Below are 72,089 nucleotides of genomic sequence, written 5' to 3' on the forward strand. Positions count from 1 at the left end.
GCTAAGGTATTTGTTATGATTATGAGATGTAAAGTAAACTTATTGGTTTGTAGTCTAAGGTATTTAAAGTATTGATTGAGTAGAGCGGAAGTCACCTTCCTGGTAGTCTCGGAAACCCAGACCTAGGCAACAGCAGTGACTAGGTCTGGGATTAATGACGGACTGTATTGGTAACTTCAAAAAGGGAAAAATACATTGTTCTGGGAGGGTCCTCCTCAGACAGACAACTCTCCCAACAACTCACAATTGTGGGTGGGTGGGGCTTAAAATGCGGGAAAGAATTTAGGGGATTAAATTATCTGGCCCGGGTTGTCCCGGTGGGAGTGGTTTGCACCGGGTGAAAAGGGATTGCATTAGTTTTGGAACTGCCTCTTGGCGTAAGCCAGGGCAAAGTCAGCTCAAAACAAAAGTCTAGTAGCCTAGGCTAGATTAAGCATGTGGAATAATGAGTAGGATTCAGTGTTTTCACATGCAAAAGTGATTTATTTTGATAAAAACACTATCTGCCTTCCCAATGAAAACTACCTTGAAAATTCAAACATATTTATGGAAAATAGATTTTGTATGTTTCTGGACGATGCACCATGATGCCTTGTTGACAACATGACCAAGAAGCGCAGATTACTGTTCGATTTGAGAAGGACGCTCATCCCTCACTGCTTTTGCCCGTTTACGTGACAGGCAACTCCCTCATTGTGCTAGGGCAGTGTTTCCCAACTCCGGTCCTCAAGTACCGCCAACCGTACACATTTTCGTTGTAGACCCGGACAAACACACCTCATTCAACTCATTACATTTTACATTTTAGTCATTTAGCAGACGCTCTTATCCAGAGCGACTTACAGTTAGTGAGTACATAATTTTTTTATTTTCAAGGGGCTTGATGATTAGTTGACAATTTGAATCAGGTATGCTTGTCTGGGGCTACAATAAATGTTTTTACTGTTGGGGTACTCAAGGACTGGAATCGGGAAACACTGTGCTACGGCAATAAGCGGATAAGGCAGTGACGTAGGAACACCGGATGTCCCAACTCCGCCCTTTCCTCTATGCCACGTGTCAAACTCATTCTACGGTGGGCCAAGTGTCTGTGGGTTTTCACTCCTCCCTTTTACTTGATTGAGGTCACTAATTAGTAAGGAACTCCTCACACCTGGTTGTCTAGGGCTTAATTGAAAGGAAAAACCCAAAACCTGCAGATACAAGGCCCTCCATGGAATGAGTTTGTCACCCCTGCTCTATGCCATACTGACTTTCTTTAGGTACAGATCACAGCAGGTTGGTGGCACCTTAATTGGGGAGGACGGCTCGTGGTAATGGCTGGAGCGGGATCAGTGGAATGGTATCAAATACGTCATACACATGGTTTCCATACGTTTGATGCCATTCCAGTAACTCTGTTCCAGCCATTTATGAGCCATCCTCCCCTCAGCAGCCTCCACTGGTACAGATGTTGTGGTGGAAAAATTATGACATAAGTTTATTAATTGTTTAACCCTGGCTATATGATTGTGTGTATTGGTTGCTATAATGCAATACATATTTGATACATTACATGTTTTATAACTTCCTCCCTTTGTGCTCACAAGAGGAGGAAGTTTCAGTGTGTGTTAGCAAACAATACCCAAGAGAGAACCTTGAGCTTCTTGGGTGAACGCCCAGAAATAGCCTCTGAGAACTTTATCAGGAGCAGGTGTCTTGCTACACATTCTCTTTCGCACCCAAACCTCCTCCCTTGTGCTGAGGATGAATCGTGTTTATGTGAGTTGTGTGTATCCTAGTACAAAAGGTGCTCGGGGACAGCCACCTGGTAGAGCTTCTTACCGACCTGTACTGAGTGTGCAGAGTTTGTTGTAACCGCTCCGCTGGCGTGAATCTTAATAGTTCATTTACTAATTGACTTGATAAGTCCTTGATGGTCATTTCCATTACAACGTGTATGCCGGTACATTGTGGGAGGCAACCTGTCTGTCTATAGCAGAGGTATTCAACTCTTACCGTACGAGGTCCGGAGCCTGCTGGTTTTCTGTTCTACCTGATAATTAATTGCACGCACCTGGTGTCCCAGGTCTAAAATCAGTCCCTGATTAGAGGGGGACAATTTAAAAAAGCAGTGGCACTGGCTTCGAGGTCCAGAGTTGAGTTTGAGGGGTCTAGAGAGACTTCCATTCGGGTATTAATTATTGATTGATTACTGATGGTACATAGCTAACAAACCAGTGGTTTTAATCTTGTAACTTAAATAGAAACTATATAGTTATAGAATTGTATATTTTCAATTAAGTATTGTCTGGTCCATTTGTAATACTCAGAACTCATGATCCAACTCAATAGGTGGCCACATGGTTTCCATGTGTTTTATCCCATTCCATTTATTCCGTTCCAGCCATTATTATGATTCGTCCTCCTCTCAGCAGCCTCCCCTGATTTGTATATATGTGTGTTTGTGTTGTGTCGGTATGTGTGTATGTAGTGTGTGTGAATGTGGGTTTGTGTGGGAGTGTCAATGTAGTGTGTATGTGAGTGAGTGTGTATATGGTGTGTATATATAGTCTAGTGAGTGTGCGTAGGGTCAGTGTTATACAGAAAATACATAATTTAATATTGATGTCACATGTATCATTCGTACAGTTCTTTATTAAAATGCAATGATTTTTTACATTTGACTGTGTAAAATCTAGCAGTCCTACTTATTTCTCTGAGAGTGAGGCAGATATATACAGTAGCATTTTGGAATGAAACTCAATTACCTCCGTGTTCATGCGTCTTCTGAGTGTGGCCGTAGCCTAACAGTAACAGAAACAGAACAGAGATGGACGTAATTTGGCCTGTACCTCCCCTCCTTTATTACAGGGCATTACCAATAGGTGGCACTGTACCCTTATTGAACAGTATGCCTGACTGCAATGAGTAGCAGTTGATGAGTCCCAAACATTATCTTGCCATTTGTGAAAGTCTCTTTTGGTTCACGGGGTGTCAGGGTGACTGTGTATGGAAGGCTACAGTGAGCACCTGCTGTACCTGCTGTCCGAGCGGGACTCAGTCCCTCCGGCGTTTGACACTACTCAGGTCTGTGTGTGTTTCAGTGTGTGTCCAGCGCCCTCTACTTTACCTCAGCAGATAATCTATTCTGCATAAAGGTTAAAAGCAAGGACACGTCAGGTGCAACTAGTTCCTTATTATAAGGCCAACCACCAAATCAATCCTACATCCCCACAACCCCCTACACACACACACACACACACACACAGTGAAAGCTCTGGGGGAGCCACAGCCATGGCTGTTGATTGCTTATTTTAGCGAGGCCACAGTCGGGCAGCTCGGCTGGCAGGCGCGCCACACCGCGTACTTAATCAAAGCCAGCCCCTGGAAACCATGGAAACCGTGCCAATCACCCAGGTGCCTTTGCTGTTTGCTCTACATGGGGGTATCCATGGGGTGCATCTCAATACTGTTAAATATCCTCATATCCTCATTTTCATCTGTACTAACCTGAAAACATACAACAGGTGAATGCATGAATGGTCGATGCCTAATAGCTTTCAGTATTCTGGTTCTTTCTCAGCAGCGCAAATGATGAGGAGAGGAAGCCACTGTTCACTATTAAGATGCAACCACCAAATCAATCCCACATCCCCACAACCCCCTACACACAACCCCCTACACACACACAAATTGTGTGAGAAAATATTACCCGGGAGTGAGAAAGAAAAGCGAGGTCAAAATAGGTAATCGCTTTTCTTTTACAGGTAGGAGTCAGTGAAGTCTGTGACAGCACAATACATGGACCAGGCGTGGAGCGGAGAGTATATGCCACAGGTGCAAAACGACATGGTAAATATCGAGAGATCAATACCGTCTGGGTGCTATTTCAGAAAATACTTTTGTCATTTGTGTTTTGAAGGAGAGAGCATTGAATGGATATACTGTTGGGGCCAGGGAGTTGACATCCTTTCATACAGGCAAGGGTGATACTATACACCTGTTCCACCGGTGCCTGGTCCAGCACCGGTCAGCTGCTCCACTCCAGAGTCAGAGCAGTCCGCTCCAACGGTGCCCAGTCCAGCTCCGGTCAGCGGATCCACTCCGGAGTCAGAGCAGTCCGCTCCACCGGTGCCCAGTCCAGCTCCAGTCAGCGGATCCACTCCGGAGCCAGAGCAGTCCGCTCCACCGGTGCCCAGTCCAGCTCCGGTCAGCGGATCCACTCCGGAGCCAGAGCAGTCCGCTCCTCCGGGGTCCAGTTCAACTCCGGTCAGCGGCGCCACTCCAGACCCAGAAGTCAGCCCCTCTCCAGGGTCGGGGCCTCCCACACCAGGGTCCAGACAGGGCTTGATGCATCGCGGGAGGATTGCCGATCCAGGCCCAGCCGTCAGCCCCTCTCCAGGTTCGGGGTCTCCCACACCAGGGTCCAGACAGGGCTTGGTGCATCGTGGGAGGAAGGAGAGGGGAAGCATCGCGCCGAGATCCAGATCAGACCAGGGGTGCAACGGGGAGGCAGAGAGGGAGAGGTCGTCACGCCCGGAGCCGGATGCCCACCCGGACCCTCCCCTAATGAGTCAGGTTGGTGCGGCCGGAGTATGCACCTTTGGGGGGTGGTACTGTCACGCCCTGGCCTTGAGAGGCCGGTTGTCTTTAGTTGGTTTGGTCAGGGCGTGAGAATCTATGCTAGAAATTCTATGTTTATGTTCTAGGTATTGTATTTCTATGTTTGGCCATGTGTGATTCCCAATCAGAGACAGCTGTCGCTCGTTGTCTCTGATTGGGGATCATACTTAAGTAGCCTGTTTGCCTACCGTAGTTGTGGGATCTTGTTCCGTGTCTAGGCTTGTATGTGTATAGCCTGAGGACTTCACGTTACGTTGTTTCTTGTTTTGTTATGTTTATTGAGTTGAATAAATATGTATGTTTTTCACGCTGCACCTTGGTCTGACCCGTCTCTCAACGATCGTGACAGCATCTCCTGTCACCAGGAGAGGCAGTTCCTCTCTTTATATTTTCCTTGATGTGTCTCCAATGACAACTTAATTTATATGGACAGTGAAAAAAAGTGGAAAATGCCACCTTGGACTAGCTGGTCTCACTTTTAAAAAACATTATCTCTCAGCAAGCCAACAAAACAATAAATTTTTGTCATCAGGATAAATATTTTCTTTCTTCATCTTGCCCTTTATGGTAGTCAACAGACAACTCCATCAATGGAATGTGACAAGGAATTGGACATTATAGTACATCAAGGTTGTTATTATGAAATAAACGTACTTATCAATGTTTTACGTGCAGCTATATAAAGGTTAGCTTACATTTCAGGTGAGCCTCGCCATTGTGATCTGAACCTGGATCCATCATGGTGGAGTAGTTAAAGGTCTCAGGACTGCCCCATAAACTACAGCAGTAAATTACCTAAACAGTTACAATGATGAACAGAAGCCTATAAAGTATACTTTCAAAAAAGTAGGTATGTGTACTAAACAATGAACAGCAGAATTCAAGACAATGAATGATTCTTCCATCCTTTTTTACTATGGCCAGCCTCTCATACTTTTCCCATGCACAAACAAACCGCAAGGGTTTGGGTTACATGCTACTGTGATTGCTTTCTCGCGTTTGAAAGATTGCATTGACGTAGTGATGTCACATGTTTTGTGGGTAGGAGAAATCAACAGATTGGAACTGAAGTGATGTCATGGTGACATCAATGGTAGCAACACCAACACTTTGAGACGGATTCAATTAAGCTTTTCTTGGAGTGCCAGACGCACATAGTCTGTATTATTCTGAAAACTGTAAGTCTCACCTTGTCTGTTTTCACAGTTCCATTAAAACGTGTGCTACTTTATTATACAACTACTGTATGAATCCTGCGGGCCAGGTTGTTTGAATTAAACCTCGTCTCATATTCAGAGCAGAGCTCTAATAACATAACTGTTTAATAATGTAAATGGTGTCATTCCAGGTTCATGTCTGAAGTACATTAAAACTATTTTGGGAATTTCCATTTGACATTTAACCTTCGGAAGGAGAGTTTTATTTTTCACTCTGGGATCCACTCGACATCCTCAATAAGCACTTGACCACCTGCAAAGTCAGAACCCCAGTGGGATAAATGTAAAACACCCAGTAAGGGAGATGGTTTGAGAGGAGGGGAAGGACAGAGGAGAAAGGAGGGGTGTTCGGAATATGAATGCAAATGCGTTGGTAATTGCTGGTTCTTGAAATTGGCTGACATGAGCACCCATCTGCTGCAAGTGCAGTGTGCAAAGTGCTTGCAAATTTTATTTGGAAAGTCGTCTACTGAACAGCTACCAAAAAGTGAAGTATATATTCATCATAAATATTAATAGTTCATATTTCCGCCTATTGTATCTGTGTGTTTACAGGTCTATATTTCCTAAATGCTTTAAGATATCCTAATGCTGATTATTTGTATATGTAGGACAGACAATTGACTACTTGTATTTGAAATTGTAGCAATATCAGAGCTTGCAATATTTGGTTACATGAGCTTATGTGGCCCAGCCCCCCCTCAAGCCATACATTATTCTGCACTGTTTGAGTTAAGGGGATGTGTCACTATTTATCAATGTAACCACTTTTTGCAGTAAAATATTTTTATACAACCATCCATTTCATATATGGGAGACCGTAGAGATACTTTTGGAAGAACATGGATGTGCTTACTTATACCTTAGGTAGGGGTATCTAAAGAACTAAAGCCTTTTTTGAGGATTTGCCACTAGCCAAATATATATTATGTAATAGCATAACGCACAACAGATTAGATCAACTGTAATGACACTCTCACTCACGGTTGCCCAGAAAGAGCTGTGAGCAAATCACGCCCCAAAATATTCTAATGACCTGCTATTTTAATTAAAACTACAAATAACCCTTTTCTGAACTGCAAAGAAATATTGAAGGGCTCAAAGGGTTCTTTCAGTTATTATGGTTCCACATAGAACCATCACCCTTACCAAATTACCCTTGAGGAACCCTCTTTTCTTAGTGTGTATTATCAAATAATGTGTCTCTGTGTGTGTGTGTGTGTGTGTGCGTACGTACGTACAGTACCAGTCAAAAGTTTGGACAGACCTACTCATTCAAGGGTTCTTCTTTATTTGAAAAAAAATTTTTACATTGTAGAATAATAGTGAAGACGTTAAAACTATGAAAAAACAGACATGGAATCATGTAGTAACCAAAAAAGTGTTAATCAAATCAAAATATATTTTATATTTCAGATTTTTCAAATAGCCCTTTGCCTTCATGACAGCTTTGCACACTTTTGGCATTCTCTCAACCAGTTTCACCTGGAATGCATACCAACAGTCTTGAAGGAGTTCCAACTTTTTTATTTTTACCTTTATTTAACTAGGCAAGTCAGTTAAGAACAAATTCTTATTTACAATGACGGCCTACACCGGCCAAACCCGGACGACGCTGGACCAATTGTGCGCCGCCCTATGGGACTCCCAATCACGGCCGGTTGTGATACAGCCTGGAATCGAACCAGGGGGTCTGTAGGGACGCCTCAAGCACTGAGATGCAGTGCCTAAGACCGCTGCGCCACTCAGGATTTATGAAGCACTGTCAGGTTAATGCTATGCAACATTTATTGATGCTGTAATGTTTAATTTAGCATACACTCCAGTGATAAGCCATTAGCTGCTGTGCTTTGATTCAGAATGTTATGTTGTCGTAATGACAAACAGATGCGCTTGAATATTCTACTACAACTACTGCACATCCATTGTGTTAATAGCTGAGATCCTGAGATCATGTCATTCAGAATGTACGTTTCTGTCTCAATATCCTAGCTGTTGATGTGAACATATTTTCTGCAGGTTAGCTGTTACGATTTTAGATGTTTCCGGCAGTAACAAGATTGAATTAGCTTTGATAATGGATGTCATAAACCAGGCAGCACTTCTTTAATAAATCTGCCAGGATGCCCAAATAAAGTAATTTGATGAATGTCTCATAAGGTGGTGGAGGTGAACCTTTTAAAATGAGCCAGAGCAACAGCACTCAGATTAAATCAAAACACTCTGAACTACAAGAGGCTCTTCACCCTAAAAACATAGATTAATAGAAATGGAATGAGCTAGATTATATATGAGTGGCATCACCAAGTTCAAGTATGGTTTGTTCATTTGAACCTTTATTTAGCCTCGTAAATCATTGTAGGCAAATTATATTTTCGGGCGATTCCACTCTAGTGGGAGCGGAAAATATTTTTGGTATCTCAGATTGTACAGGCAATTTTCACATAGGATGTTTAAGGATGCTTTTTATATTTGTATCACAAACCATTTTTGAGAAATTCATGATGAAATTTGCCATTTTAGTTTATGATACAAAAAACATGTTGGTGTCATTATAGTCATTATAGTATGCTCTAACATATGGAGTATGTCTAGATTTTGAAATACACATTTTCGCATTAATTTATTCAACATAGAAAAACATGAATATCTCAAAACTACCCTTTTAGATTTTGTTCATTTGAAGACATATTGTTTGGAACAATATAATCTACAAGTACATCACATTTCCAGAGTGGACTCTTTGCTAATTCAGAAGTTATGATACATGTTATGAGCATCACCAACACAGTGAATGGTAAATAGATTGAAAGGGAACTCCCTCTGCTGGTGATTTGCTGAATGTGGAATCCAAAAAGAGGGCTGTGATTGGTTGATGACCTATAATGTCAATTTCTATTTATAAAATGGGTCATATAATTAAAACTCTGGAAATTTAACCTGTTTGAAGAGTATATTGTTCCCCCCAAAAATATCAAAATAAGCTAAATCAAAAAGGGTCGTTTTGAGATATTCATTGTTTAAATGTTGAATAAATGAATGTGAAAAATTGCATTTCAGAATCTAGACGTACTCCATTTGAGACCACACTATTAGGAATATAATGACACCAAGATGTTGTCTGTATCATGTACGGTTCACGGATCATAGGGTCTTACAGCAGACATGTATAGGTTTAAAAAGGGCCTAAATTGGACACTTTCATCATGGTTTTCTCAAAACTGGTTTGTGATACAAATGTAAAAACCATGTCAAACATCCTTCCTCCCAATTAAGTTTCTATGTGAGACTTGCCAAAACAAAACAAAATATTTTTGCGCTCATTCTGGTGTGGAATCGCCCTTTAAAATAAAAACCTGCTTGGTCGAGAGGTGAACAATCAAGGATGCAGGAGACATACAAACACGCACCATTAACATCCCACCTGTCACTTCTTAGTAGTAACAGTACCATAAACTAGGAACCATTTTGTTGACTGGGTTTGACCTTACTGCAACAACCCCTAAAGTGCTGCCTCCTAGTCTGTCACTTCGTCCTCTTCTCGTCCTGATTAATGTCCTTAATTTGCTGTTGGAACATTTTATGGATTGTGCATGTTTGGGTTGGCTTGGGAGGATAAGGCATTTCTTTTGACACCCTGAACAGGGTACCGTTGGGCTGATAGATTTACATGCGAATCAGAAACCATTATCATCGCAGAAGCACACTGTAAAACTTGTCCCTGTAAATTTACAGCATTAAACTGGCACCACAGTGGCCAGTTTAATACAGTAATTTTGATTTACAACAGAGATGCTGTAATATGTTTTACAGTACTATTTTCCTTACTGTAAAGACATATTACAGCATCATTGATGTACATTTACAGGGATGCTGTAATGTTTAACAGTAAGGAAAATAGTACTGTAAAGAAAAATTACAGTATCAAGCTGGCAACTCTGGTGCCAGGATAATGCTGTAAATGTACAGTGAAATTCTACCTGAAATCTAAATGTAAGAAAAACAATATATTTGTACATAAAATACATTTAATCAAATTGGTAACATTAAAAATGAATAACAACAGAATTTACAATAGAAGTAACAAGAAGTTAACACATACAGTATGTAACCAAATAAGTAAATCATTACAACACTAATGTAAAAACTATATTGTGTGCCTGTGTGTGTGGGTTGTTGGGGAAAGAGAGCCAAAGAGGGGGCGAGAGAGCCAAAGAGAGAGAGAGAGACTGAGTTAAAATTGGGATTGGGTACAATCCTAGATCTTCGGATTCAGAGCTCCGAGCTCCAACATGCAGGACTAAGAGAAATAAAACAATGAGAATGGTAATAAGAAAACTAGAAATAGTAATATATACATAATAACAACTGTAGCAGTGATGAATAAATACATGTCCATTGGGGTGGACATTGACGATAGGGGGAGCATCAGTCAGACTAAATGACCATTGAGCAGTGTGGAGACAAAGTTAAATAAAATAATACAAATAATAATACAAAAATAAACAATAATGTATACATTATTAACAACTGCAGCAGTGATGAATGTCATCGGGGTGGGGGCAGAGTAAAAGTTTGTTGGGGGGGGGGGGGTAGTGGTGGCTATTCAGCAGCCTTAAGGTCTGGGGGTAGAAATGATTGGCCAGTCTTCCAGTTTTTGCCATAATGCTCCTGTGCCACCCGCATCTGAGTAATGAAAACGGGGAGAACAGGCCATGTTTCGGATGGCTGAGGTCCCTGATGTTCTTCTTGGCCTTCCTGCAACACCTGGTGTTGTAGGTGTCCTGGAGGGCAGGCAGTGTGCACCCAATGGTGCGTTCGGCTACGTGTATCACCCTCTGAAGCGCCCAGCGGTCCGCGACGGTGGAGTTGCCATACCAGGCTGTGATGCAGCCCGATCTATGATCAGGGGCAACTCTGTTTGGGGTAAGGGGGTCCAGAGGAGGTGAAACACACAACAGGACAGTTTGGGCCAGAGAACATTCAGGAGAGAGAAGTCAGCACAGCATCAGGTGTTCCTCATGGGGCTCTGTAACAAACCTCCTCAATTCTGATTGCAATTCTCACCCCTAGGACAAGCATAGAAAGAGAAAGAATAGAATGAGAGACAGAGAGCACCAGGGCCGTTACTCTGTGGGTAAAAAGACAGGGGACAAGGGACATATCAAGCTGGTGTCGTGTGTATGTGTACTTACCTCACTATAGGTCTTCATTCAAACTCAGTGAGCTCTTGGAAGAATGGGGCAAGGTAGGGATTGAGAACAAACAGCTAGCTTCCTCTGGGCCACCTTGTCATGCACTTTGTTCCATCTTCAGGATTCATCATCTTGGGTGGATTTGAACCTACAGCATATATCCAATATAGTTTATGAAAGAAATTGGGTTATTGAACAAATACAAATAAGACAGCTAGATACACCTACTTCAAACCCTAGCAAACTAATACAACATTGCTATAGCCTACACAATATCACAGATTATTTTACCAGACTCAACATTTTCCTGTCTAGCTGTGCCACCAAATGTTTACGAACTACTGGTAAAGTGAACAGGCAGGTTTAGCTAATACTGTAACATTATGGAACAATGTTTTTTAAATTAAACAAATGGTTAGAGGGAGAGGCAATATGGACAATCCTGGCCTACAAAACAATGATTTATGTCGCGCAGATGAGAGCCAAGTGAACCGAATCACACAGGGTTGTGACAGCTAAGGAGGACACTCAGTGAATTCTCTATGGCACTCAAAGGCTGCGATACAGCCAATAATCACAATATTCTCTCTGTTATGTTTTTCTAGGTCGCACAGCTAGATATCTACGAGCAATTTAGAGCAGACCGAAATGGCTTTTGTCAACTTCAGCTAGCTAGCTAGCAAACGCTAGCCAGCTATCTAGCTAGGTTAGCTAAGGAAACATGCAGTAATTCAACGTTGGCTAGCAATAAATATGCTTATAAACAAGGCAAGGTACCAACCCAGCAGCTGCTGAAAATATTATTCCACTTCACAGCTGCTTCAAGAAGATATTTACTAAAATAGTCTGAGCTTCTGGCTGAGGTTGGCACCTGAAACTGATCATTTGAATCTACAGTTTGCATAAACTATTACTGTCAAGAAATACAGTATGTTAGAGTAATTTTTTTACAGGATGCTTCGCGAATTACAGTTAATAACAGTATTTTTCAGCATTTTACCCATAATGCAGTGCAATCTACAGCATGAATGTTGTAAAACACATGTATCATACTGTGCATCCTACAGTGTTTTACTGTTGAAATTACAGAAAAGTCTTACAGTGGTCCTCTGTAGCTCAATTGGTAGAGCATGGCGCTTGTAACGCCAGGTTAGTGGGATCAATCCCCGGGACCACCCATATGTAAAAATTTATGCACGCATGACTGTAAGTCGCTTTGGATAAAAGCGCCTGCTAAATGGCATATTATTTAAATAGATCAGTGAAACACCTCTAGATAACACACTTTCTTTCAGTGCTGGTGCAAGTAATATAATCAGCCTATTGTTCTGATCTAGACATCATAGGACCGTTATATACTGTACATACAGTGGCTTGCAAAAGTATTCACCCCCATTGGCATTTTTCCTATTTTGTTGCCTTACAATCTGGAATTAAAATGGATTTTTGGGTGTGTGTGTATCATTTGATTTACACAACATGCCTACTACTTTGAAGATGCAAAATATATTTTTTTGTGAAACAAACAAGAAATAAGACACAAAAAAAAGAACTATTCACCCCCCCAAAGTTAATACTTTATAGAGCCACCTTTTGCAGCAATTACAGCTGCAAGTATCATGGGGAATGTCCCTATAAGCTTGGCACATCTAGCCACTGGGATTTTTGCCCATTCTTCAAGGCAAAACTGCTCCAGCTCCTTCAAGTTGGATGGGTTCCGCTGGTGTACAGCAATCTTTAAGTCATACCACAGATTCTCAATTGGATTGAGGTCTGACTAGGCCATTCCAAGACATTTAAATGTTTTCCCTTAAACCACTCGAGTGTTGCTTTAGCAGTATGCTTAGGGTCATTGTCCTGCTGGAAGGTGAACCTCTGTCCCAGTCTCAAATCTCTGGAAGACTGAAACATGTTTCCCTCAATAATTTCCCTGTATTTAGCGCCATCCATGATTCCTTCAATTCTGACCAGTTCCCAGTCCCTGCCGATGAAAAACATCCCCAAAGCATGATGCTGCCACCGCCATGCTTCACTGTGGGGATGGTGTTCACTGGGTGATGAGAGGTGTTGGGTTTGCGCCAGACATAGCGTTATCCTTGATGGCCAAAAAGCTCAATTTTAGTCTCATCTGACCAGAGTACCTTCTTCCATATGTTTGGGGAGTCTCCCACACGCCTTTTGGCGAACACCAAACGTGTTTGCTTATTTTTTTCTTTAAGAAATTGCTTTTTTTCCTGGCCACTCTTCCGTAAAGCCCTGCTCTGTGGAGTGTACGGCTTAAAGTGGTCCTATGGACAGATACTCCAATCTCCACTGTGGAGCTTTGCAGCTCCTTCAGGGTTGTCTTTGTTGCCTCTCTGATTAATGCCCTCCTTGCCTGGTCTGTGAGTTTTGGTGGGCGGCCCTCTCTTAGCAGGTTTGTTGTGGTGCCATATTCTTTCCATTTTTTAATAATGGATTTAATGCTGCTCCGTGGGATGTTCAATGTTTCGGACATTTTTTTTATAACCCAACCCTGATCTGTACTTCATTTTCATTTTATTTTAGTCATTTAGCAGATGCTCTTATCCAGAGCGACTTACAGGAGCAATTAGGGTTGAGTGCCTTGCTCAAGGGCACATCTGTCGATGTGCCTTGCTCAAGGGCACATCGACAGATTTTTCACTTAGTCGGCTCTGGGATTAGAACCTGCGACCTTTCGGTTACTGGCACAACGCTCTTAACCACTAAGCTAACTGCCGCCCCACAACTTTGTCCCTGACCTGTTTGGAGAGCTCCTTGGCCTTCATGGTGCTGCTTGCTTGGTGGTGCCCCTTGCTTAGTGGTGTTGCAGACTCTGGGGCCTTTCAGAACAGGTGTATATATACTGAGATCATGTGACACTTAAATAAAGTCCAACTGTGTGCAATCTAACTAATTATGTGACTTCTGAAGGTAATTGGTTGCACCAGATCTTATTTAGGGGCTTCATAGTAAAGGGGGTGAATACATATGCACGCACCACTTTTCCGTTATTTATTTTTTAGAATTTGTTGAAAGAAGTTATTTTTTTCATTTCACTTCACCAATTTGGACTATTTTGTGTATGTCCATTACATGAAATCCAAATAAAAATCCATTTAAATTACAGGTTGTAATGCAACAAAATAGGAAAAACGCCAAGGGGGATGAATACTTTTGCAAGGCACTGTATGTATGGGGCTGCATGAAAAAATCTATTTCCTCTCTTGTCATTTCACAGGGCATGTGGTGCTGCCAGCTGCATGGTGCAGTCACTGAGCTATTTCTGGTTCTTTAGTAAGACTTGGGGAGTGCTTTGGATCATAACTTCCCAAGCTTTTCAACACAGCAGCTCAAGCCTTGCATAAGCCCAGGAATTCAGAGGGTCACATTGTGTTGTAATTGATGTCATGAGACAATGACACAACAATGAATGGCTAGAGACAAACACACCCATTACAACCTGAAGTAGTGTTGCGCATTGTGTACAGCTGATGCTCTTCTTTATCTCTCTGTTTCTCTGTCTCTCTCTTTATGTCTCTCTCTCTCTCCCACTTTCTTTATCATTGCTGTTCTGAATCCTTCCTGTGTCATTGTTGTTTCTAACAAACGTCTCGAGCGACGCGGTAAGGTGCCTTCATGCAGATAATGCCCCCCCACCCCCTCCCCTGTTATGGCTCAGAGATATTGTTGCAAACTTATCATTATAATGGATCATTATACATCTGCCACAATGTAATGACAGGGAGATAAAAATGGCTGCATGATTTACTCCATTGGATTTTAGTTTGGACAAATTAGCATATAGCGCGCCCCACCAAGACTGCAGAGGAGGAGGCAGGAGGGAGAGAGGGAAAGGATGGCTGTGACACTTAAAAACCTGCCCCGTCTTAAAAGTGTCATCTGAGGACATCATATTAACAACAGCCCCTGCCAGAGGTTTATGACCAGGACAGTGGATGAGACCAGGGGCGGTTAAGTAGTAGAATGACAGTGTCCTCTCTACTTCATTAGGCCCTACTTTGTCCATCTGTCTGTTTAGACACAAAAAATACCCGTGTCCATTAGTCTCAGGGAGAATAAAATATGGATAGAAAGATGGATGAAAGGCTGGATGTGTTTAGTGAAGAATAGAGGGATCCCTTACAAAAGCGAATTTGTTGATGCAAACTTACATTTACATTTACATCATTTAGCAGACGCTTACAAATTGGTGCATTCAACTTATGATAGCCAGTGGGACAACCACTTTTTTTTATGGGGGGATAGAAGGTTTACTTTATACTATTCCAGGTATTCCTTAAAGAGGTAGGGTTTCAAGTGTCTCCGGAAGGTGGTCAGTGACTCCGCTGTCCTGGCGTCGTGGGGGAGCTTGTTCCACCATTGGGGTGCCAGAGCAGCAAATAGCTTTGACTGGGCTGAGCGGGAACTGTGCTTCCGTAGAGGTAGGGGAGCTAGCAGGCCAGAGGTGGATGAACGTAGTGCCCTCGTTTGGGTGTAGGGTCTGATCAGAGACTGAAGGTAAGGAGGTGCCGTTCCCCTCACAGCTCCGTAGGCAAGCACCATGGTCTTGTAGTAGATGCAAGCCTCAACTGGAAGCCAGTGGAGTGTGCGGAGGAGTGGGGTGACATGAGAGAACTTGGGAAGGTCGAACACCAGATGGGCTGCGGCGTTCTGGATAAATTGTAGGGGTTTAATGGCAAAGGCAGGGAGCCCAGCCAACAGCGAGTTGCAGTAATCCAGATGGGAGATGACAAGTGCCTGGATTAGGACCTGTGCCGCTTTCTGTGTAAGGTAGGGTCATACTCTGCGAATGTTGTAGAGCATGGACCTGCAGGATCGGGTCACCGCTTTGATGTTAGCGGAGAACGACAGGGTGTTGTCCAGGGTCATGCCAAGGTTATTTGCACTCTGGGAGGAGGACACATTGGAGTTGTCAACCGTGATGGCGAGATCATGGAGCGGGCAGTCCTTCCCCGGGAGGAAGAGCAGTTCCGTCTTGCCGAGGTTCAGCTTGAGTTGGTGATCCGACATCCACACTGATATGTCTGCCAGACATGCAGAGATGCGATTCACCACCTGGTTATCAGAAGGGGGAAAGGAGAAAATTAATTATGTGTCGTCTGCGTAGCAATGATAGGAGAGACTATGTGAGGATATGACAGAGCCAAGTGACTTGGTGTATAGAGAGAATAGGAGAGGGCCTAGAACTGAGCCCTGGGGGACACCAGTGGTGAGAGCACGTGGTGCGTAGACAGATTCTCGCCACGCCACCTGGTAGGAGCGACCTGTCAGGTAGGACGCAATCCAAGAGTGAGCAGCGCCGGACATGCCAAACTCGGAGAGGGTGGAGAGGAGGATCTGATGGTTCACAGTATCAAAGGCAGCGGATAGGTCTAGAAGGATAAGAGCAGAGGAGAGAGAGTTAGCTTTAGCAGTGCGGAGAGCCTCCGTGACACAGAGAAGAGCAGTCTCAGTTGAATGACCAGTCTTGAAACCTGACTGGTTTGGATCAAGAAGGTCATTCTGAGAGAGATAGCAGGATAGTTGGCTAGAGACAGCACGCTCAAGAGTTTTGGAGAGAAAAGAAAGAAGGGATACTGGTCTGTAGTTGTTGACATCGGAGGGATCGAGTGTAGGTTTTTTGAGGAGGGGTGCAACTCTCGCTCTCTTGAAGACGGAAGGGACATGGCCAGCGGTCAAGGATGAGTTGATGAGCGAGGTGAGGTAAGGGAGAAGGTCTCCGGAAATGGTCTGGAGAAGAGAGGAGAGGATAGGGTCAAGCGGGCAGGTTGTTGGGCGGCCGGCCATCACAAGTCGCAAGATTTCATCAGGAGAGAGAGGGGAGAAAGAAGTCAAAGCATAGGGTAGGGCAGTGTGCGCAGGACCAGCAGTGTCATTTGACTTAATAAATGAGGATCTGATGTCGTCAACCTTCTTTTCAAAATGGTTGACGAAGTCATCCACAGAGAGGGAGGAGGGAGGGGGAGGAGGAGGATTCAGCAGGGAGGAGAAGGTGGCAAAGAGCTTCCTAGGGTTAGAGGCAGAGGCTTGAAATTCAGAGTGGTAGAAAGTGGCTTTGGCAGCGGAAACAGAGGAAGAGAATGTAGAGAGGAGGGAGTGAAAAGATATCAGGTCCACAGGGAGTCTAGTTTTCCTCCATTTCCGCTCGGCTGCCCAGATCCCTCTTCTGTGAGCTCGCAATGAGTCGTCAAGCCACGGAGCAGGAGGGGAGGACCGAGCCAGCCGGGAGGATAGACATAGAGTGTCAAAAGATGCAGAAAGGGAGGAGAGGAGGGTTGAGGAGGCAGAATCAGGAGATCGGAGGAAGAAGGATTTAGCAGAGAGAAGCGATGATAGGATGGAAGAGGAAAGAGTAGCGGAAGAGAGAGAGCGAAGGTTGCGACGGCACATTACCATCTGAGTAGGGGCAGAGTGAGTAGTGTTGGAGGAGAGCGAGAGAGAAAAGGATACAAAGTAGTGGTCGGAGACTTGGAGGGGAGTTGCAGTGAGATTAGTAGAAGAACAGCATCTAGTAAATATGAGGTCAAGCGTATTGCCTGCCTTGTGAGTAGGGGGGGGCGGTGAGAGGTTGAGGTCAAAAGAGGAAAGGAGTGGAAAGAAGGAGGCAGAGAGAAATGAGTCAAAGGCAGACATAGGGAGGTTAAAGTCACCCAGAACTGTGAGGGGTGAGCCATCCTCAGGAAAGGAACTTATCAAGGCATCAAGCTCATTGATGAACTCTCCAAGGGAACCTGGAGGGCGATAAATGACAAGGATGTTAAGCTTGAATGGGCTAGTGACTGTGACAGCATGGAATTCAAATGAGGAGATAGACAGATGGGTCAGGGGAAAAAGAGAGAATGTCCACTTGGGAGAGATGAGGATTCCTGTGCCACCACCGCCACGCTGACCAGATGCTCTCGGGTATGCAAGAACACATGGTTAGACGAGGAAAGAGCAGTAGGAGTAGCAGTGTTTTCTGTGGTAATCCATGTTTCCGTCAGCGCCAAGAAGTCGAGGGACTGGAGGGTAGCATAGGCTGAGATGAACTCTGCCTTGTTGGCCGCAGAACGGCAGTTCCAGAGGCTGCCAGAGACCTGGAACTCCACGTGGGTCGTGCGCGCAGGGTCCACCAGATTAGAGTGGCAACAGCCACGTGGTGTGAAGCGTTTGTATGGCCTGTGCAGAGAGGAGAGAACAGGGATAGACAGACACATAGTTGACGGGCTACAGAAAAAGGCTACAATAATGCAAAGGAAATGAACTAAACATCTGGAAAAGCGAGAGATCGGGGCCTCCCTCACTTACGTTTCACTGAAACACTCAAATATAACTCCCAACTTCCACTTTAGAAATTATAATTGTTGTAAACTACAGCGGTTCAATGTTTCTAGGAATAGACTAACTTAGTTTATTCAGCTAGCTATCTTGGTACAGTATTATTCCGTGAAAACTGTCCAGGGCACCGAATCCTATGACGCCAAAGCCAACTAGCATGCCAGCCTCCAATAACACGGTTTAGCACCAATACTCGGTTACAACAAACCACCAGTGTGTTAACACGCCAAGCAGATCATTCGAGTCCGTGTCTAACGTTGTGTAAAGTTTTTGGTTCGTTGTGACAGTTTGAGTGAGTACGTTGTCAACTTATTCAGCCAGTTAGTTAGCTAGAATAGTTAGCATACTAGCTATCCATTGCTCTCTGCCAACGAGCTAACCCCTCCTCCCACGGCACGAACACACAGAGAGCCAAGCTAACGTTAACTAGTCACCCATGTCCCGAATTCCCTTGAACGACTCTGGTTACCAGTATGTAAAAACAAAACAAAATAAATATAGGTTATAACTTACCCTTAGTAGCTACTGTTAGCCAGTTAAATGCAAAGCTAGCCACTGAATCGATTCAGCCAGTTCGCGTCTGTCCCAACGGAGAGAACGCGTCTCCAAATATTAAAGCTAGGTCGTTCCAGCTATTGTTTAATTAGCTATCCAGGTAGCTACATTACGAGTGCAGTAGTACTAACTACCTAACGTTAATGCTTCAGATAATGAGGTTATCCCGCAAGTTTGTGGCAAATTTGCTGCAAACTAAATAGTGTGCCACAAAATGTTGCCAGAAGTTTGCAAACGTTTGCCACTAGTGGTGAATCTGTGGCAAACCTTTGGCAACAATAATATGTATTGCCACTAGTGGCAAACAGTTTACCAGAAGCCGTTTCTGGTGAACACATAAATTCCAAGACCAGTAACCGCTTATGACCAATCAATCAAGGAGATTAGAAACTTCTGTTGGAAAATGGAAATCAAGCTATCTAGCTAGCTACAGTACCTACCAAAGTTGTCCACTGAATGTCTAATATATTAGTTAAACTTCCTAATACACTTTAACATTTTATTAATTAAACAATGCCTAGTTAGCAATGTCATGTTTTATGGGATAGAGTGAAACACATTTGGTTGATACCAGTTTCATGCTGTCAGTGTTACATTAGCTATCATATTTTTGCACAATTTATGTGATAGGTAGCTAGCTAATTAATGATTTGCCTAAACACATATTTTTGGTAAATACAACGCTGTCTTTTAATACCAATGTGCATGTCAATATGCTAGTGTCACAGTTCAGTAGCATGTTAGCTAGCATAACAGCTAACGTAGCTAGCTAGCAACAATAGTAGTTGATTTGACATCAGAGCAAAACTTCACTTTTGCAGATGGATACCCTTCCCCTACCCGTGGTGTTGGAAGACGCTGTATTGGGAGTAGGATGCATCAACACCCTGGAAATATGTTTGTGGTGCACTCACTCATAATACTTTTTTTTTGTGATAAATCAGTGTATTGTCTTCAAGATTAATTAATGATGAATTAATTCAATCTTGAATTGCTTTAAACTAGTAGCTAGCTCATCATGATCATGTGTTGTTCCTTCGCTTTCTAGAAGCAATCAGTTACATGGCAAAAATACAGATTGAGGCCTTCAATCAAACTGAGGACAGAGAGATATGCGTGCACCAGACAGGTAAAGGCTTCTTGCATGCATGGCTTTGAGATGTAAGTTACATGGCTAATGTTATTTAGACCGACTAAGGGTATTTTGGCTGACTGAAAACGGTAATTAATAAACGTTACGAATTTGATGGTCATTCAGGTTAAATAGGTTGTCCTATCATAATTAGGTAGCTAGCTAACGTTAGTTTAAGCGTTAGCTAGCTAGCCATTTTCTGTGCTAATATCTCTGGCTGTGGTAACGTTAGCTAGCTAGCTAACCTTAGCCTTGCGACCATGCTCACAACGCTAGCTTACTGAAGTGTTGTCGCGGATTATAACTAAATGTATGTTTTCTGTCGACGTTTGGCTAGCTAGCTTACTATGTCAGTGTCTGTAACGGTAGCTAGCTAAAGTTAGCTAGCTAGCTACCTTAACTAGCTAAGTCTGACACTTCTTCTGGACTGTCTCAGACACTGTTTCACTCGTTAGCTAACATTAGCTAAGTCACCAAAGCTAGATTTTACTTATTCTCCATCTGGGTTGATTCAATCAAACTATTTGGTAGGCTTATCTCATCCTTGCATGGTGGTTGATTAAATTAGCTAGTGTTACTGTACTGGTTTTCAATGGTTTCTGACAGTGGCAGCTTTAGTCAGACTTGTGATGTTGAGGAGGATGGATGCAAATTATGTTAGCTAGCTAACATTCGAGTTTACCTTAAATATGATGTAGCCAAGTTAGTTAGTAGTTACTTAAATGCAGAGTTGAAGCCCAATGAATGGACAGCTTTGTAAAGATACACTGAATGAGTGGAACCTGGTCTCTTTAATTCCAATGTTTGAAGGTAAGTAAAACTGAGAAATTCCTTTTTGAGAGTAGGGACAGAGCTTTGGGGAGGGACAGATTTTCAATGACCCTGTGTTAAACAGCATCTATGTCTTCCACATTGTCATCGATAACCAATAGTACAACCTTAATGGAAACTTGAACTACTTAATTTCACCAGAGCCTCTTAGAACCATGCAGCCACTTTAGGACTATATATATTACATGCACAGCTCCCATAGATAGTCTGGCCATTTTACCATACTTTGCTTTATTGTTCATTTGCACAAATATTCTGTCACAGTGACCAACCTGACACACAACACACACATCACAGGCTGGGAGCAGCTCATCGGCACTTAGGGGTAAAGTGTCTTGCTCAAGGGCACAACAGCAGTAGGTAGTATATAGAGATATTGTAGCTGGTAACCCTCTGGCTGATGGATCACTCCCTGCAGATATCCCTGCAGGCAGCTCCGGGGTTCGAATATCGGCCTGCTTTTCTAACCTCGAAGCTACTGCCGCCCCTATTCATTTAGCTCTTTCCTCACTCCCTTGCCTTTGTTCAACCATTTCACCTGGCTTATCAACCCTTCCCTCAAAGTATTTCATTTAGAAATGTGGGTGAAACTATCCCTTAAAATCTCCCCCCTAGCGGTTAAGAGCATTGGGCCAGTAACTGACTGGTCGCAGGTTGGAATCCCCGAACCAGCAAGGTGGAAAAATCTGCCTTTCTGCCCTTGAGCAAGGCAGTTAAATCCCCAACAACAACTGCTCCCCAGAACCTGAAGACGTGGATGTTATTAAGGCAGCCCCCCACACCTCTCTGATTCAGAGGGGTTGAGTTAAAAGTGGAAGAGACATTTTGGTTTAATGCATTCAGTTGTGCAACTGATTAGGTACACCCTTTCCCTTTTACCCTCTCTTTTGCAGCGGAAGAGTTGGAACAGGAAACGCTCTTGCTTTTGGACGACTCAACTACAAGTTAAAGAAAAACATAAAATACATGCAGTGAGTAGTCTGTAAACACCACCTTTTTTATACACGAGGGGAGGTCCTCGGGACACACACATGAATACATAGGACTGTGGACACACCAAGCTTGGGCATTAGCCGGTTCTTGCCAGGTAGTTGAAAGATTGGTTGTGTATTTTGAAAACTGATTGTTAAAAGGAATATATAATTCATTGAATACTTTGTGCTCACAACAGAGTCAAAACTGAGAGGGCAGCCCAGATGACCAAGTGACTGAACAATATCTGGCCGGCAAACCAGGTTGCGGAGAACATGAAGGAGACCGCAATCCAGAGGGCTCAGTGGACCAGACAGAATGGGGCCAAGACAGTCGAGATAGTCCGAGAGTATCCATGTCTGCTGGATACTCCAGGCATGGTGTGTTAATCTTTCTACAAAAACTTTAGGCTTGAATTTGATCATGTTTGCTGTGATTAACTAGCCTGGCTGACATGACTCAGTGCAAGGAGAGCTGTGACCACACTAGTCTAGAAAGGAGGCTGTTTGTTAATGCAATATTCGCTAATAAATTGTGTGACAGGACTTGATTGGTTCTCTCAAAAGTATATATATTTTTTTTCTCGGGGTTGAGACCTCTCATTGTTTGGATTTGAAAATCCAACCATTGTAATAGAAGGGGGCGGCATTCAGGGCTGTGTGTGGCTGTTTGTGTGAGAAAGGCACAGAGGAGAGCCAACCAGTAAAAGCACAGCCCCCTTCATTATCAACGCATTGTGCCAACAACATCAAAGAGCCATTCCAGACTCAGAAGTCAGGAGGACTTCAAAAGATAGGTGCTAGCCAGACTAGTGATTAACTGCAATTGAAAAGTAATTGTTTGGCTAGCTACAACATAACACAATTTGAAGTCATATGGGGCAGAGTCTCAAGCATTAGAAACAGCATTGAGTGTGGATACGGTGGGAATGTGGATCTGAGCAAGTGTGATGTCATTAATGTTTGTGGATATGTAAGTAAATGTTAAGTTGTCTATTGTTTTTTGTAAATGTATGTTTTCGTTTGTCAAAAAAAATCGAAGTAAAATAAAATATAAAAAAGTAAACAAGACTTCTCCATTTTAAACCCGGACTGCTTGGGGAAACTGACTGATAACTGGATCGCGGTCTTATAGTACAAAAAAACATTGCTTCGCCAGCCCAGAGAGAAGAAGCAGGCCCAAGATCTTCTCTTCAAAGTGCAGGTATAGTTTGAAATGACCATGCTGGTGGTGCCTCAGATATTCATTTATTTTTTGCCTGAAACAATCAAGTTATTAACTAAACATTCTTCTCTCCAGATACACAAGGTGACATCGCTTTAAGACTTCTGCCAGCACCGTGGTCCTCCCAACACCAATCTACAAGATAGGCAGGAAGACATTCCGACCTGATACAGGAGGGGGTCGCAGTTCTAGAGCGACCCACTAGGTGTCATCCTCCAACAACCTTAGGCACCTCCTCACTCAGTCTGGACTAATCATTATCCAATTGGTGTCACCTGTGTCTACCTGTTCACCTGTGTATGTACAGTGAGGGGGGAAAAGTATTTGATCCCCTGCTGATTTTGTACGTTTGCCCACTGACAAAGAAATGATCAGTGTATAATTTTAATGGTAGGTTTCTTTGAACAGTGAGAGACAGAATAACAACAGAAAAATCCAGAAAACGCATGTCAAAAATGTTCTAAATTGATTTGCATTTTAATGAGGGAAATAAGTATTTGACCCCCTCTCAATCAGAAAGATTTCTGGCTCGCAGGTGTCTTTTATACAATTAACGAGCTGAGATTAGGAGCACACTCTTAAAGGGAGTGCTCCTAATCTAAGCTTGTTACCTGTATAAAAGACACCTGTCCACAGAAGCAATCAATCAATCAGATTCCAAACTCTCCACCATGGCCAAGACCAAAGAGCTCTCCAAGGATGTCAGGGACAAAATTGTAGAACTACACAAGGCTGGAATGGGCTACAAGACCATCGCCAAGCAGCTTGGTGAGACAGTGACAACAGTTTGTGCGATTATTCACAATTGGAAGAAACACAAAATAACTGTCAATCTCCCTCGGCCTGGGGCTCCATGCAAGATCTCAACTTATGGAGTTGCAATGATCATGAGAACGGTGAGGAATCAGCCCAGAACTACACGGGAGGATCTTGTCAATGATCTCAAGGCAGCTGGGACCATAGTCACCAAGAAAACAATTGGTAACACACTACGCTGTGAAGGACTGAAATCCTGCAGCGCCCACAAGGTCCCCCTGCTCAAAAAAGCACATATAAAGACCTGTCTGAAGTTTGACAATGAACATCTGAATGATTCAGAGGAGAACTGGGTGAAAGTGTTGTGGTCAGATGAGACCAAAATCGAGCTCTTTGGCAACAAACTCAACTCGCCGTGTTTGGAGGAGGAGGAGGAATGATGCCTATGACCCCAAGAACACCATCCTCACCGTCAAAGATGGAGGTGGAAACATTATGCTTTGGGGGTGTTTTTCTGCTAAGGGGACAGGACAACTTCACCGAATCAAAGGGACGATGGACAGCGCCATGTACTGTCAAATCTTGGGTGAGAACCTCCTTCCCTCAGCCAGGGCATTGAAAATGGGTTGTGGATGGGTATTCCAGCATGACAATGACCCAAAACACACGGCCAAGGCAACAAAGGAGTGGCTCAAGAAGAAGCACATTAAGGTCCTGGAGTGGCCAAACCAGTCTCCAGACCTTAATCCCATTGAAAATATGTGGGGGGAGCTGAAGGTTCGAGTTGCCAAACGTCAGCCTCGAAGCCTTAATGACTTGGAGAAGATCTGCAAAGAGGAGTGGGACAAAATACTTATTTCCCTCATTAAAATGCAAATCAATTTATAACATTTTTGACATGCGTTTGTCTGGATTGGTAGAGCATGGAGTTTGCAACGCCAGGGTTGTGGGTTCGATTCCCACGGGGGACTAGTATCAAAAATAATGTATGCACTCACTATGTCGCTTCATTTTGGCCCTGGATAAGAGCGTCTTTTAAATGACGTAATTGTAAATCTCTGCCTACTGCCAATTGTCTATCCTGCACCACACCTGGGTCACACCTCACACCAACCCTTTCAGAAAACAGAGTCAATATGGAGGCAGCACAGTATTGTAGCGCATTGGCAACGCAGGGAGCTATGCTGAACCAGCACAACCGCAGCCTGCAGCATATCACCGAGAATGTCCGCCAGCTGACGATAGCTGTGCAGAGCCGGGTGGACACCCGACCCGGCAGCCGGCGGAGCGGCAGCGGCGTCTCAAGTGTCGCCTGTGACATCACGGGAACCCTGACTACCACCTCCGGAGAGGTACGACGGACGTCCAGAGGGCTGCATACCTCACCCAGTGTTCCCTGGTATTCAGCCTACAAGCCTCCTCCTTCCCAACGGAGCAGGGCCGGGTGGCCTAAATTATCACTCTGTTGACGGATCAGACCCTTTCCTGGGCTACCGCGTAGAGGGAGAGCCAAACTCCGGCATGCTCCGACTCACCCGGGAGCTATGCAAGGTGTTCGACACCTCTCTCTCGGGTGGTGTCTCATGGCCTGTCGGCAGGGTGACAGTTCGGTGGCGGACTACTCGGTGGAGTTCCGGACCCGGGCTTGAGAGGCAGGATGGGAGGAGGCCGCCCTGGTCGCCCACAAACCCCGGATAGACGCGACCACAGGGCGGCTCATCCTGGAGGGAGGCTCCGCCTCAGTCCTGTTCCGTTCTCCACTGACCACTCATCAGCCCAAACCACTGTCTCAGACCACCTACCAGTCCTCACCTCTTCCCCAGGTCCCACACTCGGAACCGCCTACCGCCCTAGCGGCGGTTGCCACTGGTAAGATGGTGGCTACAGACTCAGTCACCGGCCCAGACCTGGCAGGCGTTCCCCGGGAGTATTGGGATCTGGGGGAGGTTTTTAGTAAGAGGCGTGCCAAGGGCCTACCTCCTCACAGGCCATACGACTGCGCTATTGATCTCCTGCCGGGCGCCATGCCCACATGAGGGCGAATGTTTTCTTTGTCCCGGCCGGAGAAGCTGGCCATGAGGGAGTATATCGACGAGGCACTCGTCCATCCTTCTTCCTCACCCGCGGGCTTCTTCTTCTTGGGGAAAAAGGACGGTGGGCAGCGGCCGTGCATTGATTACCGGGCGTTGAACGACATCACGGTTAAGAACCGCTACCCACTCCCCCTGATGACGACGGCATTCGAGTCGTTGCAGGGAGCCCGGGTCTTCACCAAGCTGGACTTATGAAATGCCTACAACCTGGTGAGTATTCGGGAGGGGGACGAGTGGAAGACAGCTTTTAACACACCCAGTGGGCATTACGAGTACCAAGTCATGCCGTTTGGTCTAGCCAACGCACCTGCGGTGTTCCATGCGTTGGTCAATGACGTGCTCTGTGACCTCCTCGACTACTGCGTCTTTGTGTATATGGATGACATCCTAATATTTTCAAAAGACATGAGTGAACACCAGCAGCATGTTCGGCAGGTCCTCCAACACCTTCTCCATCACCAGCTCTACGTCAAGCCGGAGAAGTGCGTGTTCCACACAGAGACAGTCTCCTTCCTGGGGTTCATCGTCACCCAGGGGGGCCTACGGATGGACCCAGCCAAGGTCAGCGCGGTATTGAATTGGCCCCAGCCCTCATCCCTCAAGCAACTACAGCGGTTTTTAGGGTTCGCTAATTTCTATTACTGATTTATTCGCAAATTTTTGCTCCCTAGCCACTCCCCTGACAGCCCTCACCCAGACGAGTGTGCGCACCTTCGTCTGGACCCCGGATGCGGGGAACTCATTTGATGCGCTTAAGCGGCGCTTTACATCGGCCCCGGTCCTAGGGCATCCTGATCCGTCCCTACCGTTCATTGTGGAGGTGGATGCTTCAGACGTTGCGGTGGGAGCCATCCTGTCCCACCGGTTCTTACAGACGATAAGACTCACCCCTGTGTGTTTTTCTCCCGTCGCCTGTGCCCGGCGGAGCGGAATTACGATGTGGGGAACCGTGAGCTGCTAGCGGTCAAGCTCGCCCTGGGGGAGTGGAGGCATTGGCTAGAAGGGGCCGCCCATCCATTCGTCGTATGGACTGACCATAAGAACTTAGCCTACATTCAGGGGGCCAAGAGGGTCAACTCGCACCAGGCCAGGTGGGCGTTGTTCTTCACCAGGTTCCGGTTCACTCATACCGTCCGGGGTCGAAAAACACCAAGCCTGACGCGCTCTCCCGGCAGTTTGACCCCGTGGACCTGGTGGAGAGGGATGACCTCATTGTCCCCAACGCCCTGATTGCTGCAGTTTCGTGGGGAATCGATAGGCTGGTCAGAGCAGCGATACGGCGGGAGCCCGATCTGGGTGGAGCTCCATCGGGGAGGGTGTACGTATCCAAGGCTGCGCGCTCATGACTGCTTCAGTGGGCACACGCGTCCGACCTCACCAGCCATCCGGGGGACACAAGGACGTTGGAGTTCCTGCGTAGGAGGTTCTGGTGGCCAGGGGGATACACGCGCCTTCGTTGCGGCTTGCCCGGTGTGCGCGCACATGAAGAGCTCACGTCAGCCAGCAGCAGGGCTGCTCCAACCCCTGCCTATCCCCAAGCGCCCCTGGTCCCACACCTCGCTGGATTTCATTTCCGCCCTACCCCCCTCTGGATACACAGTGATATGTATTTTTTAATGGATTATCAGATAAAACTGGGTTAATCACGGACATAGAGTTAAAATTATTTGTTACTGATCCATGGTTGTCTTATCATATCAAAGACTGAAACTGGCTTGGGCCTTTTGTTTCTGTCTTCAAACACTGTGAAAAGAGCCAGGGTTGAACAGAGTTTAAACTAAACATGAGTGTTTTTGTAAGATAAGGATTGATTGATTGTAGTACTCTGAACTTCATCTTCAATGCCCTTGCTGATGGAAGGAGGTTTTCACTCAAAATCTCACGATACATGGCCCCATTCATTCTTTCCTTTACACGGATCAGTCGTCCTGGTCCCTTTGCAGAAAAACAGCCCCAAAGCATGATGTTTCCACCCCCATGCTTCACAGTAGGCATGGTGTTCTTTGGATGCAACTCAGCATTCTTTGTCCTCCAAACACGACGAGTTGAGTTTTTACCAAAAAGTTCTATTTTGGTTTCATCTGACCATATGACATTCTCCCCATCCTCTTCGGGATCATCCAAATGCACTCTAGCAAACTTCAGACGGGCCTGAACATGTACTGGCTTAAGCAGGGGGACAAGTCTGGGGACTGCAGGATTTGAGTCCCTGGCGGCGTAGTGTGTTACTGATGGTAGGCTTTGTTACTTTGGTCCCAGCTCTCTGCAGGTCATTCACTAGGTCCCCCCGTGTGGTTCTGGGATTTTTGCTCACCGTTCTTGTGATCATTTTGACCCCACGGGGTGAGATCTTGCATGGAGCCCCAGATCGAGGGAGATTATCAGTGGTCTTGTATGTCTTCCATTTCCTAATAATTGCTTCCACAGTTGATTTCTTCAAACCAAGCTGCTTACCTATTGCAGATTCAGTCTTCCCAGCCTGGTGCAGGTCGACAATTTTGTTTCTGGTGTCCTTTGACAGCTCTTTGGTCTTGGCCATAGTGGAGTTTGGAGTGTGACTGTTTGAGGTTGTGGACAGGTGTCTTTTATACTGATAACAAGTTCAAACAGGTGCCATTAATACAGGTAACGAGTGGAGGACAGAGGAACCTCTTAAAGACGAAGTTACAGGTCTGTGAGAGCCAGAAATTTTGCTTGTTTGTAGGTGACCAAATACTTATTTTCCACCATAATTTGCAAATAAATTCATTAAATATCATACAATGTGACTTTCTGGATTTATTTTCTCTCAATTTGTCTGTCATAGTTGACGTGTACCTATGATGAAAATTACAGGCCTCTCTCATCTTTTTAAGTTTGAGAACTTGCACAATTGGTGGCTGACAAAATATTTTTTTTCCCCACTGTATAAAATGGAGGGAGACCGTAAGGGGGTGTGCCATTCTGCAGACTGGTATCGGCTTTGTTGAAACTCTAATAAAGTCATTTCTTGACGCAAAAAAACTCTGTAAGACCTTATTTGTAATAAAGTATAGTGGTTATTTTCCACAACATAATTGGTACCCCAGATGGGACTGGTTATAAGAGATCCTTGAGTGCTTTGCCATCGGAGGAGGTTTTGACGAATCACAGTGGCCACTGTTTAAACAAAGGTAAGCAGCGTTCTTACTTGAGCTGTTTGTTTCGATCAAGCTGAATCTGAGGGTGGGGTACGGAAGGGTTCTCTCCAGAAATTAAGGACCAAGTTTAGCAGAAGGAGCAGAGTTTTGGTTGGAATGAGAACTAAGCATGCATGCAATGTTATTGTAAAAATCCTACGGATACCGCTTTGGGGAGCTAAAATTAGCACCCCAGAGGGCTGCTCGGGGGTAGGTGGCTAGCCAAACGTCCACTACGGATAACGCTCTAACGTGTTGATCATTGTTAGAGGCTGCTCGGGGGTAGGGACATACATTACTGAAACGGCCTACGGTTACCGCTTTAACGTGTTTATCATTGTTAGAGGCTGCTCAGGGGTAGGTGACGCATCAGCCTGGGTGAGGTGATGCACAAATTAGACAGCTAATCGGTGAGTAGGTGACACCATAAATTGGAAGTCGCGCTTTTCATCCCAAGTAGGTGAACGGTTGTGAAATCCAACAGGGCTTCAATGTATAGAGAAATAATTAGATAGAGTAGGTCTGCTAATCTCGTACGGGTGAATGGTTAGCTTGAGCGGCTGTGAGTCATTCAGTGATTATTTTAAGCACGAGTGGCGGCTTATCTGTGTGGGTGATCGGACAACAAAAATAAATCCTGTAAATAATAGCCTTTTCTTTGTGGAGTAAGTGTAAGGAAAGGGACTATATTTCAGGTCGTTTGAAGCATCTAAGGCTGGTGGAGAAAGGGAAAGCCCAATCTTGCATTAGGGAGAGAAGAATTAATAGTAAGGGGATATTCATTTACTAACGTAAAGGAGAGAGAAATCATGTTGGAGGAACAGGTCGTGTACGGGGGTGATCATATGACGTCAACACATTGAATTTCGGTCAAGCTTATAGGCGATCATTACATTTGGGAAATATAAAAGTAAATGTTGATAGAGTTAACATTCCAAATTTGGGTACTTTTATAGAAGAAAATTCCTGTAGGTTATACGAATATTGATTGTGTGTTTGGGAAGTAGTGTTGTGTGAATGTGGTATGAGTAAGTAAAGGTGAAGAATTTAGACAGTATGCTGACTCTGATCAAGGACAGAGTGAGACAGAGGGACTAATGTCAGAATCACGCAAGGAATTCTGCGACCATATTATCCACACAATGGAGAAATACAGGAGGGATGAACGGAAATTGGCGAAGGAGTGGAGAGAGATTCGGAGAAAACTGGGACAGTTGCAGCTGGAAGAGCTGACAAGAAAGGACAAAAAGAAAATACAAGTTACACCTGTTCTCCAAGGAGGTCAACAGATACCGCCTCAGCAGCAAGGCCAAAGAGCTCCTGCCTTACCAGTAGTGAATGTGTACACACAACAATCCCCTGGAGAGTGGCAAAACAAGAATAATGAAAATGGATCCAAAAATCAATGGTACCAACCACAGCATCAAACACACCAGAGTGGTGGACCAAGAAGACCAGGCATCTGCTGGGGGTGCAATCAATCGGGCATATCAGAAGGAATTGTCCTACCAAGCCGTGGGTGCCTAGGCAACCACAACAGGGAAATTGGCAAAGAAATGGCACCAGCTAAGATGAATGGCAGCAGTCTTAGAACTCATGGGATGGACCAAATCAGGGTAGCTAGAGAAGCATTTATTTTGGACTAGGGGACAGGACTAACTTTTTGTAGGTTCTGGAATGATTGCACAACAATTTATATTTTTACTAAAATCAATGCAGCAGGTAGAAATGATTATATTACTGGAAAGTGGTTATGGGTTTTATGTTAGAGGTGTATATTATACTTAATGAAACATAATAATGTCTGATATGTCTTGATTGGGAGTCTTTTCTGGGATTGATGGAAATCCCACACAGTATGAATGATGAGGGAGATGTAGGAGACCCACGTCTCAAACAACATTTTAAAAGATACTTGGGATCAAATATCACTGATTCCTTACACTGAGAAATTTACTATATTTGTGACAGGGAAAAGTATTACATTCAGTGGGGTTAAAGAATCCTTTCGAGGGTTAAAGATAATGAATTCTGAAAGGTGAAATGTAAATTAACAGTATGTATGGGTGACAGCGCGAATGAGGGTTACAAATAGTCAAATGGTGTATCATGCTGCATTTAAACAAATCGCTGGAGGGGTTGAATTTGAGTGTTGTGGATTGTAGTAAAGTGGCGTCGAAGTACGAGGCATTTAAACAGATAGATTTTTCTTTGAGGGGTCCCTGCATTCCAAAGGCTATCAGGCAGCAGGATCAAGTATTAGAAATTGGTATTAAGAATGAGTGGTGAAACATAATAATTTGTCATATAGTTAAGGCTTATAGGGATGTTTTGAATTGGAAATTAACTCAACTAAATTGTTATGATTTGTCCTTTCTTGAGGTTACGACGGATGGTGGCTTAATGCATAGCAGAGATAATTCAGTCCAGAACGGTGTAAACCTCAATAAAAACCAAAAACCCTCTACCCGGTTGAAGAGGAGCAACAAAGGCGTTGAAGACGTTCCTGTCCAGCACCACCTCTACCAGGAGACCTGAATCCAGCATCAAATCAAAGCAATCAATTGCCTTTTCTTTTAGGCCTTTTCTCTCAAGAATGTGACAGGAGTCCATGTGCAGTGAGCAGGAAGAGAGATCTATTCAAATACAACATTTCTCATAGTTTGGTTATACTGATTAGCAGAATGGACAAAACAGAATGAAGGTGGAGGTGGGGCGGCTCAGGTGTGACATTGGAATTGGGACATTGCCATAGGCATTCCAAGATGAACTATGAAGCTATCTGAAGAACATGAGGACACCAGAAGATTGAGTGCCGGTAGGGGAAGGGAGTGTTAGTTGAGGTAGTATGTTGAATTGAGGAGGTATTATACACTGCTAAATGTATAGTAATTTAGACTAAGAATGCATTAAGATACTGATCTGTTTTAATTCTCGTTATGAGGAAGGTAATGCTAGAATTATGATAATATAACTATACAGTATGCCAGTGTCAATATGTGCCAAGGTGAGAGTTTTAACTTTGAATGATGGAACCAAGGTGACTAACTAAGATTTGTCATTCTAAATTTGTTATGGGTAATTTGATTATGATTATGAATTGTAAGCTGACTGAGTGATATGAGATGTTGACACTATTCTTAAACATGTCATAGGTAGTATGGTTAAAACAATGCTATGTTAGTTTTAATGTGTTAGGAGACTAACACTTATGTTGGAATTATTTTGAGTAGAAATAGTGATATTTTTAGTATGAGTATAACCTTGAATGCAAAGATTGGGATTAATAGCATAAACATAATATACTTTTATAAATGTATGGGATTAGTAATCCCATTAGGAGGGATATGATGTGTATTTTTTAATGGATTATCAGATCAAACTGGGTTAATCATGAACATAGAGTTAGAATTATTTGTTACTGAGCCAGGAATGTAATTGGGTCATTTCACTGTGTGTGTGGTGGTAAAGAGGGAATCTGACCTAGGGTCAGATTGCTTTCTCTTACTTAGATCCATGGTTGTCTTATCATATCAAAGACTGAAACTGTCTTGGGCCTTTTGTTTCTGTCTTCAAACACAGTGAAAAGAGCCAGGGTTGAACAGAGTTTAAACTAAACATGAGTGTTTTTGCAAGATAAGGATTGATTGATTGTAGTACTCTGAACTTAATGAAAGTCGAGTTTAGCCGCTCTCAGAGACAAAGGAAGTGGGCGGAGCAATAAAAGAGCGGGAAAACTGAAGAGGACTATATAAGATGGAGGGAGACCGTAAGGGGGTGTGCCATTCTGCAGACTGGTATTGGAACTCTAATAAAGTCATTTATTGATGCAACAAAAACTCTGTAAGACCTTATTTGTAATAAAGTATAGTGGTTATTTTCCACAACAACAGTCATGCTGGTCGTTGTGGACCGGTTTTCGAAGGCTGCCCACTTCATTCCCCTTCTCAAACTCCGGTCGGCCCGGGAGACGGCGAAGTTGGTGGTGCAGCACGTTTTCCGGGTCCACGGCCTTCCCCAAGATGTGGTGTCGGATCGGGGTCCTCAGTTCGTCTACAGATTCTGGAAGCCGTTCGCCACCTGCCTCGGCGCCTCTGTCAGCTTGTCTTCCGACTTCCATCCCCAGTCGAATGGGCGTCAACCAGGATCTAGAGGGGGTGCTGAGGTGCTACATCTCCAGCAACCCAGCTACTTGAAGTCAACGACTGGTGTGGGCGGAGTACGCCCACAACACCCTTCTCTGCTCGTCCACTGGCCTGTCCCCCTTCCAGTGCCAATACGGGTACCAACCCCCCCTATTCCCCGAGCAAGAGGAGGAGGCGGCAGTCCCGTCGGTCCAGGCCCAAATCAGTCGCTGTCGCCGCACCTGGAGGCAGGTTCGGAGGAAAAAAGTGTTTGATCCCCTGCTGATTTTGTACGTTTGCCCACTGACAATGAAATGATCAGTCTATAATTTTAATGGTAGGTTTATTTGAACAGTGAGAGACAGAATAACAAAAAAATCCTGAAAAACGCATGTCAAAAATTTTATAAATTGAATTGCATTTTAATGAGGGAAATAAGTATTTGACCCCTCTGCAAAACATGACTTAGTACTTGGTGGCAAAACCCTTGTTGGCAATCACAGAGGTCAGACGTATCTTGTAGTTGGCCACCAGGTTTGCACACATCTCAGGAGGGATTTTGTTCCACTCCTCTTTGCAGATCTTCTCCAAGTCATTTAAGGTTTCGAGGCTGACGTTTGGCAACTCGAACCTTCAGCTCCCTCCACAGATTTTCTATGGGATTAAGGTCTGGAGACTGGCTAGGCCACTCCAAGACCTTAATGTGTTTCTTCTTGAGCCACTCCTTTGTTGCCTTGGCCGTGTGTTTTGGGTCATTGTCATGCTGGAATACACATCCCACGACCCATTTTCAATGCCCTGGCTGAGGGAAGGAGGTTCTCACCCAAGATTTGACGGTACATGGCCCCGTCCATCGTCCCTTTGATGCGGTGAAGTTGTCCTGTCCCCTTAGCAGAAAAACACATATACATTTACATTTTAGTCATTTAGCAGACGCTCTTATCCAGAGCGACTTACAGGAGCAATTAGGGTTAAGTGCCTTGCTTAAGGACACATCGACAGATTTTTCACCTAGTCGGCTCGGGGATTAGAACCAGCGACCTTTCAGTTACTGGCACAACGCTCTTACTCACTAAGCTACCTGCCGCCCTCCCCCAATGCATAATGTTTCCACCTCCATGTTTGACGGTGGGGATGGTGTTCTTGGGGTCATAGGCAGCATTCCTCCTCCTCCAAACACGGCGAGTTGAGTTGATGCCAAAGAGCTCCATTTTGGTCTCATCTGACCACAACATTTTCACCCAGTTCTCTTCTGAATCATTCAGATGTTCATTGGTAAACTTCAGATGGGCCTGAATATGTGCTTTCTTGAGCAGGGGGACCTTGCGGGCGCTGCATGATTTCAGTCCTTCACGGCGTAGTGTGTTACCAATTGTTTTCTTGGTGACTATGGTCCCAGATGCCTTGAGATGATTGACAAGATCCTCCTGTGTAGTTCTGGGCTGATTCCTCACCGTTCTCATGATCATTACAACTCCACAAGATGAGATCTTGCATGGAGCCTCAGGCCGAGGGAGATTGACAGGCTTTTGTGTTTCATTCATTTGCGAATAATCGCACCAACTGTTATCACCTTCTCTCCAAGCTACTTCGCGATGGTCTTGAAGCCCATTCCAGCCTTGTGTAGGTCTACAATCTTGTCCCCGAGGGGGTCAAATACTTATTTCCCTCATTCAAATGCAAATCAATTTATAACATTTTTGACAAGCGTTTTTCTGGATTTTTTTGTTGTTATTCTGTCTCTCACTGTTCAAATAAACCTACCATTAAAATTATAGACTGATCATTTCTTTGTCAGTGGGCAAACATACAAAATCAGAAGGGGATCAAATACTTTTTTCCCTCACTGTACTTGAGAAGTGTTCTCCCTGTTTCATTGTTGATTTCAGTCGTAGTTAGTATTTCGTATGTTTGCTGTCAGCCTATTTTTGGAGACCAATTTGCTCCTCCTTTATTTTAGTCCATTATTTTGTATCCTGGTTTTGGGACCACCACTAAAGATCCTTGTTTCACCATCTCTGCCTACTGCCTACTGTCTATCCTGCACCGCACCTGGGTCACACAAACCTTACACCGACCCAGCTTTAATGAGACCAGAAAGTCCTTCATTACCTTGTAAGTTTAAATAGTGGTTAGGCATAGGGAGATTGATGGGGAAATTAGATGTCATTTTGTGAACCTTGAATGAAAGGAACAGCATTCCAAAATCTGTTATGCATAACTGCACACTCCAAGATGTTACTGTAGGTAGGTTTCCATCCAATTTGCGACAGATATTCATGCGAATATTCTAAAAACTGTATACAACATTATGCACATTTTCCCACCGGAGATGTTTCCAGCAAACTGACTTTTTGTGTATTGAAGGCTGTGTGTGATGATGTTGTGCACATAAAAATTACTTTTGCCGTTAAATTCCAATGTACCAAATTAATAAATTACGAAAGTTTTAAATGGGTTTCCATCGCATTTTCAACTCTACTGATGGTTTTGTTACGAACTGTTGCGTTATACACTGCTCAAAAAAATAAAGGGAACACTAAAATAACACATCCTAGATCTGAATGAATGAAATAATATTATGAAATACTTTTTTCTTTACATAGTTGAATGTGCTGACAACAAAATCACACAAAAATTATCAATGGAAATCAAATTTATCAACCCATGGAGGTCTGGATTTGGAGTCACCCTCAATATTAAAGTGGAAAACCACACTACAGGCTGATCCAACTTTGATGTAATGTCCTTAAAACAAGTCAAAATTAGGCTCAGTAGTGTGTGTGGCCTCCACGTGCCTGTATGACCTCCCTACAACACCTGGGCATGCTCCTGATGAGGTGGCGGATGGTCTCCTGAGGGATCTCCTCCCAGACCTGGACTAAAGCATCCACCAACTCCTGGACAGTCAGTGCAACGTGGCGTTGGTGGATGGAGCGAGACATGATGTCCCAGATGTGCTCAATTGGATTCAGGTCTGGGGAACGGGCGGGCCAGTCCATAGCATCAATGCCTTCCTCTTGCAGGAACTGCTGACACACTCCAGCCACATGAGGTCTAGCATTGTCTTGCATTAGGAGGAACCCAGGGCCAACCGCACCAGCATATGGTCTCACAAGGGGTCTGAGGATCTCATCTCGGTACCTAATGGCAGTCAGGCTACCTCTGGCGAGCACATGGAGGGCTGTGCGGCCCCCCAAAGAAATGCCACCCCACACCATGACTGACCCACCGCCAAACTGGTCATGCTGGAGGATGTTGCAGGCAGCAGAACGTTCTCCACGGCGTCTCCAGACTCTGTCACGTCTGTCACATGTGCTCAGTGTGAACCTGCTTTCATCTATGAAGAGCACAGGGCGCCAGTGGCGAATTTGCCAATCTTGGTGTTCTCTGGCAAATGCCAAACGTCCTGCACGGTGTTGGGCTGTAAGCACAACCCCCACCTGTGGACGTTGGGCCCTCATACCACCCTCATGGAGTCTGTTTCTGTCCGTTTGAGCAGACACATGCACATTTGTGGCCTGCTGGAGGTCATTTTGCAGGGCTCTGGCAGTGCTCCTCCTGCTCCTCCTTGCACAAAGGTGGAGGTAGCAGTCCTGCTGCTGGGTTGTTGCCCTCCTACGGCCTCCTCCACGTCTCCTGGTGTACTGGCCTGTCTCCTGGTAGCTCCTCCATGCTCTGGACACTACGCTGACAGACACAGCAAACCTTGCCACAGCTCGCATTGATGTGCCATCCTGGATGAGCTGTACTACCTGAGCCACTTGTGTGGGTTGTAGACTCTGTCTCATGCTACCACTAGAGTGAAAGCACCGCCAGCATTCAAAAGTGACCAAAACATCAGCCAGGAAGCATAGGAACTGAGAAGTGGTCTGTGGTCACCACCTGCAAAACCAGTCCTTTATTGGGGGTGTCTTGCTAGTTGCCTATAATTTCCACCTGTTGTCTATTCCATTTGCACAACAGCATGTGAAATGTATTGTCAATCAGTGTTGCTTCCTAAGTGGACAGTTTGATTTCACAGAAGTGTGATTGACTTGGAGTTACATTGTGTTGTTTAAGTATTCCCTTTATTTTTTTGAGCAGTGTATATCAAATATGCCCACTCTGGTCTTGGCACGTGCGCTCTAGCTAACAGTGCGCACATCCAGTGGGGGTAGGCTATCTACATTATGAGATTATTATGGATAAGAGTGATTTTATTTGTATTTGTCAAAATGGCAGCCAAGCAACAATCATCATGTAACCAGAATAAGACCCTCAATATTTATTGGAAAGGAGCATCAAGCTCATCACCTTGCACATTCACCATCCTGTGAAGTTCATCATTTATTTAATATGTAGCCTAATGAACTGCATACTTTCCCGAGTCGTAGTGGGAGGACCACACAACATATCATCGAGTGACTCCAAGTTTACTTCGATAGGATGATGAACAAATTGTCTGTAGGCCTTTATAAAATTGTACCGGCATTTCATGTTTCCATCAGCCTGGTCGTGACTTTTTTCAGGCGTCAGGTAATTCACCGGCATGAAATGGTTGGATGGAAATGTGCTTAGTGTTATGTAAATTAACCAATGAGTCCCAACCCCAAATGAATGGAAGATGTAGGTATCAAACTGGGATTGGTAGTTGATTGATGTAAATGGCTATAAAATATACAAAATAAATTGTGTGTGATGGCATTGTCAGTGTGCCTCCATGCTTTGCACAAGTCCTCATATTCTAAAATCAAGTGATTTCTCTAACAGGTTGGGACCAACATGGTTGAGGATCTGCACCAGGCGGAGGTTACCAGACCCTACCCATTTGTGTTGGCTCTTGGGGACTGCTCACAGGTATTTACAGTCATTAGTGGACCGGTACACTGCTCGGGGCACTGGATGTGTGCTTCGTCCTATTATGTTTGAGATCAACTTTCCCACTGTGCCCCAGCATAGGAATTCCTACAGACCATGGTGTATCAGCTGCCAGGAACAGAATCCCCCACAGTAAGACTGTTGTGAGAATGTCTTTTTTTCACTGAACAATAGTGGATAAGTGTCTGCTCTTGTATGTATTGTGACAGGAGGAAGCACAGCCCTCTGGCTGATGTGTTGCTGAGCATTAATAGATCAATGGATGGATGAGCCATGATTGTCTCATTCCAATGCTAATATGCTCTTACGGCACTATTTATAGCTCTGTTAAATTGACTTTTAGTTAGTTTTTTAACTGCCTGCTTTTAGCCTACAGTACGGTATGTGGCTCGTTTGCCTTTAGTTCAACTACTGAAGCGCGTTCTGGTACGCTTTCATTCTATCACAACAATTCATTTGACCCCTTTTGACATGTATGAACACACCAGTGTGATCATTCTACAGTGGTCCCTGCAGTGTACGCACAAACCGGTGTGATTTGAACACTTATTTAGAACGTCCAGTTACGATTGATGCAACAGTCAGCATTTGATCTGGCCACACTGTTTTTTCACAGAAACATTTAGCAAAAACACAGTCTTTACAACGTTATGTCCTCAATGTGAGCAGTTTATTTTTGGATGCAATGTTCAGACATTCACAGAAGTAGCAACAGCATAACACAATTCTCATCCAAACTGGAAAATGTAGGTTACATTAGTCGTAGCGCTAACTGAGGAAAGAGTGACCTAACACAAGCAGTCATATTTAGCTAACTCTCGGCTGACAGAAACCATAATATTAATTAGTTAATAGCAATTACTATTTACAATTCATTACATCATGTGTGAGCTCACCAGTAAACGGCCCACACATGTCAATGACTAGGGTCTGCCATGGTTTACCTGGTAGCTCTGTTCTGATTGTGGGGACCTGCTTTGGTGGTGTGCCATTGACTTGACATGCTGGACAGGACTTCACGAGCAGTTCACCACACATTTGTGCACAGTCTCTGTTTTGTTTTTACTATCCCCTGATGCCCTTTGTGTGCTAACATCAGTCTGTTTCTGAGCTGCACGTGGCATGATAATGCGGTTGCCTCGTAGAACTAACTGTCCAACAATGTAGAGTTCTTCTTGAACACGTCGGTATGCAGTGTCACATGTGCTCCAATCACCGTGTCTGATGCTTGTTCGTAGAGTAGCTAGAACTGGGTCCTTTGCTGACATTTCTCCCAGCTCTCGTGGGGTGAATGCACATGGCATTGTGTGTTTGGCTACATAGTAGATGTGGTCATCCCTTTAGTGTAGAGATGCCGGTGGGTTCAGAGTCAACCATGACAGTGAGTCGGCTGCATTCTGAGGCCCAGGCTTGTATACAACCTTGAATCTGTAAGGCTGCATTCTCAGTGCCCATCTCTCGATCCTCGCTGGTGGTTTGGATTTTGGAGAATAAATTGTCTCAAATGGCTTGTGGTCGGTTACCATTACAAAGTCTTTGCCATAGAGAAACACATGAAGCTTCTCGCACGCCCAGACTATGGCGAGTACCTCTCTTTCAGTCTGAGAATAGTGTCGCTCTACATCTGTGAGAGCACGGCTAGCGTAGTACACTGGACTGTGTGAACCATCTTTTTGCTTCTGACTCAAGATCGCCCCTAGGGGCTAGAACTAGCATCCACAATCACATGTGTGATTGAAGTAGGCCATGTTGTGTGAACTGGCCAGTGCTTTCTTCAGCTGGTTGAATTATGATTCTTGTTCATCTCCCCATGTCCATTTGCATGATGCTTTTGTGAGTCTTCTCAGCGGTTTGGATGTGGTTGCCAGATTAGGGATAAATCTGCCACAGTAGTTCACTAGTCCTAAGAAACTCCTTACTTCAGCAGCATTTGTCGGTCTGTGTGTGTTCTACACCACTTTCCCTTTTTACTGTGCTGCTCCGATGCCGTTCTTTGAGAGAACGTGGTCCGTGAACTCCATCTCCGTCAGTCAAAATTCACATTTGTCACTGTTGAGGATGAGACCCCTCTCCTGCAGTCGTCTCAGGACTTGGTGTAGTCGTTTGTTGTGTTCTTGTGTGTTCTTACCAAACACAATGATATCATCTTAGATGTTGTGGACCCCCTCGATGCCTTGTAGGACTTGGCGGATGATGTGCTGATATGTCTCTGGAGCAGAGGAGACACCGAACATTAGTCTCTTGTAGCGACACAAACCTGTGTGAGTCACAAATGTGGTCAGGGAACGAGACTCAGGTTTCAGTTCGATCTGATGATATCCCCACTTTAGGTCCAGTTTTGAGAAGACCAGGTCTCCTGACATGTCCTCCAGGATCTCATTGATGGTGTTGATGGGGTGTCGTTCCCGCACAACAGCTTCATTTGCACTACGCATGTCAACACATACTCTGATGTCACCGGTTTTCTTGTGTACTACAACCAATGGTGAGACCCATGGTTTAGGTCCATTCACTGTCACTCAATAACATCCATGTCCTCTAGCACATTTGTCTTCTCTTCAACTAGCTTCCTGACACTGAATGGTATTCTGCGTACTGGCTGTGCAACAGGTGTGACAGTCTCATCTACATGAATTCCTAACTGGAAGTCTTTCAGTTTTCCCAGCCCTGTGAAACAGTATTCATCCTGCAGTGCAGCTTTGAATGTCTTTGTGTCATCATCTTGGACTGAGTTTGTGTGCCTTTGGCCCTATGTGCAAAATTGTGATTTCTTTCCCAGTACAGATGTCTGTGCATATTTCACGACTATAATGTCTGCAGTGACTGACTCAGAACTAACAACTGCTGTAATGTTGGCAGTGAACAGGCCCTCAACTGCCAATGGTTGTGTTGAACTTGTATGGGTAAAGTCTCTTGGATGTTGGTTTCAATTGCACATTGCATTTGGTCTGCAAATGACTGAATGTTGCTGTGCCCACAATATTACAGCTAGCCCCAGAGTCAATTAACATGTTAACTGGCTGGCCATTGACTAATAACTGTATTTTAGTGTCATCAGTACTGCTGGTAAGTGTGAACACATGTTCATCATTGTCATTGTCTGTTTTATCAATTTGTATAGCAGGTGTGTTTGTGACTTGATTTACATTCAGTTTTGTCTTTGTCCTGCACATTTTGGAGAAATGTCCATCTTTGCCTCATTTGTTATATTGTTTACCTTGTGTGATGGAACATGCCCGTCCAGTATGGCCCTCCTGACCACATCTGAAGCATTTGACACCTTGGTCATCATTAGATGGCTTGCCCATGTTGCTTTGGTTTGAGGGCAGTATGGGTTAACTGTCCTGTTGTGTAACAATCACATTTTGGAAGAGTGAGTGCATTCTGACATCACACACATAAAAAACTCACGCTGGGGCAACCATTAGAGATATTTGGAACTCGCGTGAAAAGGTTAAATATAAATGTTATATTTTGGGGATTGTGAAAAGTGCTTTAGGTAATGACTCATTAGTCCATGTTCTTAGTATTGACCTTCAAATATCATATTTAACACTTGTTCTGTGTAACAATGTTTTAACTCGACCCAAATTTAGACCATTATTGTATGGCAAAACAGCACTGTGTGTGTGTGTGAGTGGTCACAAGATAGCCGAAGTGTGTCAGTGAACTTGAATATCTATTAATTAGCTCTGACAGATCTGTGTTAGGACCACTGAAGACAGACAGTGTCACACGCAGCATGCTTTGTTTTTCTCCGATTGCAATCTGAGTGTGCACATCAAGTTCAACTGAGGCTTAAGTCTGATGTTTGGACTGTTTGGTTCATGAAATAATATAAATAAATTATAATAATCAATCCTATTTTATGAAATCTTATCTTGTGAAATAATACATATTTAGACAATAGGGCTTTGTTTCAATGTGCTATTTAAATTTTTTATATATTCTTGTACATTCTCTGACGTGATGCATGTTCTGAAATGCAGGAAATAGATTATTTGAAATTCAACATTGTATCTTGATTGTGTGTGTGTATGTGTGTGTAGTAATGGGAGGGGGTGGGATGTTAGAGAAGGCAAAAATATGCAAGCAAATTTGAAATTAGGATAACACTGAACATAACCCAAGGATTACATTAATTATCCAGCTGCTGGGTCAATCCCCCCAACCCAATGTGCTGGGTTTATGTCACAACCCAACACACTGGGTTGTTTTAACCCAGCAATATAGTCTAATTTACCCAGCAGTTGGGTCAAGCGCTCAACCCAAGGTGCTGGGTTAGAAGCACAACCCAAACCCGCTGGGTTGAATTAACCCAATGCTGTGTTTGATCAATATTGACCCAGCGCTGGGTTGTCGAAATGACCCAAATTGGGTTATTTTTAACCCAGCAGTTTTTAGAGTAAAAATATGAATTGCCATATTAGGCATAACTCAATTTCTACATTTTTAATAAGCCAAAATAGAAATAGTTTTCAGTAATTTTTTTCAGTATCCTAATTTTGTTTTGTTTTCTGATTGTTGAATGCATGCACTGAAACAAGCTTTGGACGAAGGACTTCCACAGGGCCGCCATCTCCAAAGTTCACTCAAAAAGGCAATAGTTCTGAACTGGGTTTGATTTAGTTTTTGTTGTTTTAATTATTAAAATTGTGTTAATTATCTTTTAAACTGGTTAATCTATTGCTCAGTTATCACTTGGCTCATGTAAATAATTATGTAATTGTCCCTTTAAACATCCTAAGGTCAACATCCCCATAATGTTCACATTTGTCTCATGTAAATGTTGTAGCTACATATAAATATTAAATAAACAATTTATTTCGTAAATATCTGTTATTTTCTGTTATTTTCTTCACTACAATGCTGATGATTTCAAATTGTATTGGATTATTTTTTTTTAGCTGTTAAAGACATTGAATACATGTTGTTTAGTATATTTACCATATTTAGTATGTTTAGTTTTTTTCTCTGAAGTAAGTTCATTTAAAGTTGTGATTTGGTTTATGTAGATATGTTTCAATGTTGTTTAACACACAGTAACCAAGAACCTGATCTAATTTGTATATTCATACTGAGTTTGCAGCAAACAGAATGTTCGCCACAAGTTTCCCAGAATTGTTTGCCAGAAGTTCAAAAGTCACAAATTTACTGCAACAGTTTGTTACAAAAATGTGTGGCAAATTGGCCAAAGGTTTGCCACAGCTGTTTGCCAGAAGCCTGTTTTTTCAGTAAGGGATGAAGGAATTAGTATAGTGAGGGGTGGAGGGATGTGTACTTAATGAGGGAAGGAGAGATAAGTTTAACAAAATAAGCAGAGGTGGCATCACAGGTTCAAAAGTGGTGTTTTCTGGGGCCAAGAGTTTTTCCTGATCTCATGACCTGGGCTCGGTTTCCCTAAAGCATCCTAAGGCTAATTTCATCGTGAGCTCAATGGTTCTAACGATGAACTTAGCCTGAAGATGTTTTTGGGAAACCGGGCCCTGGTCAGGGAAAACGATTATAGATAGCTTCCATTTTCATCTGTGCTATCACTATAGGGTTGGGGGTTTTCTTGTTGGGTCATGTGAATTGGAAACACTCCTGGCCTAAGATGGATCAAACCCTTTCAAACAACACAAATCTTGGTATTATTAATTCTGAATCTGGTATGAAAACTGCCAGAGACAACAACTTCAATGGACAACATACTCTGTAGTTTAGGGAACAACTATAGCAGGGCTGAGCGTTATGCAAAGGATGGTTTCAATGTCTTTAAATATTAAATTCACTCTCCACACACACACACACACACACACACACACACACACACAGTTAAGCAGTGGACATTGAAAAAAAAAAAGACAGACAGGTGTCAATGTAGAAAATTATTTTAATTTTATGTCATAAAACCTATTATTTGTTAATCTGATTAGTACTCTTCTGCAATTGTTAACTCTGTAAGCTTTATGTAAGGCAGGGTTACATTTAACACTATACACAGTATACTTTGTAAAAAGGCAGGGTTACATTTAACACTAAACACTTTATAGCAAAGATTTTTTTATTATGTTTAAGTCATAAAACCACTAAACTTGTGTTGTTGTCCTGGTCTCCATCTTGCCAACCAGAAGTTGGTTCCCTGGTGCTCACTGTAGGAACTGATTTCCTGTCAAATCCATATATTCAATCATTAAATCAACTACTTTCAACATTTTCATTGGAAATAATATCCCCCTTTTCATAAAGTAGATTTGATTGAATCTCACTCATTCTATTGCACTCTATTCTAACCAAATAAAATAAAATAAAATTGTATTTGTCACATACACGTGTTTAGCAGATGTTTTTCCGGGTGTAGCGAAATGCTTGTGCTTCAAGCTCCGACAGTGCAGTAATATCTAACAAGTAATATCTAACAATTTCACAACATATACCCAATATACACAAATCTAGTAAGGAATGGAATTTAAGAATACATATACGGACAAGCAATGACAGAGCGGCATGGGCTAAAATACAGTAGAATATTATAGAATAGAATACAGCATATACATATGAGATGAGTAGTGCAAGATAAGTAAACATTATTAAAGTGACTAGTGTTCCATTTTTTAAAGTGGCCAGTGATTTCAATAGGCAGCAGCAGCCTCTAATGTGCTAGTGATGGCTATTTAACAGTCTGATGGCCTTGAGATAGAAGCTGTTTTTCATTCTCTCGGCCCCAGCTTTGATGCACCTGTTCTGACCTCGCCTTCTGGATGATAGCAGGGTGAACAGGCAGTGGCTCGGGTGGTTGATATCCTTAATTATCTTTTTGGCCTTCCTGTGACATCGGGTGCTGTAGGTGTCTTGGAGGGCGGGTAGTTTGCCCCTGGTAATGCGTTCGGCAGACCGCACCACCCTCTGGAGAGCCATGCGGTTGCAGGCGGTGCAGTTGCCGTACCAGGCGGTGATACAGCCCAATAGGAAACTCTCAATTGTGCATCTGTAAAAGTTTGTGAGGGTTTTAGGTGCCAGCCAAATTTCTTCTGCCTCCTGAGGTTGAAGAGGCTCTGTTGCGCCTTCTTCACCACACTGTCTGCGTGGGTGGACCATTTCAGTTTGTCAGTGATGTGTACGCCAAGGAACTTGAAGCTTTCCACCTTCTCCACTGCGGTCACGTCGGTGTGGATGGGGGGTGCACCCTCTGCTGTTTCCTGAAGTCCACGATCATCTCTTTTGTTTTGTTGAAGTTGAGTGAGAGGCCCCTTGTGGGGCCCCAGTGTTGAGGATCAACGAAATGGAGATGTTGTTTCCCACCTTCACCACTTGGGGGCGGCCCGTCAGGAAGTCCAGGACCCAGTTGCACAGGGCGGGGTTCACACCCAGGGCCTCAAGCTTAATGATGAGCATGGAGGGTACTATGGTGTTGAATGCTGAGCTATAATCAATGAACAGCATTCTAACATAGGTATTCCTCTTGTCCAGATGGGATAGGGCAGTGTGCTGTGTGATGGCGATTGCATCGTCTGTGGATCTATTGGGGTGGTAAGCAAATTGAAGTGGGTCTAGCATGACAGGTAAGGTAGAGGTGATATGATCCTTGACTAGTCTCTCAAAGCACTTCATGATGACAGAGGTGAGTGCTACGGGGCGATAGCAAAGGTAACTGAACTAAATGACTTTCTTGGGTACAGGAACAATGGTGGCCATCTTGAAGCATGTGGGAACAGCAGACTGGGAAAGGGAGAGATTGAATATGTCCGTAAACACACCAGCCAGCTGGTCTGCGCATGCTCTGAGGATGCGGCTAGGGATGCCGTCTGGGCCGGCAGCCTTGCGGGGGGTTAACATGCTTAAATATCTTACTCAAGTCGGCCACGGAGAAGGAGAGGCCACAGTCCTTGGTAGTGGTCCTTGTCGGTGGCACTGTGTTATGCTCAAAGCGGGCGAAGAATGTGTTTAGCTTGTCTGGAAGCGAGACGTCGGTGTCGGCCACGTGGCTGGTTTTCTTTTTGTAGTCCGTGATTGTCTGTAGACCCTGCCACATACGTCTCGTGTCTGAGCCGTTGAATTCGGACTCCACTTTGTCTCTATACTGATGTTTTGCCAGTTTAATTGCCTTGCGGAGTGAGAAGCTACATTGTTTGTATTCTGCCATATTCCCAGTCACCTTGCCATGGTTAAATGTGGTGGTTCGTACTTTCAGTTTTGCGCGAATGCTGCCATCTATCCACGGTTTCTGGTTAGGGTAGGTTTTAATAGTCACAGTGTGCACAACATCACCTATACACTTCCTGATAAACTCAGTCACCGTTTCAATGTATTAGTCTAAATTATTTTCGCAAGCTACCCGGAACATATCCCAGTCCGTGTGATCAAAACTATCTTGAAGTGTGGATTCCGATTGGTCAGACCAGCGTTGAATAGTCCTTAGCATGGGTACTTCCTGTTTGAGTTTCTGCCTATATGAAGGGAGGAGCAAAATGGAGTCGTGGTCAGATTTGGCGAAAGGAAGGCGGGGGAGGGCCTTATAACCATCCCGGAAGTTCGAATAGCTATGGCCAAGGATTTTAGCAGCACGAGTACAACAGTCGATATGTTGATAGAACTTCGGCAGCCTAGTCCTCAAATTTGCTTTGTTAAAATCCCCGGCTACAATAAATGCAGCCTCAGGATATGTGGTTTCCAGTTTGCATAAAGTCCAGTGAAGTTCTTTGAGGGCCGTTGTGGTATCGGCTGAGGGGGGATATACACGGCCGTGACTATAACCAAATAAAACTATCTTGGGAGATAGTACGGTCGGCATTTGATTGTGAGGTACTCTAGGTTGGGTGAACAAAAGGACTTGAGTTCCTGTATATTACTACAATTACACCAAGAGTCGTTAATCATGAAACATACACCTCCGCCCTTTATTCCTGTCTGCGCGATGAACTGAGAACCCATCTGGCTGGACCGATTTCTACAGAATATCTCCAGAGAGCCATGTTTCCGTGAAACAAAGTATGTTACAGGCCTTGATGTCTCTCTGGAAAGAAATCATTGCCCGGAGCTCGTTGACCTTGTTAACCAGAGACTGAACATTAACGAGTAGTATACTTGGAAGCGGTGGGTGGTGTGCACACCTCCTATGTCGAACCAGCAGGCCGCTCCGAGTGCCTCTCCTCCGCCGGCGATGTTTTGGGTCAGCCGCTGGAATCAGTTTAATTGTGTAGGCCCTGTGTAGCGCAGTTGGTTGAGCATGGCGCTTGCAACGCCAGGGTTGTGGGTTCGTTTCCCACGGGGGGCCAGTATGAAAAAAAAACTGTAAGTCGCTCTGGATAAGAGCGTCTGCTAAATGACTAAAATGTAAAATATAAAATGTAATTGCCCTGGGGAGAGTAAACAAAGGATCTGCTTTGGAAAAGTAATATTCCTGGTCGTAATGCTGGTGAGTTACCGCCGCTCTGATATCCAATAGTTTTTCCCGGCTCTATGTAATGATACAAAACACTGAGCTAATAATGTAAAAAATAATACATAAAAAAACAAATACCGCAAAGTTTCCTAAGAGCTAGTTGTGAGGCCGCCATCTTCGTCGGTGCCAGAATAGTCATGACTAACTTTTTCATTCAGCATCCCTTGGCCTTGGGTAGCAGCAGCATATTGTTTAATCTTCTTTATCTTGTGCCAAACTTTTCTTCAGTGAGTAAATTATTAACGTTAGCTGCTAGCTGCATGATTGTATCAACCTAGCTAGCTAATAATAACTAGCTAGCTATCTAGCTAGGCTACTCTAAAGCTAACGTTAGTAGTTTTGTTTATATTGGATCATTCTAGCTAGCTTTAGAAGACAACTAAAATGCTTTTATTAACTGCTTTTATTAACAAATAGCTTGTTTTCCATGAACATTTGTGTTTGCTCTCCCATGATGCAGGCCACCAGGCAGGCAGGAGAGGAGGGTTTCCACTAGGAAACACAGCCGCAAAGTCAGATTCCACAGACCAGAGAGGAGCGAAGTAAGAAACCAAGTGCAGAGTCAAACAACGAGGTGCTGGTACAACCAAACATATACTGAACAGAAATCTAAACGCAACATGTAAAGTGTTGGTTCCATGTTTCATGAACTGAAATAAAAGTTCACTGAAATGTTCCATATGCACGAATAGCTTATTTCTCAAAAATGTTGAAAACAAATTAGTTGACATCCCTGTTAGTGAGCATTTCTCATTTTCCAAGATAATCTATCCACCTGTGTGGCATATCAAGAAGAGGATTAAACACCATGATCATTACAAGTGCACCTTGCCACAGATGTCTCAAGTTCTGAGTGAGCATGCAATTGGCATGCTGACAGCAGGAATGTCCACCAGAACTGTTGCCAGGTATTTTAATGTTAATTTCTCTACCATAAGCCGCACCCAACGTACTTTTAGAGAATTTGGCAGTACAGCCAACCGGCCTCACAACCACAGACCACATGTAACCATGACCTCTACATCCGTCTTCTTCACCTGCGGGATCGTCTGAGACCAGCCACGCGGACAGCTGATGAAACAGTGGGTATGCACAACCGAATAATTTCTACACAAACTGTCAGAAACCGTTTCAGGGAAGCTCATCTGTGTGCTCGTCGTCCTCACCAGGGTCTTGACCTGAATGCAGTTCGGCATCGTAACCGACTTTAGTGGGCATACGCTCACCTTCGATGGCTACTGGCAAGCTGGAGAAGTGTGCTCTTCACGGATGAATCCCGGTTTCAACTGTACCGGGCAGATGGCAGACAGTGAGGGAAAAAAGTATTTGATCCCCTGCTGATTTTGTATGTTTGCCCACTGACAAAGAAATATTCAGTATATAATTTTAATGGTAGGTTTATGTGAACAGTGAGAGACAGAATAACAACAAAAAATCCAGAAAAACGCATGTCAAAAATGTTATAAATTGATTTGCATTTTAATGATGGAAATAGGTATTTGACCCCCTCTCAATCAGAAAGATTTCTGGATCCCAGGTGTCTTTTATACAGGTAACGAGCTGAGATTAGGAGCACACTCTTAAAGGGAGTGCTCCTAATCTCAGCCTGTTACCTATATAAAAGACACCTGTCCACAGAAGCAATCAATCAATCAGATTCCAAACTCTCCAACATGGCCAAGACCAAAGAGCTCTCCAAGGATGTCAGGGACAAGATTGTAGACCTACACAAGGCTGGAATGGGCTACAAGACCATCGCCAAGCAGCTTGGTGAGAAGGTGACAACAGTTTGTGCGATTATTCGCAAATGGAAGAAACACAAAATAACTGTCAATCTCCCTCGGCCTGGAGCTCCATGCAAGATCTCACCTCGTGGAGTTGCAATGATCATGAGAACGGTGAGGAATCAGCCCAGAACTACACGGGAGGATCTTGTCAATGATCTCAAGGCAGCTGGGACCATAGTCACCAAGAAAACAATTAGTAACACACTACACCATGAAGGACTGAAATCCTGCAGCACCAGCAAGGTCCCCCTGCTCAAGAAAGCACATATACATGCCCGTCTGAAGTTTGCCAATGAATATCTGAATGATTCAGAGGAGAACTGGGTGAAAGTGTTGTGGTCAGATGAGACCAAAATGGAGCTCTTTGGCATCAACTCAACTCGCCGTGTTTGGAGGAGGAGGAATGCTGCCTATGACCCCAAGAACACCATCCCCACCGTCAAACATGGAGGTGGAAACATTATGCTTTGGGGGTGTTTTTCTGCTAAGGGGACAGGACAATTTCACCGCATCAAAGGGACAATGGACGGGGCCATGTACCGTCAAATCTTGGGTGAGAACCTCCTTCCCTCAGCCAGGGCATTGAAAATGGGTCGTGGATGGGTATTCCAGCATGACAATGACCCAAAACACACGGCCAAGGCAACAAAGGAGTGGCTCAAGAAGAAGCACATTAAGGTCCTGGAGTGGCCTAACCAGTCTCCAGACCTTAATCCCATAGAAAATCTGTGGAGGGAGCTGAAGGTTTGAGTTGCCAAACGTCAGCCTCGAAACCTTAATGACTCGGAGAAGATCTGCAAAGAGGAGTGGGACAAAATCCCTCCTGAGATGTGTGCAAACCTGGTGGCCAACTACAAGAAACGTCTGACCTCTGTGATTGCCAACAAGGGTTTTGCCACCAAGTACTAAGTCATGTTTTGCAGAGGGGTCAAATACTTATTCCCCTCATTAAAATGCAATTCAATTTATAACATTTTTTACATGCGTTTTTCTGGAAAATTTTGTTGTAATTCTGCCTCACTGTTCAAATAAACCTACCATTAAAATTATAGACTGATCAGGTCTTTGTGAGTGGGCAAACGTACAAAATCAGCAGCGGATCAAATACTTTTTTCCCTCACTGTAGCTAGCTATATAGCTAGCTACAACACAGACCTCAACATCTTGTAACTTAGCGCTAATGTTAGCTAGCTAGCTAGTGCATGTGGCCAGACGTGATAGGGTTGTCCTCTGTCATTTAGACTAACAACAAGCACACACCATAGACATGTTAATCACAGATCAGACATTGTGTTCAAGCCAATATGGCTTGAAATGTTTTGGCCAGTTTCTTTCCTATAGATTTGAGTGGTGGTGGTAACTGTTTGTAGCTAGATAGATAGCTAGGTAGTTGAGTTGGTTGATTTCACTGGAATATTGCCTTGCCAAGCCCCAGATCCGCAGGCAGGCGGACACCTGTTATATCATTAAAGTGGCATTTGGAACAAATGGTTGATCCACTGCAGGGAAGACAAAGGGGAGGGTGTATAAGGGGTCATTTTGTGATTGTTTCTATATGTACAGCTACACCATAAAATGTTTTCAACCAAATGTAACTTAAAGATGACATTGTGTGTGCTTGCATTTTGCAGGAGTGCAGTGTAACATGTTGGTGAAGGTCCAATGCCAAAAATGCAAGAAGTTCATGAAGTTGCAGCCTGGGTTCTCAGCAATCAAGGTGAATATATGAACTGTCTGATGTATTTTCTAAATTGAACCCTTGGGCTTGATTTGGGTCAGACCCATTCTGTTGCCCCCTAGGTGGCTTATCTCCCTGTATTCTGACTAGTCTCTCTTTTTTGTAGTCCAAAATAGGTTTGGACTGCCCTCTGCAGCACAAATACAAATGTTTGATGATTCCCAAATTGAGGTGGAGGAGAATGTCCTGCTGGACCTGATTGAGACCAATCCAGACCTGTGCCTCACAAAGATCTTGATGAAGGTATCTTTCTACAGTCTCATGTAATGATATCAAATAACATGAATGTATAGATTGAATGCTTTGATCCATTGTTTGTGCTCAGACTTTTCTCCTGCAGATTGTTCGACACCTAGTTTGTGCACATTATCCCTCTCGTCAAGTGATTTAGACCTGAGATCTCCAGAAAGACCGTCTAAAAAGGCCAACGACTCCGCAGCAGCAAAAGAGGAATAATGATAACTGATATTGGATGTTGATAATACCATTTCTGTGTTTGCTCTTCATGGAGATTCCGACAGCATAAACCATCCCTAAATTGTTTAACTTTTCTCTTGTCTTAATAGATGGTCCGAGATGCCCTGACTAGTAGACCTGGTGTGCAAGACGTATTAGAAGAGTACCAGACAATCAAAACATTGGACCACAGAACCAGGAGAGAGATGACTGCCATCTTAGTCAGCCACATGAGAGATGCATTGGTAAGCTTCTCATTAGCCAATCTGGCCACAACCAATGGATCAAAACAATCAAACTATACATTCATGTAATTTAAGCCTTCTGTAGCTCAGTTGGTAGAGCATGGCGTTTGCAACGCCAAGGTTGTGGGTTCGATTCCCACGGGGGGCCAGTATGAAAAATGTATCGCTCTGGATAAGAGCGTCTGCTAAAATGACAAAAATGTGGCATCATTATGAAACTGTAGGAAGATATAGTACCTTCATCAACAAAACGTTGGTTAAACATATTTGGCGTGTGTATGCTTTACTGTTTTTGAGCAGAAGGCTTCCCACTCGTCAACAGAGAGAACGTTATGCTCTTGGAATTGTGATCCTCTTTCCTCCATTGAAAGATCCCTTTTCCGCCAAAGGCTATGTAAGTGCTGGTAGAGCATGCTTGCTTTAATACTTTGACACTTGTTTTGTGGACTGAAAGGGGCATCAAACAGTCATAGAATCAAGTCTAAAAATAATAACCATTTGACTACAATGTTGGTCACCTATCTAAGGAACACTTCTATGATCCTGACACAGGTAAAGGATATCTGAATTATCGCCTGAAGACAGTATCAAGGAAGACCTCACGTCGATCCATCAAGAAGAGTATTTCACCCCAGTCAGGAGGCCCAACCCATAGGAGGAAGACTGACCTGGACACCAGCTTGTTGGTGATGCTTTCAAGGAGGCCATATCATTCCTTGTTCACTCGGCCGATGAAAAACAAATCTATCAGAAGATGGAGTTGTTCCAGTATCGCCAGGAGCTAGTTTATAGTCCAGACAGAAGCACAAATGTCCTCACAGTCCTTCCCAGGTTTCTGGACATCAAAGGATTGATGTGTGATGTAGTATGTATTGGAATCAGAACTACATACTATTTGTCTGATTGAGATGAGATGATTTTGTGTTGGTAATGAAGTTGAGTTGATCCACTTTGTTTTAGGTGAATCAGGACTTTTTGCTGATGTTCGACAATGAAACATCTTCTAAGCTCCTTGAAAAGTGGGACACTGTATTGAAGCCTAAAGTCAAACTGGCAAGATCCCTGACTACGACCACCGATTTGCGTCGCCTCCTGAAGTCTGCAGAAAAACTGCCAGAGAATGACAGTGAAACCAGTAAGTGGATTCTCTCATGGGTAGTGCAATGTTTCAAACTCAGCAATATTGTTTTACAGTGGGGAAAAAATGTATTTAGTCAGCCACCAATTGTGCAAGTTCTCCCACTTAAAATGAGAGAGGCCTGTAATTTTCATCATAGGTACACGTCAACTATGACAGACAAATTGAGATTTCTTTTCTCCAGAAAATCACATTGTAGGATTTTTAATGAATTTATTTGCAAATTATGGTGGAAAATAAGTATTTGGTCACCTACAAACAAGCAAGATTTCTGGCTCTCACAGACCTGTAACTTCTTCTTTAAGAGGCTCCTCTGTCCTCCACTCGTTACCTGTATTAATGGCACCTGTTTGAACTTGTTATCAGTATAAAAGACACCTGTCCACAACCTCAAACAGTCACACTCCAAACTCCACTATGGCCAAGACCAAAGAGCTGTCAAAGGACACCAGAAACAAAATTGTAGACCTGCACCAGGCTGGGAAAACTGAATCTGCAATAGGCAAGCAGCTTGGTTTGAAGAAATCAACTGTGGGAGCAATTATTAGGAAATGGAAGACATACAAGACCACTGATAATCTCCCTTGATCTGGGGCTCCACGCAAGATCTCACCCTGTGGGGTCAAAATGATCACAAGAACGGTGAGCAAAAATCCCAGAACCACACGGGGGGACCTAGTGAATGACCTGCAGAGAGCTGGGACCAAAGTAAAAAAGCCTACCATCAGTAACACACTACGCCGCCAGGGACTCAAATCCTGCAGTGCCAGACGTGTCCCCCTGCTTAAGCCAGTACATGTCCAGGCCCGTCTGAAGTTTGCTAGAGTGCATTTGGATGATCCAGAAGAGGATTGGGAGAATGTCATATGGTCAGATGAAACCAAAATATAACTTTTTGGTAAAAACTCAACTCGTCGTGTTTGGAGGACAAAGAATGCTGAGTTGCATCCAAAGAACACCATACCTACTGTGAAGCATGGGGGTGGAAACATCATGCTTTGGGGCTGTTTTTCTGCATAGGGACCAGGACGACTGATCCGTGTAAAGGAAAGAATGAATGGGGATATGTATCGTGAGATTTTGAGTGAAAACCTCCTTCCATCAGCAAGGGCATTGAAGATGAAATGTGGCTGGGTCTTTCACCATGACAATGATCCCAAACACACCGCCCGGGCAATGAAGGATTGGCATCGTAAGAAGCATTTCAAGGTCCTGGAGTGGCCTAGCCAGTCTCCAGATCTCAACCCCATAGAAAATCTTTGGAGGGAGTTGAAAGTCTGTGTTGCCCAGCGACAGCCCCAAAACATCACTTCTCTAGAGGAGGAATGGGCCAAAATACCAGCAACAGTGTGTGAAAACCTTGTGAAGACTTACAGAAAACGTTTGACTTGTGTCATTGCCAACAAAGGGTATATAACAAAGTATTGAGAAACTTTTGTTATTGACCAAATTCTTATTTTCCACCATAATTTGCAAATAAATTCATAAAAAATCCTACAATGTGATTTTCTGGATATTTTTTTCTAATTTTGTCTGTCATAGTTGACGTGTACCTATGATGAAAATTACAGGCCTCTCATCTTTTTAAGTGGGAGAATTTGCACAATTGGTGGCTGACTAAATACTTTTTTCCCCCACTGTATGTGATTCGCCCTCAGACCGAGAAATGAAATGTCCTCCCCGCTGCTGCTGCTTCATCTCCTCCCACCACCAGCAGGAGGGAAGAGGACCAAGATCAGTGCCAGTGATGCTGTGGGCAGATAGTGCACTTTCATAAGGTAAGATGATACAGTAATTGTTGTGATTAATTCTTTGGGTTGTCTCTTCATTGTCTTAACATGTGAAGATTGACTTAAAAAGACCCTTTGTGTTGCAGTCATGCTGCAGCATTGAAGACCATCTTGATGGGAGCCATGGTCGACAGCCATACCTCCTTGCCGTCGGAAGAAGAGAGCAAGATTGACAACTACTACATCGTGGTGGACAAGAGGCTTGTTCCCTGCCAGGCAACTAGTGGTCTGTGTGCGTTTTGATGAACTGTTCAAAGCCCACTTTTGTCTTTAACCTGATGTATGATGATGCTCGTCAACTTCTACACATTTGTGCAGTCAACCATCTACAACATTGATGTAGGCAAAACAAGAAAGGCCCCTAGCGTGATAGAGTTGAGGACAAAACTTCTTAACTAGATAAATGTATATTACGGTGCTTTTGATGTCAAGCGTTGCACAGAAACAGTCAGTCATTGATATCTCATTTGAGAATTAAGCATAGCTTCTATCCCTCCACCAAGTTTAGATTGGTCTGTGCTCAAGATAGTTGTAGATGGCAGTTCAACATACTCAGGTTTCAGAAAACATTTGAATAGTATTCATAAGGATATCTGTCAAGTAGTAGATGCATTAAGCTTAGAAGGGCCCTCTCATGTTGCCGATTCTCCTGTCCAGTCAGAAGCTCCACAAATGGGTGGCGACATTGGTGTCCCAAATAACACTCAAAGTGATTGTTTTGAGAAGAATGGACAGTCTTGCTAAAGATATGTGTGCCTCCATTGCCAAGTTGCAAGCTAGTGGTGTTGCAAATAGTGTTGCGTCAACAGTAGTGTGTGATTTAAAAGAGCTTACTACTGGGCTGCACTCCCAAATTAAACAAGATGTTCTGTCATTTATGCCTATGGATAACCCCTCTACATCTGCTGTAAAGGATAGTTTTGAGTACTTTGAAAACCCATTTGCCAGTTTTAACACAGAAACCAAGAGAACAAAGTATTTCAACCAAAAATGGGGTGTTGTGGAGCCAGTAGAAGTAGTGTTGGGAGTTAGATATGATAACAGGTGAAATAAACAAACTGGCATGTATGAACAAGTACCAGTGAAAGACACTTTTGTATATCTTCCTATACTGGAAACATATGTTAATGTGTCGTGATTCTGAAATCTGTAAGTTATTGGAAAATGCACCTAGGGATACATCTGTGGAAGACACTTATGAAGACTTTTGTGATGGAAGTTACTTTAAGACTCATCCCTTGTTCTCAAAACATATAAATGCTTTACAGATCCAATTGTACTATGATGACTTTGAAACTGCCAACCCGCTTGGATCGAAGCGTGGTGTTCACAAGATTGGCACCATTTATTTTGTCCTCAGGAATCTGTGACCCAACTTTAACTCTGTTGTGATGAATATTAATTTAGTGTCATTATTTCATTATCAAGATCTAAACAAAATGTATTTGATGCCATTCTAGAGCCCTTGGTTAATGATGTTATAAAAACTGGTGAGTGATGGTGTAAATTTGCTCTTTTCAACTGGCAAATAACTGGAGACAATTTGGGGATGCAGTCCTTGGTTTAACAGAGTCCTTCAGTGGTCATTACTTTTGCCAGTTCTGTTTGATAGAAAAGTCTAATGCTCAGACGGTTTACAGTGAGGATGACTGTAAGATTGATCTCTACCAAGCAAAACACTTTGAAATGCATTTGAATCAGTTGCAATCAGACCAACAGCTCCCATTTGTGTGTGGTGTAAAGAAAAAACTACAACCTACTTAAAACCGGGATACCCACTTCAATGTTTGTAGTCATTTTTCTGTGGACATAATGCATGACATTATTGAAGGGGTGGCTCAGTTTGATTTAAAATTGTTGTTTGAATATGTCTCTGAAAATTGTATTTTGAAATGTGCGCTTCTCTCTAGAATCTATTCGTTTGACTATGGGTACTTGGAGTGAAAAAAACGTCCAACTAAAGTCAACCTAGAGAACAGTGGAAATAGCATAGCACTTAATTATATTCAAACTCTGTCTTGTCAGAAACGTTCCCTTGATTTTGGGTTATGTTCTTCCACCAGGAAATGAGAGCTGGAATTTGCTGCTCATCTTACTGCAAATAATCAACATTGTTTTTCCCCCCTTTTCTTAGCCAGGGCATGACTGTGTATCTGAAGCATTTAATAATTGAACATCACACACTTTTCAAACAGTTGTACCCACATAAAAACGTTATCCAAACATCACTTTATGATACATTACCCAGCATGCATAAGACAAAATCGGTCCTTTATTACATATGAGGAGCATGAGGTTTGAGGCAAAGCACAAACTCTTTAAGAACACCCTCAAAACTTCAAGAACATTACTATGTCCCTTGCCAAAAACTACCAATTTGCTATAGGCCATCACTGGGAGACATCACCATTGCGACATACTGAGTATGGACCGATGAAAACATTTTCCCTGAGTGATTTTACTGGTGGTGAGGAGTTGGCAGCATCACTTCAGGTCACTATGCAGAAAGCCATTTACTCTACCAGCTGGGTTAAGATGGATGGCACGGAGTACAGAGAGGGACTGTTAGTTTGCAGTAAGATGGAGCATGAAATGCCAGTCTTTTAAAAAATTACTAAGATCATTATGGTTGACAATATTGTATACCTATTGCTGGACAAGTTGCATACATTACCATGCATTCACTGTGTTTGATGGTGTTGATGACAAAGTTGTCAAAGTTGATGATCTGAAATGTTAAGCCTTTTGTTCTTCAAAGTGCTTATGGTGCTGATGAGAGCCTTTGTTGTTCCTTTGTTTGACATGATTGAGTAATGGTCAGAATATTGGCAACTTTGTCAAGAAAATTGCATACCTAGTCTTAGGAGGACTTCCACTTGTGTTAAATAGCAACTCTGCAAATACTCTTGTTCTCATATAGTACATGTACTGAGGTGCCTGTGATGCACTGTTTTCATTCTGATGCGCCTGTGATGCACTGATTTCATTCTGATGCACTGATTTCATTCTGATGCGCCTGTGATGCACTGATTTCACTGTGATGCGTCTGTGATGCACTGATTTCACTGTGATGCGTCTGTGATGCACTGATTTCATTCTGATATGCCTGTGAAGCACTTCACTATGATGGGCATTTTTCATTTTAATATGCCTGTGATGCACTGTGCACAATATTAACACTACAAAAAGTGTTAAAATAAAACTGATGAGAGTGAACCTATAACACTGGACGAGTGTTAAAAATATCACGCCTGGTGTTAATTTAATACTTTCAAATTTGCTGTGTACAACAGGTCTCCTACAGAGAGGCGTGGGAAATAGTTGAAGGAGCAAGTGGTGCTGAGGAAGCTATGACAGTGGATGACTGCCGGATCCCATGAAATAGTCCAGGTAGCCATGATTAGTTGTTCAGGAGTCTTATGGCTTGGGGGTAGAAGCTGTTAACAAGCCTTTTGGACCTTGACTTGGCGCTCCGGTACCGCTTGTCGTGCGGTAGCAGAGAGAACAGTCTATGACTACGGTGGCTGGAGTCTTTGACCATTTTTAGGGCCTTCCTCTGACACGGCCTGGTATAGAGGTCCTGGATGGCAGGAAGCTTAGCCCCAGTGATGTACTGGCCCGTACGCACTACCCTCTGTAGTGCCTTGCAGTCGGAGGCCGAGCAGTTGCCATACCAGGTGATGATGCAACCAGTCAGGATGCTCTCGATAGTGCAGCTGTATAACTTTTTGAGGATCTGAGGACCCATGCCAAATCTTTTCAGTCTCCTGAGGGGGAATAGGCTTTGTCGTGCCCTCTTCACGACGGTCTTGGTGTGGTTGGACCATGATAGTTTGTTGGTGATGTGGACACCAAGGAACTTGAAGCTCTCAACCTGTTCCACTACATGGCATGCTCAGTCCTCTTTTTTTTCCTATAGTCCACAATCATCTCCTTTGTCTTGATCACGTTGAGGGAGAGGTTGTTATCCTGGCACCACACGGCCAGGTCTCTGACCTCCTCCCTATAAGCTGTCTCATCGTTGTCGGTGATCAGGCCTACCACTGTTGTGTCGTCGGCAAACTTAATGATGGTGTTGGAGTCGTGCCTGGCCATGCAGTCATGGGTGAACAGGGAGTACAGGAGGGGACTGAGCAAGCACCCTTGAGGGGCCCCCGTGTTGAGGATCAGCATGGCAGATGTGTTGTTACCTACCCTTACCACCTGGGGGCGGCCCGTCAGGAAGTCCTGGATCCAGTTGCAAAGGGAGGTGTTTAGTCCCAGGTCCTTAGCTTAGTGATGAGCTTTGAGGGCACTATGGTGTTGAATGCTGAGCTGTAGTCAATGAATAGCATTCTCACGTAGGTGTTCCTCTTGTCCAGGTGGGAAAGGGCATTATGGAGTGCAATAGAGATTGCATCATCTGTGGATCTGTTGGGGTGGTATGCAAATTGGAGTGGGTCTAGGGTTTCTGGGATAATGGTGTTGATGTGAGCCATGACCAGCCTTACAAAGCACTTCATGGCTACAGACGTGAGTGCTACAGGTCGGTAGTCATTTAGGCAGGTTATCTAAATGTTATTGGGCACAGGGACTATGGTGGTCTGCTTGAAACATGTTGGTATTACAGATTCAGTCAGGGGCATGTTGAAAATGTCAGTGAAAAACTTGCCAGTTCTTCAGCGCATGCGCGGAGTACACGTCCTGGTAATCCGTCTGGCCCTGCGGCCTTGTGAATGTTGACCTGTTTAAAAGTCTTACTCACATCGTCTACGGAGAGCGTGATCACATAGTCATCCGTAACAGCTGATGCTCTCATGCATGCTTCAGCATTGCTTGCCTCGAGCATTGCTTGCCGCGAGCATACAAGTGATTTAGCTCGTCTGGTAGACTTGTGTCACTGGGCAGCTCACGGCTGTGCTTCCCTTTGTAGTCTGTAATAGTTTTCAAGCCCTGCCACATCCGATGAGTGTCAGAGCCGGTGTAGTACGATTCAATCTTAGTCCTGTATTGACTCTTTGCCTGTTTGATGGTTCGTCGGAGGGCATAGCAGGATTTCTTATAAGCGTCTGGGTTAGAGTCCCGCTCCTTGAAAGCGGAAGCTCTACCCTTTAGCTCAGTGCGGATGTTGCATGTAATCCATGACTTCTGGTTGGGTATGTACAGTGGGGATAACAAGTATTTGATACACTGCCGATTTTGCAGGTTTTCCTACTTACAAAGCATGTAGAGGTCGGTAATTTTTATCATAGGTACACTTCAACTGTGGGAGATCCAGAAAATCACATTGTATGATTTTTAAGTAATTCATTTGCATTTTATTGCATGACATAAGTATTTGATACATCAGAAAAGCAGAACTTAATATTTGGTACAGAAACCTTTGTTTGCAATTACAGAGATCATACGTTTCCTGTAGGTCTTGACCAGGTTTGCACACACTGCAGCAGGGATTTTGGCCCACTCCTCCATACAGACCTTCTCCAGATCCTTCAGATTTCGGGGCTGTCACTGGGCAATACAGACTTTCAGCTCCCTCCAAAGATTTTCTATTGGGTTCAGGTCTGGAGACTGGCTAGGTCACTCCAGGACCTTGATGCTTCTTACGGAGCCACTCCTTAGTTGCCCTGGCTGTGTGTTACGGGTCGTTGTCATGCTGGAAGACCCAGCCACGACCCATCTTTGTTGTAATCCATCATTGTCTATAGACCCTGCCACATACGTCTCGTGTCTGAGCCGTTGAATTGCGACTCCACTTTGTCTCTGTACTGACGTTTTGCCTGTTTGATTGACTTACGATGGAATAACTACACTGTTTGTATTCAACTATTTTCCCAGGAACCTTGCCATGGTTAAATGCGGTGGGGTTCGCGCTTTCAATTTTGCGCGAATGTTGCCATCCATCCACAGTTTCTGGTTTGGGTAAATTTTAATAGTCACAGTGGGAACAACATCCCCTATACACTTCCTGATGAACTCAGTCACCGTGTCCGTGTTTACGTCAATGTTGTTCTCCGAGGCTACCCGGAACATATTCCAATCCGCGTGATCTAAACAATCTTGAAACATGGATTCCGATTGGTCAGACCAGCGTTGATTATACCTTAGCACGGGTACTTCCTGTTTTAGTTTCTGCCTATAGGAAGGGAGGAGCAAAATGGAGTTGTGATCTGATTTGCCGAAGGGAGGGCGAGGGAAGGCCTTGTACGCATCCCAGAAGGGGGAGTAACAGTGGTTGAGTGTTTTAGCAGCGAGAGTACTACAGTCAATGTGTTGATAGAACTTCGGTAGCGTTTTCCTCAAATTTGCTTCATTAAAATCCCCAGCTACAATAAATGCGGCCTCAGGATATGTGGTTTCTAGTTTGCACAAAGTTCAGTGTAGTTCCTTGAGGGCCGTCGTGGTATCGGCTTGAGGGGGAATATACACGGCTGTGACTATAACTGAAGAGAATTGTCTTGGGAGGTAATACTGTCGGCATTTGATTGTGAGGTATTCTAGGTCGGGTGATCAAAAGGACTTGAGTTTCTATACGTTATCACAATCACACCATGAAACATACACCACTGCCTTTCTTCTTCCCGGAGAGTTCTTTATTTCTGTCTGCGCTATGTACTGAGAACCCAGCTGGCTGTGCGGACGGGGACATTATATATTGAGAGAGCCATGATTCCGTGAAACAGAGTATGTTACAGTCCCTGATGTCTCTCTGGAAGAAGATCCTCACCCTCAGCTCGTCTACTTTATTGTCCAGAGACTGAAAATTAGCGAGTAATATACTCGGAAGCGATGGATGGTGTGCGATAGGGTCCAACGGGGACCCTATCGCAGTGCCCAGTGACTGGATATAGAAATCATTCTCAAACTTAAAGTAGTGGCATGATACACACCCTAACAGAACAGACAGGGCCGGCTCTAGCCTTTTGGGGGCCCTAAGTGAGATTTGAGTGGCCCCCCTCTTGATGGCAGAGATTTTTTATTTTTTACAATTCCTGCAATTCTACCTATTTTGCCATGGGGCATAGAGAAAATGTGGCAGTTTTAAAGCAAGTTTTCTGCAATTCTACACATTTTGGCATGTGGCGGAGAGAAATTGTTGCAATTTTATAACATATTTCATGCAATTCTACTTATTTTGCCATATGGAAGAGAGAGAAAAGTGCAGTTTTACAGCACATTTCCTGCCATTCTAAACATTTTGCCATGGGATGGAGAGACTTATACCATGTTAAAATTATATCTGAGTGAGAGTGCCTAGCAAAATCAATGGGGGCCCCCTGGAGGTCGGGGGCCCTGGGCACGTGCCCTTACTGCCCGGTCAGTAATTCGGTAAGTTTAGATAGCTGGCTACTGGCTAGACTAACTTAGCAATCTAAAAATGTTTTGTGAGTGACAATTGAGTGACTGTCATTGACTGACATAAAAAGATAACTGCTGATGCACAAAATAATTTCGAAACTACACCTTGTGTATTCTACTAATCTAACTCTGAACTGTAAATTGGTGGGTGGGGACCCCCTAGCGGGCAGGAGCCCTAAGCGACCGTTTATGTCGCTTATGCCTGGAGCCGGGCCTGAAGACAGGTCAACATGCATGCCACCTCTCACATCCCTGTTCTTCTCATCTCCCCTCACTTCCCATCATTTATCCCACACTCCTCCCATGTTCTCTGCTTTTCGTGTCATCTCCACCTTCCACCTCCTTTACCTCCCTCCAAATTCCAGTCACGTCACCCCTCACCTTTCCCCTTGGCTTTCCTCCACGCCTCCCTAAGTTCTCTTCTCTCCACCCCTCTCCTCTCTTCACGTTGTCAAGGCTTCCATTGTTTTCACTTCATGTCCCACACACCTCCACTCATGCTCTTTCTGTGCCACCATTTAAAATCAAATCAAATTGTATTTGTCACAACAGATGTAAAGCAGTGAAATGCTTACCTACGGGCCCTTCCCAACAATGCAGAGCTAAAAAAAGAGAAATAATAGAAAAATAATAACACAAGGAATAAATACACAACTTGGCTATATACACTTTTTCCACATTTTGTTATGTTAGAGCCTTATTCTAAAAAAGGATTAAATTGTTTTTTTCCCCCTCATCAATCTACACACAATACCCCATATTGCTTCAAGCAGACCACCATAGTCCCCGTGCCCAAGGACACTAAGATAACCTAAATGACTACCGACCTGTAGCACTGATGTCTGTAGCCATGAAGTGCTTTGAAATGCTGGTCATGGCTCACATCAACACCATTATCCCAGAAACCCTAGACCCACTCTAATTTGCATACCGCCCCAACAGATCCACAGATGATGCAATCTCTATTGCACTCCAAACTGCCCTTTCCCACCTGGACAAGAGGAACACCTACGTGAGAACGCTATTCATTGACTACAGCTCAGCATTCAACACCATAGTGCCCTCAAAGCTCATCACTAAGTTAAGGACCCTGGGACTAAACACCTCCCTCTGCAACTGGATCCTGGACTTCCTGACGGGCCGCCCCCAGGTGGTAAGGGTAGGTAACAACACATCCGCCACACTGATCCTCAACACGGGGGCCCCTCAGGGGTGCGTGCTCAGTCCCCTACTGTGCTCCCTGTTCACCCATGACTGCATGGCCAGGCACGACTCCAACACCATCATTAAGTTTGCCGACGACACAACAGTGGTAGGCCTGATCACCGACAACGATGACACAGCCTATAGGGAGGAGGTCAGAGACCTGGCCGTGTGGTGCCAGGATAACAACCTCTCCCTCAACGTGATCAAGACAAAGGAGATGATTGTGGACTACAGGAAAAAAAAGAGGACTGAGCACGCCCCCATTCTCATCGACTGGGATGTAGTGGAACAGGTTGAGAGCTTCAAGTTCCTTGGTCCACATCACCAACAATCTATCATGGTCCAAACACACCAAGACCGTCGTGAAGAGGGCACGACAAAGCCTATACCCCTCAGGAGACTGATCAGAGGAAGGCCCTCAAAATTGTCAAAGACTCCAGCCACCCTAGTCATAGACTGTTCTCTCTGATACCGCACGGCAAGTGGTACCGGAGTGCCAAATCTAGGTCCAAAATACTTCTCAACAGCTTCTACCCCCAAGCCATAAGACTCCTGAACAGCTAATCATGGCTATTTGCACTGCCCCACCCCCACCCCATCTTTTTACGCTGCTGCTACTCTGTTAATTATTTATGCATAGTCACTTTAACTCTACCCACATGTACATATTACCTCAATTAGCCTCCCTACTTTTATTTTATTTTACTTCTGCTCTTTTTTTCTCTCAACACTTTTGTTGTTGTTTTATTTTACTTTTTCATAAAAAAATTAATGCATTGTTGGTTAAGGGCTGTAAGTAAGCATTTCACTGTAATGTCAACACCTGTTGTATTCGGTGCATGTGGCGCATGTGGCTGGACATTAACACCGGATCGCAACTAGCTAGCCGCAACCAAATGGATGTTGCTGTTGGCTAATCACCACTGCCCCCGAAGCAAGCACCAGTTAGCCTTGAGCTAGCCTCGAGCCAGGCCCATATCCCGGCTATCTACCTCTCTGTCTACCGGACGGGGGTAGCCAGCTAACTAGCTACTTGCTATTAGCCACCGTTAGCGGTTTTTCACCATTGTCCGTGGCCTGCACTACCTACCAGCCAGCTCTAGCCTGGACTGTTATCGGCCAGTCTACACTGTCTGCACAGTGCGTTATCAACCCAGAACATAGCGGTTTTTCTGCCGGAATCACTGAATCACTGGACCTTTAATACCGGATCATCGCAACTAGCTAGCTGCAACCAAATGGATGTTGTTGTTGGCTAATCAACCTTGAGCTAGCCTCGAGTCAGGCCCATCTCCCAGCTATCTACCTCCCTGTCAACCGGACGGGACCTCCTAGAGTCGACACGGAGCCCCGCCGATCCATCACGACTGGTCTGCCGACGTAATCGTCTGTGGTTTCAACAGGCTTCATGTTGCGACAACCACGAAGATCCATCTGCTAGCCCCGGCCCGCTAGCACACGCAAACAACAGCCGTGCTTCCTGCTAGCCTGTGCTTTAGCACCAATTCGAACTGCTCTCGGACTCACATATTGCTGTTCACTGGACCTTATCATCAATCAGCTGCACAGCTGATGCCTGCTGGACTGTTCCTTTACACGGTACCCTGTGCCGTTTATCTGTTTAGCCTCAGCCCAAACTTTCATCGCCATTACCAGTTGTTGTCTTAGCTCTCTCGAATAACACCTGTGATTGCTTTATGCCTCTCTCCCATGTCAATATACCTTGCCTATTGCTGTTCCAGTTAGTTCTTATTATACAATTTCACTGTAATGCACCAAGTCCCTCTCAAACTGCCTCAAATAGCTCCTTTGTTCCACCCCCCTATACACGCGGAGACCGGCTCAATCAGTGCCTCCAGTGATGCTCTCTCTTTCATTGTTACCCAATGCTTAGGTTTACCTCCACTGTACTCATATCCTTCCATATCCTTGTCTATACATAATGCCCTGAATCTATTCTACAACGCCCGGAAATCTGCCCCCTTTATTCTCTGTACCCAACGCACTAGAAGACCAGTTCTTAAAGCCTTTAGCCGTATCCTTATTCCAGTCCTCCTCTGTTCCTCTGGTGATGTAGAGGTTAACCCAGGTGCTGCAGCCCCCAGTATCACTCCTACTCCCCAGGAGCTATCATTTGTTGACTTCTGTAACCGTAAAAGCATTGGTTTTTTACATGTTAACATCAGAAGCTTCCTCCCTAAGTTTGAGTTATTCACTGTGTTAGCACACTCCACCAACCCTGATGTTCTAGCAGTGTCTGAATCCTGGCTTAGGGAGGCCACCAAATATTCAGAAATGTCCATCCCCAACTACAACATTTTCCGTCTAGATAGAACTGCCAAAGGGGGTGGAGTTGCAATCTACTGTGGAGATAGCCTGCAGAGCTCTATCATACTATCCAGGTCTGTGCCCAAACAGTTTGAGCTTCTACTTCTAAAAATCCATCTTTCCAGAAATAAGTCTCTCACTGTTGCCGCTTGCTACCGACCCCCCTCAGCCCCCAGCTGTGCCCTGGACACCATACGTGAATTGATTGCCCCCCATCTATCCTCAGAGTTCGTACTGCTTGGTGACCTAAACTGGGATATGCTTAACACCCCGGCCATCCTACAATCCAAACTAGATGCCCTCAATCTCACACAAATTATCAAGGAACCTACCAGGTACAACCCTAAATCCGTAAACATGGGCACCCTTATAGATATCATCCTGACTAACTTACCCTCTAAATACACCTCCGCTGTCTTCAACCAGGTTCTCAGCGATCACTGCCTTATTGCCTGCGTCCATAACGGGTCCGCAGTCAAACAACCACCCCTCATCACTGTCAAACGCTCCCTAAAACACTTTAGCGAGCAGGCCTAATTGACCTGGCCCAGGTATCTTGGATGGATATCGATCTCATTCCGTCAGTAGAGGATGCCTGGTTGTTCTTTAAAAGTGCTTTCCTCTCAATCTTAAATAAGCATGCCCCATTCAAAAAATTCTGAACTAAGAACAGATATAGCCACTGGTTCTCCTCAGACTTGACTGCCCTTGACCAGCACAAAAACATCCTGTGGTGTACTGCATTAGCATCGAATAGCCCCCGCGATATGCAACTTTTCAGGGAAGTTAGGAACAAATATACACAAGCAGTTAGGAAAGCAAAGGCTAGCTTTTTCAAACAGAAATTTGCATCCTGTAGCACTAACTCCAAAAAGTTTTGGGACACTAAAGTCCATGGAGAATAAGAGCACCTCCTCCCAGCTGCCCACTGCACTGAGGCTAGGAAACACTGTCACCACCGATAAATCTACAATAATCGAGAACTTCAACAAGCACTGGCTACCACTACCCCGGTCACCTGCTCTGCACCCTCCGGAGCAACTTGCCTATGCACCCCCCCCCCCCCCGCTTCTCCTTCACACAAATTCCGACAGCTGATGTTCTGAAAGAGCTGCAAAATCTGGACGCTTACAAATCATCTGGGCTAGACAATCTGGACCCTTTCTTTCTAAAATTAGCCACCGAAATTTTCGCAACCCCTATTACTAGCCTGTTCAACCTCTATTTCGTAACGTCTGAGATCCCCAGAGATTGGAAAGCTGCCGCGGTCATCCCCCTCTTCAAAGGGGGTGACACTCTAGATCCAAACTGTTACAGACCTATATCAATCCTGCCCTGCCTTTCGAAAGTTTTTGAAAGCCACGTTAACAAACAGATCACCGACCATTTCGAATCACACCGTACCTTCTCCGCTATGCAATCCGGTTTCCGAGCTGGTCATGGGTCCACCTCAGCCACGCTCAAGGTCCTAAACTATATTATAACCGCAATGTGCCATCCAGATTGTCACCAAAGCCCCATGTACTACCCACCACTTTGACCTGTACACTCTTGTTGGCTGGTCCTCACTACATATTCGTCGCCAAACCCACTGGCCATCTATAAATCACTGCTAGGCAAATCCCCACCTCATCTTAGCTCATGGGTCACCATAGCAACACCCACCCGTAGTATGCGCTCCAGCAGGTATATCTCACTGGTCATCCCCAAAGCCAACACCTCCTTTGGCCGCCATTCCATCCAGTTCTCTGCTGCCAATGACTGGAACGAACTACAAAAATCTCTGAAGCTGGAGACTCTTATCTCCCTCACTAACTTTAAGCATCAGTTGTCAGAGCACCTTACCGATCACTGCACCTGTACACAGCCCATCTGAAATTAGCCCACCCAACTACCTCATCCCCATATTGTTATTTATTTTTGCTCATTTGCACCCCAGTATCTCTATTTTCACATCATCTCTTGCACATCTATCATTCCAGTGTTAATACTAATTGTAATTATTTTGCACTATGGCCTATTTATTGCCTTACCTCCATAACTTGCTACATTTGCACACACTGTATATATATATTTTCTGTTGTATTTTTGACTTTTGTTTTACCCCATATGTAACTCTGTGTTGTTGTTTTTAAATCGCACTGCTTTGCTTTATCTTGACCAGGTCGCAGTTGTAAATGAAAAAACTTGTTCTCAACTGGCTTACCTGGTTAAATAAAGATAGGGAATGTTGGAAAAATAGTTAGTACTAGACTTTCCATTTATAGTATTTCATAAATTGATGACAGATTTTGAAGAAAGGATAATTAACTAAATAATACATCTTCAAATAAAAAGGAACTGGAACACAAAAGTACTCAATCAACATGGTAGAGATAAAACACAGCAAACAGAGGACATAGAAGGCACAGTATGTTGGTATGTGCGGATTTATTGTGATGGAAGGTGGGATGTGTGTTTTTCTGTTTGGACAAGTGTGGAGTTAAGTGAGTGAAAAGGGATAACGGTTGGAAATCCGAGAGCCCATGTGTGTTTGTGAGCAGGGGTTGTGAAAGAGCTTTCAATTTTGTGTAGATATGGGATATACATTTTAAAATAAATTATAAATATTGCTTATTTTTTTATTGTCCTATCATGATGGAATGGTCCCCAACCCTTCATACCCACCTGAGCAACCCATACACTAAGGAGGAGTCCAAATCAGAAAGATGACTGCAGCACCACCCCCTCAAAATTCTGAGCCTGCCTGGCAGGGTTGATCCTACAAAGCCAAACGCCCCCTGATGCGAGAGCATAATATACATGGAAATTCTCAAAGCTGCTAATGAGAACCTTGACGACCTTGTACCTAGCCGGTGGGGATTCTGGTGGGGTGCCCCTACCCAGATAGTGGCAGTGCTGGCAACACTAGCTGCAGTAACCCATGGGGAGGGGGGGTCACACTCTGACAATCAGAGAGGGGGCATATTATTGTGGCACAAAATAATCCAAGGTCTGACCACACAGAGATGCTTGGTAAAATGATCACAGCGGGGGACCAGTGTGTGTGTGTGTTTCAGGGGAAGGATCTGATCTCCATCACCTAGGACTTGACAATGATTAATCAAATCTCCCCATTTTTGCTCAATTTTGCATGCCTTCTCAAAGAGCTGCAACTGTAGATGTATTCGTAAATCAAGTCCTTTCTTGAGTTGGGCTCAGGGATGGAACAAATGTTGAGCATCTGAGTTTATGGTTGTTTGTGGGGGATTTTTTTTTAGTGTGTATGAGTGTGTGTTTATGTATCCCACAACTGCTGCTAGGGAGTAAAGATGTTAGGGACAATATAAGATGAATCACAATAATTGTTTGCCAAAATAATAATTGCTTGCCAGAAATGTACTTTTTGTAATGGCAATCCTGGTTAGAGGTAACAATCCTTTGCATGAACTGCCTACATTATTACAAATTGTATTTGTTAATTATAGAATTTAAGATATGCAGGATTTTATATATACACACACTACCATTCAAAAGTCACTTAGAAATGTCCTCGTTTTCGAAAGAAAAGCAATTTTTGTCCATTAAAATTACATCAAATTGATCAGAAATACAGTGTAGACATTGTTAATGTTGTAAATGGCTATTGTAGCTGGAAACGGCTGATTTTTAATGGAATATCTACATAGGCGTACAGAGGCCCATTATCAGCAACAATCCTGTGTTCCAATGGCACGTTGTGTTTGCTAATCGAAGTTTATCATTTTAAAAGGCTAATTGATCATTAGAAAACCCTTTTGCAATTATGTTAGCACAGTTGAAAACTGTTGTGCTGATTAAATAAGCAATCAAACTGGCCTTCTTGAGAATAGTTGAGTATCTGGAGCATCAGCAATTGTGGGTTCAATTACAGACTCAAAATGGTCAGAAACAAATAACTTTCTTCTGAAACTCGTCAGGCTATTCCATGCAAGAAATTGCCAAGAAACTTAAGATCTCGTACAACGCTGTGTACTACGCCCTTCACAGAACTGTCTCTAACCAGAATGGAAAGCGGAGTGGGAGGGCCCGGTGCACAACTGAGCAAGAGGACAAATACATTAGAGTGTCTAGTTTGAGAAACAGGTGCCTCACAGGTCCTCAACTGGCAGCATCATTTAATAGTACCCGCAAAACACCAGTCTCAACGTCAACAATGAAGAGGCGACTCCGGGATGCTGACCTTCTAGGCAGAGTTGCAAAGAAAAAGCCATATCTCAGACTGCCCATCTTAATCTTTTATTTTTATTGGCCAGTCTGAGGTATGGCTTTTTCTTTGCAACTGTGGGAGACACGGTGTGCTCTTTTCGAAGGATGGGTCCCGGTCTCTCGGTGGCCATGGGAACCGGGGGGACAGGGGAGGTCTGCCGGTCACTAGGATGACAACCCAACTTTGGATGGGGAGGGGTTTTAGCGGGTGGAATATTGGGGAACAATTGGAGGTTTACTTAGTAGCAATGCAAATATCATGTTACAGCTATATGGACACTCAATCATACTTTTTAATGGTGAGTTTACAAAAATATATTGTGATAATTAGATTTGAAACTTGTTTCTCATTATGGTAAATTGTGAAATAAGTACAGCCAGTTATAATTGTAATGGCTTAGCAGATAATAAGAAAAGAGTATCAGTATTTACCTGGCTAAAAGAGAAGGAATATAATAGCTATTGTTTACAGGGAACTCATTCAACAATTTTAGATGAAGTTGTGTGGAAAAAGGACTGGGGGTGCGAAATATATTAATCCCATGGGCAAAGAAATTATAAAGGGATGATGATATTAATTAACAGTAATTTTGATCCGAATGTGCAAATTGTCCAAACAGATCCTCAAGGTAGATGGATGATTTTAAATATTTTATTGGACCATAAAACAGGTATGGCTCATTAACCTATACTGTCCAAAGAATGATGATCCACGCTTCTTTGACAATATATATAATAATCTACAAGCAATACAATACTATTATTATGGTGGGAGCTTATAATACAGTTTTAAATACCTCTATGGAATGTAAAGGAAATCACACTACAAACTATCACCCTCATGCACTTAAGGAAATCACGAATGTCATGGATATATTGGAACTAGTGGATATATGGAGGCTTACATATCCTGACCTAGTGAGATATACATGGAGGAGGCTCAATCAAGCTAGTCGTCGTGATTACTTATGTCATTCTCTCTGGCACCAAAAGTTTAAAAAAGTGTTGATAGGGGACAGAATGCAGTCGGACCATTACATAATTGGCATACAGTGGGGGAAAGAAGTATTTAATCAGCCACCAATTGTGCAAGTTCTCCCACTTAAAAAGATGAGAGAGGCCTGTTATTTTCATCAAAGGTACACGTCAACTATGACAGACAAATTGAGAATTTTTTTCTCCAGAAAATCACATTGTAGGATTTTTAATGAATTTATTTGCAAATTATGGTGGAAAATAAGTATTTGGTCACCTACAAACAAGCAAGATTTCTGGCTCTCACAGACCTGTAACTTCTTCTTTAAGAGGCTCCTCTGTCCTCCACTCGTTACCTGTATTAATGGCACCTGTTTGAACTTGTTATCAATATAAAAGTCAGTCACACTCCAAACTCCACTATGGCCAAGACCAAAGAGCTATCAAAGGACACCAGAAACAAAATTGTAGACCTGCACCAGGCTGGGAAGACTGAATCTGCAATAGGTAAGCAGCTTGATTTGAAGAAATCAACTGTGGGAGCAATTTTTAGGAAATGGAAGACATACAAGACCACTGATACTCTCCCTCGATCTGGGGCTCCACGCAAGATCACACCCTGTGGGGTCAAAATGATCACAAGAACAGTGAGCAAAAATCCCAGATCCACCAAGGGGGACCTAGTGAATGACCTGCAGAGAGCTGGGACCAAAGTAACAAAGCCTACCATCAGTAACACACTACGCCGCCAGGGACTCAAATCCTGCAGTGTCAGACGTGTCCCCCTGCTTAAGCCAGTACATGTCCAGGCCCGTCTGAAGTTTGCTAGAGTGCATTTGGATGATCCAGAAGAGGATTGGGAGAATGTCATATGGTCAGATGAAACCAAAATATAACTTTTTGGTAAAAACTCAACTCGTCGTGTTTGGAGGACAAAGAATGCTGAGTTGCATCCAAAGAACACCATACCTACTGTGAAGCATGGGGGTGGAAACATCATGCTTTGGGGCTGTTTTTCTGCAAAGGGACCAGGACGACAGATCCATGTAAAGGAAAGAATGAATGGGGCCATGTATCGTGAGATTTTGAGTGAAAACCTCCTTCCATCAGCAAGGGCATTGAAGATGAAACGTGGCTGGGTCTTTCAGCATGACAATGATCCCAAACACACCGCCCGGGCAATGAAGGAGTGGCTTCGTAAGAAGCATTTCAAGGTCCTGGAGTGGCCTAGCCAGTCTCCAGATCTCAACCCCATAGAAAATCTTTGGAGGGAGTTGAAAGTCTGTGTTGCCCAGCGACAGCCCCAAAACATCACTGCTCTAGAGGAGATCTGTATGGAGGAATGGGCCAAAATACCAGCAACAGTGTGTGAAA

The sequence above is a fragment of the Coregonus lavaretus genome, assembly GCF_964263955.1.
Source record: "Coregonus lavaretus genome assembly, chromosome: 21".
Classification (NCBI taxonomy): Eukaryota; Metazoa; Chordata; class Actinopteri; order Salmoniformes; family Salmonidae; genus Coregonus; species Coregonus lavaretus.